This window comes from Oncorhynchus masou, chromosome 10 (genome assembly GCF_036934945.1).
Source record: "Oncorhynchus masou masou isolate Uvic2021 chromosome 10, UVic_Omas_1.1, whole genome shotgun sequence".
In the NCBI taxonomy this organism is placed as follows: domain Eukaryota; kingdom Metazoa; phylum Chordata; class Actinopteri; order Salmoniformes; family Salmonidae; genus Oncorhynchus; species Oncorhynchus masou.
Window position 1 is genome coordinate 18,392,774 of NC_088221.1, and position 72,089 is coordinate 18,464,862.

Genomic DNA, 72,089 nt, shown 5'->3' on the forward strand with positions numbered 1-72,089 from the left:
TGGCAACTGCTCGGCATCAGACTGCAAAGCACTACAATAAAGGAATAATAGTAGTATGTATGGCCCAGTACATTAATGGGGCCGAACTCCCTGCCATCCAGGACCTCTATAGCAGGCGGTGTCAGAGGACGGCCCTAAATCTTGTCAAAGACTCCAGCCACCAAAGTCATAGACTGTTCTCTCTGCTACCGCAATGCAAGTGGTGCCGGATTGCCAAGTCTGGGAACAAAAGGTTACTGAACAGCTTCTACCCCTATTTACTCTCACACATACTACACTGACACACACACACACACACACACACACACACACACACACACACACACACACACACACACACACACACACACACACACACACACACACACACACACACACACACACACACACACACACACACTATAATAACGCTCACACACACAAAACACACACACACATACACATGCACACAGAAAAACTTTATCACTCTTTAACACTCTTCACACACACTGCTGTTATTCTGTTTATTATCTATCCTGATTACCTCAACTACCTCGTACCCCTTGGTACTGGTATTAATTGTATATAGCCTCGTTACTGTTATTTTATTGATACTATTTCAAGGTTCTTTTTAAAATTTAAATTGTTATATTTAAGCATTTTACAGTTAAGTCTACACCTTTTGTATTCGGCGCATGTGACCAATGAAAATTTGATTTGATTTGAATAGGTTAGCTGCCCCGCATATCGCCATTTAACAAGCATTACAGCTCTGCGGTCTGGACAGAAAAAATATGATTCCAGTGGGATTTACAATAAAGGAATAATGTCCTAGATGTTTTGACTGAAATAATGAAATCAATGTGTGTCCTCTCAAATGGCCATGTTAAGTTGTTTGGAGATGTGGTTATGTGAGCTGGTGTCGAGGGTGAATGGTGGAGACCTTAGCTATACAACCACTGAAGAAAAGGACAGGGTCCTTTTCCCATCTCTGCCTGCAGCTAGTCCTTCTGCTCCTCTATGGCCTTGGTGTTCATGTATTGTACAGATCATCCCCCTCTCTCTCTCTCTCTTTATCTCTCTCTCGCTCTCTCTCTCTTTCTCTCTTTCTCTCTCCCCTTCCCCCCTTCCCCTCATCACCCTGCCACACCTCCTCTTTCCCTGCTGAGCAACACCCACGCTGCTGCTGTGATCTCTCCTCCTTCCTCCATACTTTCATTCTCAAAACACAACACATGATGGTGGGAATTGATGAGACTGCCCTTTGCAGAGGAGAGTAGGAATTCAAGGAACAGGCTCCATCCATCAGCAGTGATTTGTGTGCCCTACAACCCCAGCGTCCCCCTACATCCCACCCTCTTTTTCTCCCTCTCTGTCTCTCCCTCTCTCTTGCACTCTCTCTCTCTCTCTCTCCCCTCTCACTCAGCCCCTCTCTCTCTCTCTCTTTCTATCTCTCTCTCTCTCTGTGTGTGTGTCTCCCATCGCTCTCCCTATCCCTCACGCTGTGTCCCTTCAAAGCTGTTTTTACTGCACGGCCCCTGCACATCATTCCACTGCGATGGAAATTAAATGAAGGTGGCTTAACGCAGCTGAACGGAGGCATGCTTTGAAGGATGTAGCCGGGTGAAGCGCCACTGCCAGATTCTTTTCCAGGGGCGGTGGATTTGTGCTGCTGAGGCGAGGACACAGCAATCACTCAGCCATGCAGAAGCCCTGACAAGAGAACTAATCTCTCCACCTGACTTGTGGAAGCTCCAGCTTTTTTCTCTCCCTGCATTATTCATCCCCAGTGCTAACGACAGTGGCACAATGGAGCCAGCAACGTGAAGTAGATGGTCGATTTGTAGTCTTGGACGCACTGACCATAGTCTGCTGCGCACATGGATGTGTTTAGCTTTGTGAAGATGGCAAAGCTGTCAGGGTGAGTCGGATGGATGCTGTTGAATTTGCCTGTCTGCTTCGATGCCACTTGTGTATTAGGTGGCGGTGTATACTTTACCCACATGATCGACAGAGAAATGTGGGATTTAACAAACACCATTTAGAATGGAATCTGGTGTAATGGTTGTAGAAATGGCACATACTGTTCAAGGATAATTATAATGACAGTCCCGAGTGCTGTCGCATGCAATTCACATGAGAGAGAGCGAGAGAGAGAGAGAGAGAGAGAGAGAGAGAGAGTGAGAGATAACGGGGAGTGATGTGGTTGAAGTGATGTGGTCCATGTGTCTAAACTTAATGAGGTGCTTTGTTCAGAATGTGAATATATGGTCAGGTTTTAATATTGCATTACACTGACTCTGTTGCATATGTACTGGAGTGTTTATGGTGGGGTTTATAGCATACGCACACACCAATGATTAAGTGGGTGTCAGCGACACTCAACTGAAAATCATATTTTGGTTGATGTTTAATTGGATGAATCATATAGTTGTCTTTTTTCAATGGAATATTAGATATTTATACAGGAGTGTTTATGAAGCTGTATTTTGTAATGAATCAAATGTAAAATAATGACAAAGAGATATGATGATACTCATTAGACATGAGTGAATACTGTATAAGTGTATATTTAGCTAGAGGTTCTTGTGTTTAGTCAGCAGATTGAACTGAGGAAACATTTGTTAATGATTGCAATGACTTCAGTTGTGTGCTATGAGGCAGAAAGCTTGCCATGTTGTGTTATTTTAAGCCTACTATTTACATATACTGTTGTCAGCATCTAGCAGACAACAATTCAATATGATATGAAGTGTGTTCAGCCCCCAGGGGTGAGTTGTCAATCTATATTGTCAATGCTGTTGCATCTGATTAGGTTGCAGCCTGATCATGTCACCACATTACTTGCACATATGTAATTTAAAAAACTCAACTACAGTGCCATGCAGTTATAACTAGGCTATACAGCATAACATGAGAGGAAAGGTGACTGGAATATGTATGTCTGTCTGTATATTGTAAAGATTCTGAGCAAGATGAAAGGTCTCCCAGACAGACCGTCACCTTTTACCTCTGTTGAATGTGGTTCAATCTGCAACACTGCTTGTCTATGGCTGTGACAACAGTTTATCATCGAACCTCATATCACATTAAATGTCCCATTTTCCTAATAAACAAACACTTGTGATGTCAAGTGTCTCAATGAAAGACTTACAAACTCAGCAGAAAAAGAAACGTCCTCTCACTGTCAACTGCGTTTATTTTCAGCAGACTTAACATGTGTAAATATTTGTATGAACATAACAAGATTCAACAACTGAGACATAAACTGAACAAGTTCCACAGACATGTGACTAACAGAAATTGAATAATGTCTCCATGAACAAAGGGGGGTCAAAATCAAATTTAACAGTCAGTAGCTGGTGTTGCCACCAGCTGCATTAAGTACTGCAGTGCATCTCCTCCTCATGGACTGCACCAGATATGCCAGTTCTTGCTGTGAGATGTTACCCCACTCTTCCACCAAGGCACCTGCAAGTTCCTGGACATTTCTGGGGGGAATGGCCCTAGCCCTCACCCTCCGATCCAACAGGTCCCAGACGTGCTCAATAGGATTGAGATCAGGGCTCTTCGCTGGCCATGGCAGAACACTGACATTCCTGTCTTGGAGGAAATCATGCACAGTACGAGCAGTAGGGCTGGTGGCATTGTCATGCTGGAGGGACATGTCAGGATGAGCCTGCAGGAAGGGTACCACATGAGGGAGGAGGATGTCTTCCCTGTAATGCACAGCGTTGAGATTGCCTGTAATGACAACAAGCTCAGTCCGATGATGCTGTGAGACACCGTCCCAGACCATGACGGACCCCCCACCTCCAAATCGATCCCGCTCCAGAGTACAGCCCTCTGTGTAATGCTCATTCCTTTGAGGATGAATGCGACTTGTCAGTGGAGAGCTCTTTTTGCCAGCCCTGTCTGGTCCAGCGAAGGTGGGTTTGTGCCCATAGGCGACGTTGTGGCCAGTGATGTCTGGTGAGGACCTACCTTACAACAGGTCTACAAGCCCTCAGTCCAGCCTCTCTCAGCATATTGCGGACAGTCTGAGCACTGATGGAGGGATTGTGCATTCCTGGTGTAACTCAGGCAGTTGTTGTTGCCATCCTGTACCTGTCCCGCAGTAGAAAGGCCTCTTTAGTGTCCAAGTTTTCATAACTGTGACCTTAATTGCCTACCGTCTGTAAGCTGTTAGTGTCTTAATGACTGTTCCACAGGTGCATGTTCATTAATTGTTAATGGTTCGTTGAACAAACGCTGTTTAAACCCTTACCAATGAAGATCTGTGAAGTTATTTGGATTCCTACGAATTATATTTGAAAGACAGGGTCCTGAAAAAGGGATGTTTCTTTTTTTTGCTGAGTTTAGAATGATTCACAGAAATATGTCCATACCTGTTGAATGGCAAATGAAAAGCAAATGATTAAATAAATGGCCATGACTTCTACAAGGGATGACTAAAGATTATCTCAAGTATTTTTTTGTGCAAGTTAGTTGATTTACCAAATCACTGAATATCTAGATCTGTATCTATTTTATTCTGAATATAACCATGAACAAAACATTGCTGTGTGTTTTGGGGAACACTGTGTTGGGGAACACAAATGACTTATTTGGAACGAAGGAGGACAGGCCTGTTACTTTAAATGATGTCACTGTTTCTCCACACTGTTGTCTTTCCATGGCAGTGAATGTTTATGATGTTGCTGCTGTTGGGGCATTAACGTCAGTGCACCGCTGTCACTGTTAATAATGGAGCCTATGATTGTGTTCTTACTGTAGTGCTACACAGGCTTCCTCTACTGCCAGCCTGCATTGCAGGCTAGCTGTCCACCCTGTAGATATCTTATGATGGCAAATGGAATGTTTTAGATTGTAATAAATAGACTGTATGTGTTTCAGAGATCCAGGAGAATGCAGATCTCTTTTATATTTGTCTCCGCCTCATGCCTACCGACATCCTGTCGTCTCAGCTGTCACACAGAAGAGCTCGTCCCAGCCTTGTTTTCCTCTCTCACCGCAGCAATGGCACCTTTCTTGTGCAAATGCTCTAAAACACATGGCTAACCTGTATTCATGTTTTGTGTGAGGGAAAGCTTTGTTTACATTTTTTTTGAATCATTATGTGAAGGATACCGAAACACAAATAATATCCCCTTTTGATCGTTTTTTTTTTTTATTCGATAACGACATATGTAGGATGTTGTTGGTGCAATAATCTTGCACCAACAGGAAATGTGGATTATAATTCATGGACATTTTTGTACGGGTTGACACAATTTTCTCGGGGGAAGATCAAGTCTGAAATGTCAAAGTGGGAATGACAACCTTCAAAAGACCTTTTAAATGTCAAATACATTACAGGCTTTGAATGTGCTGCATTGCAGGAAAGTTCTCCTACAACAGGGGGTAATCAAATGAAAATCCTACATCTGTATATGGGTGTAAGTCTTGTTTTACCACAGTATGAGGGTTAAGAAGGACAGGACCAGCAATTATTACTCTTCTGGAAGGGTTCACAAACCCAGCTATGTAAACCAGGTGAGGGGGATATAAAAAGCGAACGTTACGGTGTGTCTGTCCATTGCTGTATTATTATGAAGGTGGGAAAATACACTTTTTTTTGCAGTCGAAATTTCACCAGGTTTCTACAGCCTCAGATATTTATCACGTACACATAAACACTCCTCAAAGCTTAAAAACTCTGTTCAACATAAAAATATACATTTTTGCAAAATGCCCCAAACAGATTTGAACTTATTGACGGGTATATGCAAAACTGGTTGGAGCCAGCCAGCATGTCTTTATGGTAAAAGCTCTAACATTTGGTTTATGAAAAGTCATATAAAAAGAAGCACTTGGGCGGAAGTATGGAATGGCATGTTTAATGCATGATTCCCCCATGCCTCTGAGTTTAAAAAAAATAAAACATTAAAGCACTCTGTCTAAAATATAAGTTGTGAGTATACTGTAATGAGATTACAATTCAGAACCAGTGGTTGTTTGGCTTAAAGCATATTTACTCTCTAGAAGCACGAAGCCAAAGCCTACTTAAAAACAAAGCTACTGTATGTTGAATATTTAGACAACTAGACATGAAGGCTTACAGCACTTGAGTACATTCTGTTGTTTTACTCCATTTTCTTCTAGGCCTTCACCATTAAAGCTTTAGATAATGACATTCATGAAATCAGTTTGCCTAGGTCAAGCCCATTTTACCTATCCAGTTTCCACATACATAACTCACTGGACTGGACAACATTTGATTACCCTAAATATTCATTAGAGTACAAGGGAGGAGGTCTGTTTTAGAAATGGGGGCCTCTTGGGGACAAGTATGGCGGAGATGGCATGGTAGAGGATCCAGCTGGCTTGTGAAAAGAGAGAGAGAAAGAAAGAGAGTGAGAGAGAAAGAAGGAATGGCGAGGAAAAGAAAAAAGGAGGAAGAGAACTGGAAAAATACAATCATTTGTTTTGTTCTTTTGCTTTAAAGCTTGTGCATGAATGCAGCACTACAATAATGTACAGTAGAATTCAAAGGCAAACCTGTGGCCAAGGGGCAATTGGGTTTGTTTAAGACTTAACATGAGCATTGGGGGGCGAAAGGGTCTGGACAGGGTTTATACTGCACAGAATGAAAGGGTCTGGACAGGGTTTATACTGTACAGTATGAAAGGGTCTGGACAGGGTTTATACTGTACAGTATGAAAGGGTCTGGACAGGGTTTATACTGCACAGAATGAAAGGGTCTGGACAGGGTTTATACTGTACAGTATGAAAGGGTCTGGACAGGGTTTATATTGTACAGTATGAAAGGGTCTGGACAGGGTTTATATTGTACAGTATGAAAGGGTCTGGACAGGGTTTATATTGTACAGTATGAAAGGGTCTGGACAGGGTTTATACTGTACAGTATGAAAGGGTCTGGACAGGGTTTATACTGTACAGTATGAAAGGGTCTGGACAGGGTTTATACTGTACAGTATGAAAGGGTCTGGACAGGGTTTATATTGTACAGTATGAAAGGGTCTGGACAGGGTTTATACTGTACAGTATGAAAGGGTCTGGACAGGGTTTATATTGTACAGTATGAAAGGGTCTGGACAGGGTTTATATTGTACAGTATGAAAGGGTCTGGACAGGGTTTATACTGTACAGTATGAAAGGGTCTGGACAGGGTTTATATTGTACAGTATGAAAGGGTCTGGACAGGGTTTATATTGTACAGTATGAAAGGGTCTGGACAGGGTTTATACTGTACAGTATGAAAGGGTCTGGACAGGGTTTATACTGTACAGTATGAAAGGGTCTGGACAGGGTTTATACTGTACAGTATGAAAGGGTCTGGACAGGGTTTATACTGTACAGTATGAAAGGGTCTGGACAGGGTTTATACTGTACAGTATGAAAGGGTCTGGACAGGGTTTATACTGTACAGTATGAAAGGGTCTGGACAGGGTTTATACTGTACAGTATGAAAGGGTCTGGACAGGGTTTATACTGTACAGTATGAAAGGGTCTGGACAGGGTTTATACTGTACAGTATGAAAGGGTCTGGACAGGATTTATACTGTACAGTATGAAAGGGTCTGGACAGGGTTTATACTGTACAGTATGAAAGGGTCTGGACAGGGTTTATACTGTACAGTATGAAAGGGTCTGGACAGGGTTTATACTGTACAGTATGAAAGGGTCTGGACAGGGTTTATACTGTACAGTATGAAAGGGTCTGGGCAGGGTTTATATTGTACAGTATGAAAGGGTCTGGACAGGGTTTATACTGTACAGTATGAAAGGGTCTGGACAGGGTTTATACTGTACAGTATGAAAGGGTCTGGACAGGGTTTATACTGTACAGTATGAAAGGGTCTGGACAGGGTTTATACTGTACAGTATGAAAGGGTCTGGACAGGGTTTATACTGTACAGTATGAAAGGGTCTGGACAGGATTTATACTGTACAGTATGAAAGGGTCTGGACAGGGTTTATACTGTACAGTATGAAAGGGTCTGGACAGGGTTTATACTGTACAGTATGAAAGGGTCTGGACAGGGTTTATACTGTACAGTATGAAAGGGTCTGGACAGGGTTTATACTGTACAGTATGAAAGGGTCTGGGCAGGGTTTATACTGTACAGTATGAAAGGGTCTGGACAGGGTTTATACTGTACAGTATGAAAGGGTCTGGACAGGGTTTATACTGTACAGTATGAAAGGGTCTGGACAGGGTTTATACTGTACAGTATGAAAGGGTCTGGACAGGGTTTATACTGTACAGTATGAAAGGGTCTGGACAGGGTTTATACTGTACAGTATGAAAGGGTCTGGACAGGGTTTATACTGTACAGTATGAAAGGGTCTGGACAGGGTTTATACTGTACAGTATGAAAGGGTCTGGGCAGGGTTTATATTGTACAGTATGAAAGGGTCTGGACAGGGTTTATACTGTACAGTATGAAAGGGTCTGGACAGGGTTTATACTGTACAGTATGAAAGGGTCTGGACAGGGTTTATACTGTACAGTATGAAAGGGTCTGGACAGGGTTTATACTGTACAGTATGAAAGGGTCTGGACAGGGTTTATACTGTACAGTATGAAAGGGTCTGGACAGGGTTTATACTGTACAGTATGAAAGGGTCTGGACAGGGTTTATACTGTACAGTATGAAAGGGTCTGGACAGGGTTTATACTGTACAGTATGAAAGGGTCTGGACAGGGTTTATACTGTACAGTATGAAAGGGTCTGGACAGGGTTTATACTGTACAGTATGAAAGGGTCTGGACAGGGTTTATACTGTACAGTATGAAAGGGTCTGGACAGGGTTTATACTGTACAGTATGAAAGGGTCTGGACAGGGTTTATACTGTACAGTATGAAAGGGTCTGGACAGGGTTTATACTGTACAGTATGAAAGGGTCTGGACAGGGTTTATACTGTACAGTATGAAAGGGTCTGCACAGGGTTTATACTGTACAGTATGAAAGGGTCTGGGCAGGGTTTATATTGTACAGTATGAAAGGGTCTGGACAGGGTTTATACTGTACAGTATGAAAGGGTCTGGACAGGGTTTATACTGTACAGTATGAAAGGGTCTGGACATGGTTTATACTGTACAGTATGAAAGGGTCTGGACAGGGTTTATACTGTACAGTATGAAAGGGTTTGGGGAGGGTTTATACTGTTCAGAATGAAAGGGTCTGGACAGGGTTTATACTGTACAGTATGAAAGGGTTTGGGGAGGGGTTATACTGTACAGAATGAAAGGAAGTGAACTGTGGAAATATACACAGTGTCGAAATAGTATCTTTGTAGAGTATTTCAATATTTTCTTTATTATAGCATACAACTTGTGATTTGTATATAACATGCTGTTACATACGTTGATACAGTTTATACTGTAAGTACAGCAAAGTACCTCCATGGTGGTTTGAGTGGCGTGTGTGTGCCTGGCAATAGTATAATACATTTCTGTGTGTGTGTGTGTGTGTGTGTGTGTGTGTGTGTGTGTGTGTGTGTGTGTGTGTGTGTGTGTGTGTGTGTGTGTGTGTGTCTGTGTGTGTGTCTGTGTGTGTGTGTGTGCTTGCGTGCGTGCGTGCGTGCGTGCGTGTGTGTGTGTGTGTGTGTGTGGGTGTGTGTGTGTGCTGCGTGTGTGTCTGTGTGTGTGTGTGTGCTTGCGTGCGTGCGTGCGTGCGTGCGTGCGTGTGTGTGTGTGTGTGTGTGTGGGTGTGTGTGCGTGCGTGCGTGCTGCGTGTGTGTGTGTGTGTGTGTGTGTGCTTGCGTGCGTGCGTGCGTGCGTGCGTGTGTGTGTGTGTGGGTGTGTGTGTGTGTGTGTGTGCGTGCGTGCTGCGTGTGTGTGTGTGTGTGCGTGCGTGCGTGCTGCGTGTGTGCGTCTGTCTACAACTGATTTCCAATTATATTCCACAGCATTTCTCAACAGGAAACATGTCATCTGTGTAACTCCAAGTCATCTGTGTAGCTTCCCACCGACAGTTGCAATGGCATAGTGCATTTTATTAGCTGTACAGTACAGATAATATTTATAAAGAAAACACGTACACAGCCTTTCAAAAGTTTGGGGTCACTTAGAAATGTCTCTGTTTTAGAAAGAAAGAAACATTTTTGGTCCATTAAAATAACATCAAATTGATCAGAAAAACAGTGTAGACATTGTTAATGTCGTAAATGACTATGGTAACTGGAAACGGCTGATTTTTAATGGAACAACGCCATAGGAGTACAGAGGTCCATTATCAGCACACATGTGTTCTAATGGCACGTTGTGGTAGCTAATCCAAGTTCATCATTTTAAAAGGCTAATTGATCAAGGGAGAAAACCCTTTTGCAATTATGATGGCACAGCTGAAAACTGTTGTCCTGATTAAAGAAGCAATAAAACTGGCCTTCTTTAGACTAGTTGAGTATCTGGAGCATCAGCATTTGTGGGTTCGATTACAGGCTCAAAATGGATAATATCAAAGAACTTTCTTCTGAAACTCTGTTCCTATTCTGAGAAATTAAGGCTATTCCATTTGAGAAATTGAAACTGAAGATCTCCTACAATGCTGTGTACTACTCCCTTCACAAAACAGCGCAAACTGTCTCTAACCAGAATAGAAATAGGAGTGGGAGGCCCTGGTGCACAACTGAGCAAGAGGACAAGTACATTACAGTGTCTAGTTTGAGAATGAGATGCCTTACAAGTCCTCAACTGGCAGCTTCATTAAATAGTACCTGCAAAACACCAGTCTCAACGTCGACAGTGAAGAGGCGACTCCGGGATGCTGCTCTTCTAGGCAGAGTTCCTCTGTCCAGTGTCTGTGTTCTCTTGCCATCTTAATATTTTATTTATATTGGCCAGTCTGAGATATGGATTTTTCTTTGCAACTGCCTAGAAGGCCAGCATCCCGAAGTCTGATCAATTTGATGTTATTTTAATGCTTAATGGACAACAAAAATGGCTTTTCTTTCAAAAACAAGGACATTTCGAAGTGACCCCAAACTTTTGAACGGTAGTGTAAGTAGAAGCAGATCAGCCTATGGTTTATATAGGACACACATTCGCACTGGAACTGGTGCAGACAGACACAGTTCCTCCCAGGCTAAATGAGGAAGAACAGCTCTATTTGATTATGTTCTGGCTCTCCCTGAATAACATGTAGACAGTGTTCAGACAAAAAGACAGCAGGATTTCAACCACACTCACAACAACAATACTCAGTAAGATCTTGGCGGGTGGTCTAATTCCCAGATGTCACTTTTTCTCAACACAGAGGAGATTAGCTACAATGTAAAATACCCTATAGAGAACTGGTAGAGAGAGAGAGAGAGAGAGAGAGAGAGAGAGAGAGAGAGAGAGAGAGAGAGAGAGAGAGAGAGAGACTGCCTGCCATAACGTAGTAGTTTCCCATGACAACAATATCAGCACTTACAAATAGGGGAGTGTAATATTCAGCTCTTTTTAAATAATAGTAAAATATGGATAGAGGGTCTTGCCCAGTAGCAGAATCCAATGCACGGCGCTAGATACCGATGCTCTCCTTCCTTACTGTATGGACAGCAACTGTGAAGTGTTCACACCACTCTGGGGTCTAGATTTGGCTCCATTTACTCTGTTAATTATTCTCTCCTCCTGCTGATCATTTTGCACGTGTGATGTAGGTGGTTTACACCATTTTTTTTAAACCTTTACATATGCCAAATAAACAGTGAGAGATGCTACACAACATAGACCTGTTAAATGTCTCACCATGACAGTGGTTCTACATTTCTGCTGCAAGACAAGTGTTCAAGTGTAGCATTCATACTTTAGGCTTGAAATGATGCAATGTTTTCATAGGTTCTCTTTCAAAATCAAATTAAATTGTATTTGTCACATACACGTGTTTAGCAGATGTTATTGCTGGTGTAGCGAAATGCTTGTGTTTCTAGCTCCAACAGTGCAGTACTATCTAACAATTTCACAACAATACACACAAATCTAAAGTAAGGGAATGGAATTATATAAATATTATATAAATATTATATAAATATTTGGGTGAGCAATGTCAGAGCGGCATAGACTAAGACGGCAGCAGCCTCTAATGTGCTAGTGATGGCTATTTAAAAGTCTGATGGTCTTGAGATAGAAGCTGTTTTTCAGTCTCTTGGTCCCAGCTTTGATGCACCTGTACTGACCTTGCCTTCTGGATGATAGCGGGGTGAACAGGCAGTGGCTCAGGTGGTTATTGTCCTTGATGATATTTTTGGCCTTCCTGTTACATCGTGTGCTGTAGATGTCCTGGAGGGCAGGTAGTTTGCCCCCGGTTATGGGGCAGACCGCATCACCCTCTGGAGGACCCTGCGGTTGAGGGTGGTCCAGTTGCCGTACCAGGCAGTGATACAGCCAGACAGTTTTGAGGGTTTTAGATGGCAAGCCAAATTTCTTCAGCCTCCTGAGGTTGAAGAGGTGCTGTTGCGCCTTTTTCACCACACTGTCTGTGGAGGTGGACCATTTCAGTTTGTCAGTGATGTGTACGCAGAGGAACTTGAAGCTTTCCACGTTTTCCACTGCGGTACCATCTATGTGGATGGGGGGGGGTCCTCCCTCTGCTCTTTCCTGAAGTCCATAATCAGCTCCTTTGTTTTGTTGACGTTGGGTGAGAGGTTATTTCCCTGGCACCACATTCCCAGGCCCCTCACCTCCTCCCTGTAGGCTGTCTTGTCATTGATGGTAATCAGCCCTACTACTGCTGTGCCATCTGCAAATGTGATGATGGGTGAACAGTCATGATGAACAGGGAGTACAGGTGGGGGCTGAGCACGCATCCGTGTGGGTCCCCACTTATAAGGATACATTTTTCCAAAAATTGTTTACAGACAGATTATTTCACTTCCAGAGGGTCAGAAGTTTACATTCACTAAGTGTACTGTGCCTTGAAACAGCTTAGAAAATTCCAGAAAATTATGTGAAGACTTTAGAAGCTTCTGATAGGCTAATTGACATAATTGGAGTCAATTGGAGGTGTACCTGTGGATGTATTTCAAGGCCTACCTTCAAACTCAGTGGCTCTTTGCTTGACATCATTGGAAAATCAGCCAAGACCTCAGAAAAATATTGTAGATCTCCACAAGTCTGGTTCATCCCTGGGAGCAATTTCCATACGCCTGAAGGTACCACTTTCATCTGTACAAACAATAGTACACAAGTGTAAACACCATGAGACCACACAGCCATCTAACCGCTCAGGAAGGAGACGCGTTCTGTCTCCTAGAGATGAACATACTTTGGTGCGAAAAGTGCAAATCATTCCCAGAACAATAGCAAAGGACCTTGTGACGATGCTGGAGCAAACAGGTACAGCAGTATCTATATCCACAGTAAAACGAGTCCTATATTGACATAACATGAAATGCCGCTCAGCAAGGTAGAAGCCATTGCTCCAAAACCGCCATAAAAAAAGACAGACAATGGTTTGCAACTGCATATGGGGAGAAAGATTGTACTTTTTGTAGAAATGTCCTCTGGTTTGATAAAACAAAAATAGAACTGTTTGGCCATAATGACCATCGTTATGTTGGGAGGAAAAAAGGGAAGGCTTGCAAGTCGAAGAGCACCATCCCAACCGCGAAGCACGGGGGTGGCAGCATCATGTTGAGGGGGTGCTTTGCTGCAGGAGGGACTGGTGCACTTCACAAAATAGATGGCATCATTAGAAAGGAAAATTACGTGGATATATTGAAGCAACATCTCAAGACATCAGTCAGGAAGTTTAAGCTTGGACGCAAATGGGTCTTCCAAATGGACAATGACCCCAAGCATACTTCCAAAGTTGTGGAAAAATGGCTTAAGGACAACAAAGTTGAGGTATTGGAGACGCCATCACAAAGCCCTGACCTCAATCCTATAGAAAATGTGTGGGCAGAACCTATAAAAAGCGTGTGCGAGCAAGGAGGCCAAAAAACCTGACTCAGTTACACCAGCTCTGTCAATTCACCCAACTTATTGTGGGAAGCTTGTGGAAGGCTACCCAAAATGTTTGACCCAAGTTAATTAAACAATTTAAAGGCAATGCTTCCAAATACTAATTGAGTGTATGTAAACTTCTGACCCACTGGGAATTTGATGAAAAAAATAAAAGCTGAAATAAATAATTCTCTCTGCTATTATTCTGACATTTCACCTTCTTAAAATAAAGTGGGGATCCTAACTGACCTAAGACAGGGAATTTTAACAAGGATTAAATGTCAGGAATTGTGGAAAACTGAGTTTAAATGTATTTGGCTAAGGTGTATGTAAACTTCTGACTTCAACTGTAGGTATTCCTCTTGTCCAGAATGGATATGGCAGTGCACAGTGCGATGGCGATTGCATCGTCACTCTTGTGATTCAAGATGGCATAGCAGTCAGACGTCTGTTTTTGTGTTGTCCCTTCCTGTCCTTTGTTAACATTGTTTTTCCTTGTTTTTTCCCCATATATATATATTTAATATTTTAATACCACTTTCTATGTACGGACTGAATATTCTCTCCTGCAACTCGCCTCGCCCAATGTGGTACGGATCTGCTATCTTTATACTTAAGAACTCATCAACTCATCAAAAGGGGGCCACAACAGACTTTCTTCCGTCGCGACATCCCTCCAAGGCCCTTCTGTTACCTTGCTAGCCTCGGCCCACAAGCTGCCTGAAGCCACTCACTGGACTCCTATGATCACTCGGCTACGCATGCCTCTCGCTAACGCCAATATGCCTTGTCCATTGCTGTTTTGGTTATTATTTATTGCCTTATTTCGCTGTAGAACCTCTAGTCCTGCTCAATATGCCTTATTGAACACTTTAGTTCCACCTAACACACATGCGGTGACATCACCTGGTTTAAATGATATTTTTAGGGACAATATCTCTTTCATCGAGACTCTATGCACAGGTTTACCCTCACTGTATCCACATTCTACCATACCTTTGTTTGTACATTAAGCCTTGAATCTATTCTACCGTGCCCAAAAATCTGCTACTTTTACTCTCTGTTCTGAACGTACTAGACGACCAGTTATTTTAGCCTTTAGCCGTACCCTTATCCTACTCCTCCTCTGTTCCTCTGGTGATGTTGAGGTTAATCCAGGCCCTGCAGTGCCTAGCTCCACTCTCATTCCCCAGGCTCTGTCATTTGTTGACTTCTGTAACCGTAAAAGCCTTGGTTTCGTTCATGTTAACATGAGAAGCCTCCTCCCTAAGTTTGTTTTACTCACTGCCCTAGCACACTGCCAATCCGGATGTCCTAGCCATGTCTGAATCCTGGCTCAGAAAGAACACCAAAAACCCTGAAAAGTCCATTCCTAACTGTAACATTTTCCGACAAGATAGAACTGCCAAAGGGGGCGGTGTTGCAATCTATTGCAGAGATAGCCTACAGAGTTCTGTCTTACGATCCAGGTCTGTACCCAAACAATTCGAGCTTCTACTTTTAAAAATCCCCCTTTCCAGAAACAAGTCTTTCACAGTTGCCGCTTGCTATAGACCACCCTCTGCCCACAGCTGTGCCCTGGACACCATATGTGAACTGATTGCCCCCCATCTATCTTAAAAGCTCGTGCTGCTAGGTGACCTAAACCGGGACATTCTTAACACCTCGGCCATCCTACAATTTAAGCTTGATGCCCTCAATCTCTCACAAATTATCAATGAACCCACCAGGTACAACTCCAAATCCGTAAACACGGGCACCCTCATAGCTATCATTATAACCAACTTGCCCTCCAAATATACCTCTGCTGTTTTCAACCAAGAACTCAGCCATCACTGCCTCATTGCCTGTATCCGTAATGGGTCTGCGGTCAAACGACCACCCCTCATCATTGTCAAACGCTCCCTAAAACACTTCAGCAAGCAGGCCTACCTAACTGAACTGGCCCGGGTATCCTGGAAGGATATTGACCTCATCCCGCCAGTAGAGGATGCCTGGTCATTCTTTAAAATTGCCTTCCTTTCAAAAAATCTAGAACCAGAAACAGACATAGCCCTTGGTTCTCTCCAGACCTGACTGCCCTTGACCAGCACAAAAACATCCTGTGGCATTCTGCATTAGCATCGAATAGGATCAATATGCAACATTTCAGGGAAGTTAGAAACAAATATACACAGGCAGTTAGGAAAGCTAAGGCTAGATTTTTCATGCAGAAATTTGCATCCTGTAGCACAAACTCACAAATGTTTTGGGACACTGTAAACTCCATGGAGAATAAGAGCAACTCCTCCCAGCTGCCAACTGCACTGAGGCTAGGAAACACTGTCACCACCGATAAATCCACTATAATTGAGAATTTCAACAAGCATTTTGCTACAGCTGGCCATGCTTTCCACCTGGCTACTCCTACCCCGGTCAACAGCCCTGCAATCACCACAGCAACTCGCCCAAGCCTCCCCACTTTTCGTTCACCCAAATCCAGATCGCTGATGTTCTTAAAGAACTGCAAAACCTGGACCCCTCCAAATCAGCCGGGCTAGAAAATCTGGACCCTCTCCTTTTAAAATGATTTGCAGAAATTTTTGCAACCCCTATTACTAGCCTGTTCAACCTCTCTTTCGTATCATCTGAGATTCCCAAAGATTGGAAAGCTGCCGCAGTCATCGCCCTGTTCAAAGGGGGAGACACCCTAGACCCAATTTGCTACAGACCTATATCTATCCTTCCCTGCCTCTTTAAGGTCTTCGAAAGCCAAGTTAACAAACAGATTACCGACCATTTCGAATCCCACCGTACCTTCTCCGCTATGCAATCTGGTTTCAGAGCTGGTCATGGGTGCACCAGGTCCTAAACGACATCATAACCTTCATCGATAAGAGACATTACTGTGCAGCCGTATTCATCGACCTGACCAAGGCTTTCGACTCTGTCAATCACCACATTCTTATAGGCGGACTCAACAGCCTTGGTTTCTCAAATGACTGCCTCGCCTGGTTCACCAACTACTTCTCATATGGAGTTCAGTGTGTCAAATTGGAGGGCCTGTTGTCCGGACGTCTTGCAGTCTCTATAGGGGTGCCACAGGGTTAAATTCTCAGGCCGACTCTCTTCTCTGTATATATTAATGATGTCGCTCTCGCTACTGGTGATTCCCTGATCCACCTCAACGCAAATGACTCAATTCTGTATACTTCTGGCCCTTCTTTGGACACTGTGTTAAATAACCTCCAGACAGGCTTCAATGCCATACAACTCTCCTTCCGTGGCCTCCAACTGCTCTTAAATGCAAGTAAAACTAAATGCATGCTCTTCAACCGATCGCTGCCCGCACCTGCCAGCCTGTCCAGCATCTCTACTCTGGACGGTTCTGACTTAGAATATGTGGACAACTACAAGTACAAAGGTGTCTGGCTAGACTGTAAACTCTCCTTCCAGACTCACATTAAGCATATTCAATCTAAAATTAAATCTAGAATCGGCTTCCTATTTCGCAAAAAGGAGTCCTTCACTCATGCTGCCGAACATACCCTTGTAAAACTGACCATCCTACCAATCCTTGACTTTGGCGATGTCATCTATAAAATAGCCTCCAATACTCTACTCAACAAACTGGATGCAGTCTATCACAGTGCCATCCATTTTGTCACCAAAGCCCCATATACTACCCACCACTGCAACCCGTACGCTCTCGTTGGCAGGCCATCACTTCATACTCGTCGCCAAACCCACAGGCTCCAGGTCATCTACAAGTCTCTGCTAGGTAAAGTCCCGCCTTATCTCAGTCACTTGTCACCTTAGCAGCACCCACCCATAGCACACTCTCCAGCAGGTATATCTCACTGGTCACCCCCAAAGCCAATTCCTCCTTTGGCTGCCTTTCCTTCCAGTTCTCTGCTGCTAATGACTGGAACGAACTGCAAAAATCACTGAAGTTGGAGACCCATATCTCCCTCACAAGCTTTAAGCACCAGCTGTCAGAGCAGCTCACAGATCACTGCACCTGTACATAGCCCATCTGTAACCAGCCCATCCAACTACCTCATCCCCATAATGTATTTATTTATTTATCTTGCTCCTTTGCAACCCAGTATCTCTACTTGCACATTAATCTTCTACACATCTACCATTCCAGTGTCTAATTGCTATATTGTAATTACTTCGCCACCATAGCCTATTTATTGCCTTACCTCACTTATCTTACCTCATTTGCAGTCACTGTATATAGATTTTTATTTTCTCTGCTGTATTATTGACTGTATGTTTGTTTATTCCATGTGTAACTCGGTATTGTTGTATATGTCGAACTGCTGTGCTTTATCTTGGTCAGGTCGCAGTTGTAAAGGAGAACTAGTATACCTGGTTAAATAAAGGTGAAATAAATTCTTTACATTTTTTTGTCTATGGATTTATTAAGGAGGTAAGAGAATTGAAGTGGGTCTAGGGTGTCAGGTAAGGTAGATGATGCTTGGCTTGTCTCTCAAAGCACTTCATGATAGTTCATTTAGTTCAGTTACCTTTGCTTTCTTGGGTACAGGAAAAATGGTGGATATTTTGAAGCATGTGGGGACAGCATACTGGGATATGGAGAGATGGAATATGTCCGTAAACACACCAGCCAGCTGGTCTGTGCATGCTCTGAGGACGCTGCTAGGGATTCCGTCTGTGCAGGTAGCCAAGCGAGGGTTAACACGCTTAAATGTTTTACTCATGTAAGCCACAGAGAAGGAGAGGCCACGTCAGTGGCACTGGTATCCTTAAAACGGGCAAAGAAGGTGTTTAGCTTGTCTGGAAGCAAGATATTGGTGTCTGGTTGGTTTTCCCTTTGTGGTCCGTGATTGTCTGTAGACCCTGCCACATATGTCTTGTGTCGGAGTCATTGAATTGTGACTCCACTTTGTCTCTATATTGACATTTTGCCTGTTTGATTGACATACGGAGGGAATAAATACACTGTTTGTATTCGGTCATATTCGAAGTCACCTTGCCATGGTTAAATGCGATGGTTCATGCTATAGTTTTATGCTAACGCTGCCATCTATCCACAGTTTCTGGTTAGGGTAGGTTTTAATTGTCACAGTGGGTACAACATCTCCTATACACTTCCTGATAAACTCAGTCACCATGTTTGTGTATTCGTCAATATTATTCTCGGAGACTACCCGGAATATATCCCAGTCCGAGCGATCAAAACTATCTTGAAGCATGGATTCCGATTGGTCAGACCAGCGTTGAATAGTCCTTAGCATGGGTACTTCCAGTTTGGGTTTCTGCCTTTAGGAAGGGAGGGGCAAAATGAAGATCAGATTTGCCGAAGGGAGAGAGGGGGCCTTGTAGGCATCTCAGAAGTTGAAGTAGCAGTGGTTGAGTGTTTTAGTAGCGCGAGTACTACAGTCGATGTGTTGATAGAACTTCGGCAGAGTTTTATAAGATGCCACTCATCTGTCCTACGCTCATTCTCACCTCTTTTCCCTGCAGAAGATCACTACGGCTCCTAAAGGTCTTCTCAGCATGACTAGATCCCTGTCTTCCTACTTAACTGTTTTCAGGCGAACCGTGAGGTTAATGTTGCTGAACGTAGGACCTTAGCTTCTGTCAATAGTGTTGTGTATCGGTATTGGTATTTATTGGTATTTATTCAGATCCCCATCCTCACAGCGGTCCCAGCTTGCGTGGCCAAAGCCAAATGCAACTGGTCCAGCATAGTCCAAGCCAGACATTTTGCTATCATGGACATGGAGGAGCTAGGGTTTGGCAAGCTGTCCCTGGCAAACCACCTCAACCACAATGCCTAGTCACTGACTGGCACTTCTCTCCCTGGGAAGACAGAGTACTTTTCAATCTGTCCAGCCTCTTGGACAAGCAGATTTCCTTGACGGTCCTATTGAGCCGAGGGAACTGTTTGGGCCAGTACCGCAGCAACCCAGTCTACCCCTTGACGAGCCAAGTCTTCGCGGCAGGGAAAGGGCAACACACTGGCACCAGGGTTTTCCACACTGCAAAGCCCCCAGCGACGAACAGGCAGCGAACCCACGGTTCGAGTATCCTAACAGAGGCTGGCAGTGGGGAAAGCCACCCTTTGCTGCAGCCGCATCTAAGTTCCGCCCAATTGATTTCCTGGGGGAAGAAGAGCACCCGACTTAGTGGTACTTTCCGAGCAGCAGAAGGGGCAGCCAACAGTTCACATTGTGTCCTGGCCTGTCCCCACTCCGGTGGAGCACAGACCTCCCCCCAATCTAAAACCCTAACCCTTGTGCAGTGGCTCATTCAGATGTATCTGCTCAAATGGAAGATAGAGGGGGCTCACTCTACCCCCAAGTGCCCAGTTTACCCCTCCGTGCTACAGCTTTCCCCTCGGCTCTCGTTCAAGTAGCCGGGGCAGGTCGCCACCAAGCACCCTTGTTTTGATACTATCCCTTTAAATCATATGAGCCTCTGTCCCATTCAAGAGTCTTGTCAAGGCCACAGAGCAGAAATAGCAGAAACTCACTATAATGCCACCAGGGGGCACACCAGGACCACTGGCGAGCGAGTGTCATCCAACTTGTGGGTGACTCGCCACAAGAGCAGGGAACTGGCCCGCATTCGCAGCCCAACCCTGGGTCTTGTCCACAGTTACAAAGGGGTACTGACTGCAGTTCGCTATGAAGTACAGGAGGTTGGTAGCACCTTAATTGGGGAGAAAGGGCTGGTGGTAATGACTGGAGCAGAATCAGTGGAATGGTATCAAATACATCAAACACGTGGTTTCCAGGTGTTTGATGCCATTCCATTTTCTCCGTTCCGGCCATTATTATGAGCTGTGATCCCTCAGCAGCCTTCTTTGCTACGAAGCCACCTGTTTTCAAATGGATTTTAGCTTCAATAGCTAGAATCCTGTGGTGACTCAGCTTGAATACCAGAGCAGGAAATCTCCTCTCTATTGAGCAACAGAGCAATCAGAGCAATACCAGCGAAAGAGAGCCCTAACAGCATCTACTCCCGGTTTTTCCTGGTTCCCAAAGGAAGGAGGGGATACACCCCATTCTGGACCTACGGGTCCTTAACAGCTATCTGAGAAAGTTCACGTTCTGTACTCTCTATTCCCTGGGTCGACTGGTTTGACCTACAGGACGCTTATTTTCACATTTTGCCAGCACACAGGAGGTTTCTCAGTTTTTCCTTTAAGGGCTCAGCCTACGAATACCTCACTGTCCCCTTGTTAGCACTACCTCCCTGGACGTTCAGCAAGGGTGTGGAGGTGGCTCCAGCATCCCTGAGAATCAGGGGGCTGAGAGCATCTGCCTACGTAGACGATTACCTGCTTTTCTCCCTGACACAGGAGCAGGCAGTGTGAGTTACGGCTTCCCTTGTAACCCACCTCACAACCATCTCCGTTGTTGTACCGCTACGGTCAACTGAGAATGAGAGACTCACAATGTACAGTGCCTTGCGAAAGTATTCGGCCCCCTTGAACTTTGCGACCTTTGCCACATTTCAGGCTTCAAACATAAAGATATAAAACTGTATTTTTTTGTGAAGAATCAACAACAAGTGGGACACAATCATGAAGTGGAACGACATTTATTGTATATTTCAAACTTTTTTAACAAATCAAAAACTGAAAAATTGGGCGTGCAAAATTATTCAGCCCCCTTAAGTTAATACTTTGTAGCGCCACCTTTTGCTGCGATTACAGCTGTAAGTCGCTTGGGGTATGTCTCTATCAGTTTTGCACATCGAGAGACTGACATTTTTTCCCATTCCTCCTTGCAAAACAGCTCGAGCTCAGTGAGGTGGGATGGAGAGCATTTGTGAACAGCAGTTTTCAGTTCTTTCCACAGATTCTCGATTGGATTCAGGTCTGGACTTTGACTTGGCCATTCTAACACCTGGATATGTTTATTTTTGAACCATTCCATTGTAGATTTTGCTTTATGTTTTGGATCATTGTCTTGTTGGAAGACAAATCTCTGTCCCAGTCTCAGGTCTTTTGCAGACTCCATCAGGTTTTCTTCCAGAATGGTCCTGTATTTGGCTCCATCCATCTTCCCATCAATTTTAACCATCTTCCCTGTCCCTGCTGAAGAAAAGCAGGCCCAAACCATGATGCTGCAACCACCATGTTTGACAGTGGGGATGGTGTGTTCAGGGTGATGAGATGTGTTGCTTTTACGCCAAACATAATGTTTTGCATTGTTGCCAAAAAAGTTCAATTTTGGTTTCATCTGACCAGAGCACCTTCTTCCACATGTTTGGTGTGTCTCCCAGGTGGCTTGTGGCAAACTTTAAACGACAATTTTATGGATATCTTTAAGAAATGGCTTTCTTCTTGCCACTCTTCCATAAAGGCCAGATTTGTGCAATATATGACTGATTGTTGTACTATGGACAGAGTCTCCCACCTCAGCTGTAGATCTCTGCAGTTCATCCAGAGTGATCATGGGCTTCTTGGCTGCATCTCTGATCAGTCTTCTCCTTGTTTGAGCTGAAAGTTTAGCGGGACGGCCAGGTCTTTGTAGATTTGCAGTGGTCTGATACTCCTTCCATTTCAATATTATCGCTTGCACAGTGCTCCTTGGGATGTTTAAAGCTTGGGAAATCTTTTTGTATCCAAATCCGGCTTTAAACTTCTTCACAACAGTATCTCGGACCTGCCTGGTGTGTTCCTTGTTCTTCATGATGCTCTCTGCACTTTTAACGGACCTCTGAGACTATCACAGTGTAGGTGCATTTATACGGAGATTTGATTACACACAGGTGGATTGTATTTATCATCATTAGTCATTTAGGTCAACATTGGATCATTCAGAGATCCTCACTGAACTTCTGGAGAGAGTTTGCTGCACTGAAATTAAAGGGGCTGAATAATTTTGCACGCCCAATTTTTCAGTTTTTGATTTGTTAAAAAAGTTTGAAATATCCAAAAAATGTCGTTCCACTTCATGATTGTGTCCCACTTGTTGTTGCTTCTTCACAAAAAAATATAGTTTTATATCTTTATGTTTGAAGCCTGAAATGTGGCAAAAGGTTGCAAAGTTCAAGGGGGCCGAATACTTTCGCAAGGCACTGTATGTGTACACAACGTCACCTCAATCGAAAGATGAACAATAACCTCAGAATGTCTTTTGGCTCTCTGTCACTAGACGAGCCCCTCGATCTTCAATTCTGGCACTCCCCTAGCGGTAGTATCAATGAGGAAGGTGGTGGTGACAGAGGCATCACTCACAGGGTGGTGAGCGGTCCACTAGGGAAGAGCAGTAAACGGAGCATGTCTGCGATGTTGGAGTTGGCCATATCCACATTGTAAGATATTGAAACAGGTATTTGAGGGGCCTCCCGATTGGCGCAGCAGTCTAAGGCAATGCGTTGCAGTGCTAGTGGTGTCATTACAGACCCGGGTTCAATCCCGGGCTGTATCACAACCAGCCACAATCAGGAGTCCCATAGGGCAGCACACAATTGGCCCAGCATTGTATGGGTTAGGGGAGGGCTTGGCCGGGGGGGCCCTACCCAACCCATCGTGCTCTAACAAATCTTTGTGGTGGGCCAGGCACCTGCAGGTTGACCTCAGTCATCAGTCAAAAAGTGTTTCCTCTGACACATTGGTTTGGCTGGTGGGCAGTTGTTAAGAAGCGCGGTTTGGCAGGTCATGTTTCAGAGGACACATGACTCAACCTTCTCCTCCCGACTCTCTTCTCCTCCTGCACTGATGATGCAAGATCAAAATTGGGGGAAAATGGAGGGTAAAATACCAGACCAAAATTTGAGAAACAAGTATTTGAAAGAGAACTCAAGTTTTATTTTGTAACCCCGGTTCTGATAGTATGAGTGGAAGTAAGGTTTCTGATTCCTAATTATATGGTAGGAACTCCCTAGCTGGGTCAAACAGAGGGGAGACATTACTTTCACACTCCCCCAAAATGTCAGATGCCAAAGCAGGTGCCTCTCCACCCCAGGAGGAGGCATCTTGTCTGAGAGCTTTGGTATGCATCTCAAATGTCACCCTACTCCCTATTTAGTGCACTACTTTCTACCAGAGAACATAGGGAACAGGTGTGTGCGGGGGGGGGGGGGGGGGGGGGTGTCAACAGAGTGGCAGATGTTAAACCAGTTACGCAACATTTTCACTACACAGCTGGAAATGACTTCCAACACACCTGAAAACTCTAGCAATATTCTCCCACTTTGGGGATTTTATGCAGTGGTTATGTTGAAGAAAACTCTGTTGTACTGTACAGCAGCAGATACTGTCATGACATTACGGTGATAAACAGTTTTGTTTTTACAATTTGTTCTGCATGTAGCTAAGGTATTTTAATGTTAATAGTACAGTAGTGAGGGGCAAATGTATTGGCATCTCCTATAGGGTTGTTTACTGTAGATTAAAGGGTCAATCTGCACTTGCTACATCCAATTTTAGACATCCAATGTAAAATAATGATATGTACACATTGACTTTTTTAAGAGTATAACTTATTAATGCCTCATGAGCTCAGTCGAACCCCATCAGAACCCACAATATAAGCGTATATATCTCCAATGTTTGTACGGAAAGTAAATGTAAACAAACACTGTATAGCCTCAAAATATGGTTAAAACTATACCTTTGATCATCCATAGACCTGTCTATGAATTTGAGAGTAGTTACATTTCTCCAGCCCCATCACTCAGCTTTTTACCAAAACAGTGGTGGGGATTGTTATTGTTTAAACGGCAGATTGCCCCTTTAAGGATAATAAAACTGTGTATTGCCCCACAAGCACAATAAACATCAGGGGTTATACCTATTTCCTGTTTATAATGATGTGTGTCTTGTTGTAGCCATAATGGCCGACAGCCACTTGAATCCTCAATGGTGAAACGGACTTGCGATATTACAACAACAAAGAAGTTACTGAAAACACTGAACATGGTTACTTTCCCACGGACATCGTTGCGCGCGGGATGGAGCGGCAGCATATGTACTGCAATTTCACCCATTTCACCATGATGTGCAACGCTCCCCCAGCCTTTCCTACCTCTGCTTTGTCGACAAAACAAAAACAATAACAACGGCTGTGGGGTGGACAGTGGCACTGTTTCCACCCCCACTGCGGATTCCATCTTTAACCCTCAATGTGGGTAATGAGAGGATGTCGATGCCAGTGTCCCGGCTTTAGTTTCACTCATGGAGGTGATCCCTGTGAATTATTCAAGCAGAGTGGAGTGTGTCTTGTGTTCCAATGGCCGTGCTTGGTGTAGTCTCTGCCACCTATCAAGCAAAGGAAGATCATTCATTAACACCAAGTCTTCAGGGGAATATACTATGACATGTTCTCACCAGAACCTGGTTGATAAAGACAACGAGAGAGAAAGAAAGAGAGGGAGAGGAGAGAGAACGTGCGAGGTAGTGAGAGGTAGTGAGCGGAGTGATAATGAAAGGATGAGATTAGTTTAGTTATGCTATGTTTATTATCGACTGAAAAGGGATAGCTCCCCTGACTGCATACAGGCTCAAGACCATTGGGTCCTTATGGTCGATTGTTGGGCTGATGTTGTGTCAACTTAATAAACTATGCACAGAAATCCGACTATTTCTTCTTCCTCCCCCACACATATAGAGGTTGACATTTAGCCGGTGTAAGATTAAGTCCCTTTAATAAATGCGGGCGAGGTTGTGATCTTTGTGTTTAAACTTGGAGTATAAAGTAGAGCCTGAACTATGCCTGACCTTCATTGTCATGGCAACAGAGGCTATGAGACTCCCATGAGTGCAATACTTCTAATGGTTATTATTCACCATCGGTAATGTTTCCAGAAGGTTGACTGCTGGTGGAAAATGATTGCCTACTTACCTGTAGTTGTTAAAGTTGTTGATCTTATTATTGCCTGTGGTTTATGGACTTAGGTGGCTCTGTTTCAGTTGTATACAACATTGTAGAAGGTAATGTTGGTATTTTAGAACAGATTGATCATTGATTAGAACTGAATGGTTCCTCATTAAACATCCAGTACCATACTTAGAAACAAAATATACACAGTATCCTCTTGTCTATCCACTTTCTGTGGTGTTCTTTATTCCAAGTGAAGTCTCAAGGAACCCCTTATTCTCAGAACACAACATTAAACAGGGACTCCCCGTCCATCTATTAACAGCATTTTTGAGCATCAGAGACGAACAACGTCCAGAGGCCCGGTTTCTCTGACTCCTGGCTAACCTGGTAATGAATTGCGCAGCGTGGATTACCCACCTGGGCTCGGCCTGGCGCTCTACTAATGCCAGATAGGGTAGTCATCATTTATTAAAGCCTACCTAGGCTTAGTTTCACTGTCCACCACTCCAGCGAACTTCCTCAACTCCTCTACTGGCTATTATTCTTCCTCCAGAACACACAGCCTCAAAGGCATAATGTATTCCGGGACTACAGATAAAAGAAAGCAAATGTGCCATTAGGGGAGAGAAAGATAAGGGAGTGTGGCTGAAAAGAAAGAGAATGGATATTATACAGCTTCTGGTCGAGTCAGAATGGGATTTTGAAGGCACATCTTCGGAATCTGTGAGTAGAACCATGCTCCATTTGTATAGCAAAGACTTCCGGAGAATTGTCATAGTCACCATAGCTGCATGGTTCCCTGCTTGCTGTTCTGAATGTGGAGTATTGAAGATTATGGGTGTCATTAGAGTTCAAGGACTTCTCTCAATTGAGAGGACAGGCTCAACTCTCCACAGTCACATTTCAGTGATGGTGTCATGCTATTCAGTACACCACTTAGAGAGTTCAAATTTGGCATTGAACTTTATTACCAATGCCTTATTGTAGGATACCACAAAATCCCCACTGCTGTGAAATAATGTACAGTGTTTACCAAATAAATACAACATGGTATTTGGTGATGTAAAAATATGTTTAAAAAGGAAATTGTAAGAAAGAGACAATACAATGCTAACTCATTTCCCAAATGTGGAAAAGGAGAATGAAATTATGCAGGCAGAATCAATGTGATGAGGACCTCTGGCCAGGGGAACCTGCTGCTTTCTGTTAATGCATTGTGGCACCCATAAATTCATAGCATGTTGAAACGCTAATACCTCTCAAAACACACGATTGTATTGGAGGAAATCAGATTGCACCCGTTTGGAGCCCAGCCTATCCCACTGCTCTGCTGTTCTATGGGTTACAGAGTAGGCTACAGACGCTATTTCCAGCAGACTCCCCTATGATTTAATATGAACACATGCAGAATCAATGCATCCAGTAGCACTTAAGTGCTTTTTTAATGAGGTTAAGTAATCTCAGAACTACCGTAGACCTATTGGCTGTTGCTTTATTTAATTGTTGCTGGATTAAAGTAACATAAGCCTTGTTATCAAGGTCATGCAGGTCATGTTCATGGCAGAATTATACAATATAGCTGCTCGAGTTGTCTATTGTTTTCTCCTCTGGCTTTTGAATCTACTTTACATGTTGCGTTTTCATGCATAGAGCATGCAATGTAATATGACACACACACACACACACCACACACACACACAGACATAGACATTAAGTTGGTTGGTAACTGGGGAGAAATAAAGAGGGGAAGAAAGAGAGGCTTTGAATAATGAATGCGAAGAGGCCTGTTACACAGCAGACACGCCTTTGAAGTGACATAACTTACTGCCACAGCTTTCATATCTTCACCCATTGCTCACATAGAGAGAGAGAGAGAGAGAGAGAGAGAGGGAAAGAGAGAGAGAGAGAGAGAGCGATAAAGAGACCAAAAGCTAGTAAGAGAGGGGGAGGGACGGGGAGGGACGGGGCAGGGGAGAGAAAGAGAAAGAAAGAAAGAAAGAAAGAAAGAAAGAAAGAAAGAGAGAAAGAAAGAGAGAGAGAGAAAGAAAGAGAGAAAGAAAGAAAGAAAGAAAGAAAGAAAGAAAGAAAGAAAGAAAGAAAGAAAGAGAGAAAGAAAGAGAGAGAGAAGTATGAGGGCATACATCATGCTCTTAGGCTCATCATGGACCTATTCTGAGTGTTACTTGAACATTGAAGACACAGGAAGGGATCTGTTTGATGACTTGATTTAAGTGTGGTGGCAAAGTAAGGATTAGAGCCTTTGGTGATTTCGCTCTTAGACGATTTGATTTAGATCATTTCCAGCTGGAAGACAAATTACATTTGATTTCATAGGAAAGATGGGTTCTTCTTTGCTCTTTCAGTACTATCCATTATTTCCTGAAAAGGGACATAACACATGGGTTTCCGTTCTCTCACTTATAAACTCTGAACTCTTCCTGGCACTGCCCTTATCACAGGATTCCTCTGGGTTCCCTGCTTTCTGAGGAATCTGGGGACATCTCGGAATAAAAACGATTTCATGCCTCTGATAGCACAAGAGTGAGGCATGACAATTACGCCTACGTGTCTCAATTACATTATTCTTGTGATTTACATTCATTGACTGAACACTGGTTAAGGAACATTGTTCGTGACGTTCAAATTAGGCATCCACTTGTTATGAGTTGGGATGCCTCAAACTGTGCCGTGATGACTCACCTAGTGTAAAAAGTAGTGCACTACATGGGGAATAGGGTGGGTTTTAAGATGCAGCCTATAGGACTTTTGTCATTGCTGTAAGTATGTTATGCCTGACCTCCTCCCCCTGTCCTCCTCCCCAGCCACAGGACCAAGTCATCAGGCTGGCCACCTCCTTCTGGCACCTGGAGCGCCGCTCATGGACCCCCCAATGGATGGGACATGGCCACCAATAGAGACGGGCGAGACTGCTACATCAAGTAAGTCGAGTCGAGGCGAGGAGAGGAGAGGAGGAAAGAGGAGGGAAGAGGAGAGGAGGAACGAGGAGAGAAAAAAAGAAGACCGTGGTTCTCTCTCAGTCCCAGATGTTTGGGAGGCTTCGGCAACCTGTGATTATTTCAGCCACGTCATTGCCTAGTGCCTCCACACTCTGTCTCTCTCTCTCTCTCCATCTGTGCCTTCAGAATACTGATTCCCCTTTTCTTTCCATTGCTGCGCACAGACACAGACCCTGTCTGCACACAGACTCTCTCTCTCTCTCTCTCTCTCTCTCTCTCTCTCTCTCTCTCTCACACACACACACACACACACTCACAGACACGCTCCAACCACTTTACTGTAGCTAGCTCTGGAGCAGAGAACTAAACCCTAATTATGTTCTCTGCCGGCTCCTGATAAAGAATTCACCTGCGTAGCGACTTTCTTTGATCTCTATGAGACTGCATGTAGCTGCAGAGACGCTGGGGTGCAGTGCTATCAGCATAATCGATCCATAGCCATTCTGGATATCTGAGGAGGATTACAGGTAAAATAATCCTCTATGTCTATCTGTCTCTCCTATGATCTGAATGTGGTTTGACTGTATTGTTCTGCTCTGTACTGTACTGTTCTGTACTGTATGCGGGCAAGAAAGCCCAGAGTAACAAGTGAGTGTTTGGCTGTTTCTTCATGCCTTATGATGCTTCTGTAGGAGGATGAGGCTTTGCAACCACAAAAAAAGAAGACAAGATTCCCAGCCATACTGTGGCATTCGTACTTATCTCTTTATGCATAATATAGTGCTTTCTTATTCAGACACAGTGTGTACTCATGGAATATGCACCCTGCTGTAACACAACATTACGTACTGCATGTGCACATTGTTTGCCTGGTGATTACATATAAACCCAGATATTTGCGACATGTTATATTGTGACGTTGTGCTGCATTGAGATAGGTACTGTCGGAAACAGGCTCGGAAACTTATCATACTTGGGTTAGAGCTTGAGCAGCGTGATGTCAGACAGGTTACATAAGAGCTCCAGAGGAGGACCGAGTGCATTGGATGTACATAGTCTGTCGGGATGAGGCGCATCACTGAGGCTGGTTTGGCTCGAACCTTGCTAAAACGGGAAGGAGACTCATAAATAACGTGGCGTGTCTGTGTCCGCAGTGATCTCTCAGTTGATCAAGGTTCTAATTGTGGTGTTGCTTAACGAAACGGGTACAGTATGCATGACAGGAAGGCGTGAAAAAACCAGTGACAGTGACTAAGCATACTTTATCACACCATATACACTGAGCGTATAAAACACCTGCTCTTTCCATGACATAGACTGACCAGTTGAATCCAGGTGAAAGCTGTGATCACTTGATAAATCCACTTCAAACAGTGTAGATGAAGTTAAAGAAGGATTTTTAAGCCTTGAAACAATTGAGACATGGATTGTGTACGTGTGCCATTCAGAGGGTGAATGGACAAGACAAAATATTCAAGTGCCTTTGAACGGGTATGGTAGTAGGTGCCAGGCGCACCGGTTTGGGTCAAGAACTGTAACGGTTTCCCGTGGGCATCCAGCCAACTTGACACAACTGTGGGAGTATTGGAGTCAACATGGGCCAGCATTCCTGTGGAACTCTTTCGACACCTTGTAGAAGCCATGCCCCGACTAACTGAGGCAAAATTGGGGGGGGGGGGCGATGCAACTCAATGATAGGAAGATATTCCTAATGTTTGGTATACTCAGTGTATAACAGAGATAGCTAGCTGTATGACTTTGGAAAGAGGTGTATATTTACAGTCCATAGGAATCCAAAAGGTTGGATTACATCAGTAGCATTGTGGTGATATGGTCAAAAAGCCCAGTTTCGTGAAGACTGATCATAGTAGAGGATAATTTAAGATATCTAAGACTAGATATCTGTACTGTCTCCCTTTATCAAAAGCTTTACTTCATACATTAGGCATTATATTGCTTGTCAATGGTAATTCAAAGTGCTTAGAACATTGCTACCCAAGCTGGGAGTACACGGCCAAAGAAACGAAACAAAATTACTTAAAGATAAATTATTTGCTTTTTCTCTCTCATCCCTCCCACTCTCTACCTGTTTGTAATATAGGAAACATATTTTAATCTAAGAGTACATTTAAGGTGAAAAGGTGGGGAAAGCAGAGCTGCGAGTCAGCATCATTTCTCGAAGTTGGCTTTATCAAAAGCTTTACTTCATACATTAGGCATTATATTGCTTGTCAATGGTAATTCAAAGTGCTTAGAACATTGCTACCCAAGCAGGGAGTACACGGCCAAATCAAGAGAAATGGTTTGTTGCAACCCTTCAGACGATCTCCTCTGAAGAAGATGTGGTCCTGGTGGAGACTCAGTAAGGACAATAGTTTGTGTTGCTTATGTTTATATATCTTGTGTTGCTTATGGTCAGTCACTCAGCTGCTTAGTGATCAGTCACTATGGGTTATTAGGAATGTGTAGATCCTAGAAATAAAAGTCCTAGAACGATTATATTTCTACATTGTAGAATGGGGCAAGCTGCAGAACATTAGTAACTAATGGTGCTGATTAGTGTCCTTTAGACACAGCCCAGCTAGCACAGAGTGTTCTGAGAAGCATATGTTTCTTAGAGCTTGGTGAGAGCGTGGTTGTCCTGGTTATTTTGGATACAACCTTTCCACAACTTTCTGGGAATGGTGCAGGATAGTTGCTTGGCTTTGGAACATTCTCAGCACATTTAAGGAGCTTGACAAAAAAAACGATGTTTTCTTAGTATTTCATGACTTTAACAAAACATTTCCTAATAGTTCAAACATGATTAAATGTCATTTCAAATGTTCTCCAATAGTTCAGAGAACCTTAAGAAACAATGTTTCTCTGTGGGAATTTCAGTACTTCAGCATAACGTTTCCCACAGGTTTTATCATGGTTCTATTTAAAGTCATGTTTTCAAATTGTTCCGAGAACATTAAGACAACTTTCCATAAAAAAACACAAAAAAGCCTTACTGACTAACATTTTGAGAGAACATTCTAAGAATGTTATTGAAAATATATCCATTCCCAATTGTCAAATGTTGGGGAATAAGACATTTGAAAGTCGAGGTTTAACAAAATATGTCACCAATTACTGTTCCAAAACTGTAAAGAAAATATTTTTATAAAGTCAGACATTTTACGTAGTGGTGTCGCCCTAAACATGCGCATAATTCCTATAGGAACTCAGCCCTTTTAAAAACACAGGGCTTATGCAACATAATTTTTTATGGACTGACATACATATGAGGAGACAGCTGAAGGCTCTACCTATCCATTTGATGTAATAGTTTGTCCACTAAATAGCAGTAGGAGATCATATGAAGTCTCTTGGCTACTTCATACAAGTTACCTCTGGTTTGGGTAGTGAGACACTGAACTGATTGTCAAGCCTGGCATCTTAATGTTACCCTAGAAATCAGGGGTTTCAAGTTATCCGGACGTGCTACCTGTCCCAGACCTGCTGTTTTCAACTCTCTAGAGACAGCAGGAGCGGTAGAAATACTCTCAATGATCGACTATGAAAAGCCAACTGACATTTACTCCTGAGGTGCTGACTTGCTGCACCCTCGTCAACTACTGTGATTATAATTATTTGACCACGCTGGTCATTTGTGAACATTTGAACATCTTGGCCATCTCCACCCGGCACAGCCAGAAGAGGACTTGCCACCCCTCATAGCCTGGTTCCACTCTAGGTTTCTTCCTAGGTTTTGGCCTTTCTAGGGAGTTTTTCTGAGCCACTATGCTTCTACACCTGTATTGCTTGCTGTTTGGGGTTTTAGGCTGGGTTTCTGTACAGCACTTTGAGATGTCAGCTGATCTAAGAAGGGCTATATAAATACATTTGATTTGATTCATTTTTGTTGTTGTTGAAATAAGAAGACAGGAGAGAAAACTTCAAACTTCTGTTTCCATTCACTTTTACAATTGTAAATGAGTGAGATAGATCATGGAGGTTGTGGAGGACGCATAGAAGGTAATGTGGATGGGGAAGGAAATGCATTGCTTTACACTGACCATCAGGGTGTACCCTTTCCATGCATACTAAATGACCAACATTGCATACTCTATGAATATGACTATGGCCTTGGGAGAGGACAGCAGAGGAAACATATGGCTTCATTCCAACAACCAATGTGAAACCAAAAACATACGTTCACACAACTTCCAAGGAATTAAATATGCTAGCTGAGAGGGCTGTCAGTACGTTGGGAGGCGGGCCATCTCAAGCAGGTGGCCGTGGTTGGAGATGAGACAGCACACTTCCTGGTTGCAGATGTCCATATGTTTATCCACTGCACACAATCTGTTGTGGTTGTCATGTATAAGTGCTGAAACCAACATCACAAATCCAAAAGTGACCTTCGCTCAGTGGCACCTTAGCAATATGATATGTTTTATCGCAACCCAAAACCAAGGGAATTAACCATATAACATTACTCACAATGTGTTTCAAATGTCAGTAAGAAGATGTCTGTGTGTCTGTTACCGTAGGCCTCCGTGTAAATGTCAAGAAGCCCCTGCCTGCACCTTCCCTGCCCTCGCTCAGTGCCTTGAAAGATTAATTGTGGCTATTCAGTGACGAATGGAACATGTGTCAGGAATGACTGTGATTTACACACTGGCTCCCCAGTCAGCCCTAATTACCCAACACAGTGGCTACCATGGGAAGAGTTGCTATTGCTGCCTCTGATACTACAGTTCTGCTGCTGGAGAAGGGAGAGATACTGGATAAGGAAAAACTGGAGGAACACACAGAGGAGATGCAAAGCTACAAATTGGCACATAAACAGTTTTGTAGACAGTTTATCTGGTGTAAATGTAAAGGATATTACAGTTTGATTAATTGATGTAGTGTATATGATCTACAAATACACTTATTAACACAGTTAACATGATAGTCTAATTGAATTGCAGTCTATAAACATAGATCCATCTAGATGGAATATCCCAAAATAAAGTCAATGTTGACTAGTTCAAATGAGAGGGGTGGTCGGGGTTCAGACTGAGGAGTGCCAGGCAACAGACGGACAGGTATCAGTGACAGGTTGGCCAGCCACAGTGGTTCCACAGGTCCAACATGAAGCCAGTCTGTCTCTGTTTGAACCTCAGGACTTGGCCCTTCCCTAATCACCAGCATACTACACCACCTCACACAGGTCAAAGGCTCATTGGCCAATGGACACACGTTCTATTTCTGGTTTCCCATATGGCTGAAGAATCACATGCAAGTAAGATACTGCCATATACTTTTTTAGTGCTAAATCTAGAAAAAGTACTGTTTCCCACTGGGCACACATTCCCACTGGGCACACCACGTCATTTCAATGTGGATAATTGGGTAATATTTGGTTGAGAAGTTGATCAATGATATTACAACCTATAATCACCCACTCAAAATACCCATAGTTTGTTGAATTTCCAATGCTTTAAAACATCTGAAAGCACAACCAAATTCCAGTGAAAAAACAATGTCTTATTTTTGGTTTAGTTGTCATCCAAATGTTTATCACTGTGCTTTCAACCATTTAAAGGCACAGCAAATATCAAATGGAAATACAATGTCAGATCTTTCTTTAAATGTCTGCAACAAATTAATGTCTGCAACAAATTAATGTGTTATTACTGTGCTTCATCTAATAGCAGAACCAAATGACCTGGATTGCAGTTGAGATTACATAAAAAGTACATGGAGCAAACAATCAATGCCCTTCGAGATTCTGTACAGATTATTGCAGCAATTACTCTATAATAGTCCGTAAACTGGTCATCTCTGTAAACCCGTCGCAAGACCCACTGGTTGATGTTTATTTAGGCCTCACTCCCCCCTATCTGAGATACCTACTGCAGCCCTCATCCTCCACATACAATACCCATTCTGCCAGTCACATTATGCTAAAGGTCCCCAAAGCACACACATCCCTGGGTCGCTTCTCTTCAGTTTGCTGCAGCTGGAACGAGCCTCAAAAAGCACTCAACCTGGACCGTTTTATCTCCATCTCCAGGGCTCCCGAGTGGCGCTGCTGTCTAAGGCACTGCTACTCCGTGCTAGAGATGTCACTAAAGACACTCTGGTTCAAATCCAGTTTGTATTATAACCAGACGTGATTGGGAGTCCCATAGGGCAGTGCACAGTTTGGCCAGCGTAGGCCGTCATTGTAAATAAGAATTTGTTCTTAACTGGCTTGCCAAGTTAAATAAAAAATTGAATTCATTCAAAGACTTGATCATGGACACTCTTACTGACAGTTGTGGCTGCTTTGTGTGATGTATTGTTGTTTCTGCATTCTTGCCCTTTGTGTGATGTTGTCTGTGCCCAATAATGTTTGTACCATGTTTTGTGCTGCTGCCATGTTGTGTTGTTGTCATGATGTGTTTTCATGTGGTGCTTCCATGCTGTTGTTGTCTTAGGTCTCTCTGTATGTACGGTTGTGGTGTCCCTCTTGTCATGATGTGTGTTTTGTCCGATACTTTTATTTTATTTTTTAATCCCAGCCTTCGCCCCCCCCACAGGAGGCCTTTTTGCCCTTTGGTAGGCCGTCATTATAAATAAGAATTTGTTCTTAACTGACTTACCTAGTTAAATAAACTTTTAAACAAATAAAAACAACATCTGAAGATCTTCACAGACCTGCAACCGATGCATGCTATTTTTAACATGCAGGCTTTGATTAAGAAGCAATGTATACAGTAGTTACAGTAACCTTGAAATGTTGTCATGGATGTGTTACTCATGTTAAGGTTGAATGTTACATTAGTTTGTAAGAGAGCCTTAACTTTAGGTTATTTATTGTATTACAGAAGTAATATTGAATTGTGTTTGGTTGACAACACAGCCAACTATCAACATTCAAATGATCTTGGATAGATCTATCTGTGCCACCGGGTTAATCCCATTCTTTAACTTTTCTTTTTGGTTATATTTGTGGTTGAGTTTTCTTTTTGGTTGAGGAGATGTGAATCCAACATATGATTTGTTACCTTGTCGACTAAATCAGTTGCACAGTTGAAACTGTCCAAGCAGAAGATAAAATGAGACTTTTTTCCAATCCAATGTATTTTCAACATAGACTCCATGTCACAATACGTCGTCAAATTACGTCGAAATAACTTTGATTCAACCGGTTTTTGCCCAGTGGGTTATCTGCCCTAGTATGTGTGCATGTTGAGTTTGAGATGTTCTTGAAAAGAGTGAAAGTGAGGCTGTATGAAGATATAACCACAGCTAGATTGTCATCGCCCACGTGTTCTATTTTGAGGCATGGCAGTAGTTTGTAATTTCAGACTAAATGCTACTTTTCAGCGTTGAACGTTTAAGGAACTTAATAGACGGGGAAACATTCAGTTCATATCTAAGAGCATGACATTTACTGCTGTACTCCTACTGTATGTTTCAGATTTATGGAAGAAACTAGCCAAAGTTACAGTAGTATTTCATATATATTTATTTGCAATGTTTTTAGATTTAAAAAAAAAATCATTTTGTTAAATGGATTTTTAACACCTTTTGGGCCATTTTGGATATACTGAATCACATCTCCATTTTAAAGATGAAAGGTCAATCTAAGGTTATTTGTCACATACACAGGATACAGCAGTTATAAACAGTACAGTGAAATGCCTGCTTGTAAGCTCTTACTCAACAATGCAATACTACTAAGTCATATCAATAAAATGCACACAATAAATCAAATACAATAAAACAAGTGCACATGAAAATACACACTACATACAAGGTCAATACCAGTACCAATGGTAAAAATAGATTTGTTGGTGTTCAGTCGTGTAGTGACACTATCACCTGTTTAGTGACCTGTTGGACTCATGGTTGTCCCCTTCCCTCTTCACTCTCCCAGCCACGTGTCCCAAAGCAGCTCCCTGGAGGAGGTTCGTCTGGACGGGGACAAGTTTGTACCTCCCGCCCCCCGCAAGGTGGAGATGAGACGAGATCCAGTCCTGGGCTTTGGCTTTGTGGCAGGCAGTGAGAAACCTGTGGTGGTCCGGTCAGTCACACCAGGTAAACATACCAGCCCACCTGTAAACCAATCATGTCACCATTAATAACCACAGCTTCACACATAGCCATTATCAACAGGAAGTAAGATGTATTACTGTATATCCAATAGTGACCAGATGACAAAAGATGGTGACCAATCGGTGATGATAACCAATGAAAGGCCACATTTTATTTATAAACCATGCACTTCAGGGTACTTGATATATTAGCCAACCTTACGCCTAAAGAGTACAATGAATCCAGAAAACAAAGAAGAATTACTAGCTAGAAGCTTTGTAATTGGTACCACTCCCCTGTGGTTCCCTGTGTCTTGGTAGGAGGTCCCTCTGAGGGCAGACTGACCCCAGGAGACGAGATCATCATGATTAACGATGAGCCGGTTAGCTCCGCCCCCAGGGAGAGGGTCATCGACCTCGTCAGGTACAGGAACTCAATGTCTCTAACATACATACAGTATCCCTGCTGAGTTTACATGGGATTCGTGCACACACAGGAAGTCATTTGGACATTTCATTCCTGAAACGTTGTAATGTCAAGCTGTGTGTGCCTTGCCTTGCTGAGTCATTTCCATGACTCGTGAGTCATGACAATAGACAGTAAATGTCTATATGAATGAGACCCCTGTTTTAATTGGTTAACTAACTATAAAAAAATAAAAAGAAACCTGCAGTGAAGGATAATGCCCTATGTATAGATTCAATGTCAATGCCAGAAATACCCAGATAGTGTGGGGTAATGGGGTAGAGTCCTTTGCCCACGTCGGCACCATGCAGGTCCAACTATATACCAGTGTGAATTATTTCTATGTGTCTTATTATATGCTTGACTCAGGTGAGTGAGTGAGTGGCTGAACGGCCATATGACCTACATTCTGTGGACTGTGGAGTGAGTCTGTACTGTAGATTAGTGCAGTGAAATATGTCCATAAGGAGTCCAGTCCATCACTGCTCCCCTGGCCTTGAGTCAGTGTGCTGGGCTCCATCTCAGCAGTAAACTACTGTTTCATTACAGGAGTAACAGCCAGGCTTGAGGCATGGCTAGAATTGATTGCTCATGCTGTTAGACCTTCTTCATGGGCTTACTTCAGCAGTCAGAATCTGCTCACTGCATAGGAGAAACAATGCTTGACTCAGGCCTGATTAATCGACTTCCGCTGTACATGAATATGACTTATTTCCCTTTTTAATCTACAGTTTAATGATGTTTTCTTTGACTTGTTTGTGTTGTGTTCCTTCTCTGTAGGAGCTGCAAGGAATCCATTGTTTTGACAGTGGTTCAACCGTACCCAGTAAGTATCAATCGTCCCATCTTTAAAGGTTTCCATTGATAAAATTCAGAGTGAACTTCTGGGATATGAAGTTTAATGGACTGTGTGGCTGTTGACTGGGTGAATCCAAGACAATCCGAGACGTAAAAAGGTGGCCATATGTCTCTGCTGGCGTCGAAACGGCGAGGTAACTGCTTAGTGTTCGCCTGGCTAACTCACAGGGATTTCAGTCCAAACACTGAATACTGAAAGTTGTCCAAGTCCTCTCATGGTAGCAACAACCCCTAGCACGAGACCCCAGATGAACCTCAACCTGCCACATTGACAGCTGTTAGCACCCGGGAGGACCATATGAGGATGGGTAGAATGCCACAATAACAGCTACTGTGAATGTAGGTGATATTATGATTCATATAATAGGTCAATGTGATGGATTTGTGCCATCACCACCAAAATAGACAATGACTTGTATAGCAAATAATCAGAATATCACCATGTAAGTTCGAACTCTGGCAGAAATCATTCTGTGTTGTATCCTAGCTTTGGGTAGCATATTTCAGACTTCCACTCAACAATGGTTTATATATGACAAAAGCAGCAATTATGTCCAGAAAGACCGCACAGAACTTGTAAAACATATTGCATTTCACATTTTCACACACACCTCTGAAAATTATATAATTTGAGCATTCATTTCTTCTAATGATATTTTCCTGTATGAAGACTGTCTCAAGGGAAATAGCCTGACGTGTTATTCTACTGGAAAGGGCCTCAACTTGAGAAGAAGTTCATCTTGAAAATGTCTTCGGTTTGCAGAAAAAAAACAGATCGAGAGAGCTACAGAATTCCATAAGATGCACGCAGAACCGGCTCTTCTAATTCAAACTTGAATTGTTCTCACTTGTCAGACATAGCTGTGCTGTGACTCAATAACATAGACACCAGTGGGGGTGTCCTTCCACTACACACCCTTACAGCATCTCCAATCATATCAATGTATTACAATATGAGGAATTGAATGAAAACACTAGTGTTAATGGTAGTGGGATGAGGATGAGGATGGGATAGTGTAAATGGAACATTATTCTTCTCCCGCCATGGGGGAAGGGCTGATTGGTTGTGGCTTCTCTGAAGGGGTGGTCCTGTTGCCAACTGTGTTTTTTATTCAACCCCCCCCCCCCCCCCCCCAGTCTCCCAAATCTGCATTCATCAGTGCAGCCAAGAAGGCCAAGTTAAAGTCTAATCCAGTGAAAGTCCGCTTTGCAGAGGAGGTCATCATTAATGGACAGGTCCCAGTAAGTACAACAGTAGTGTTCTACAACACTACATCACACTCTGTCTCGTATTATTGTATACCAAAGTTTTCCAAAAGGTAAAAGTATGCACCTATGACATTGACCTTGAATCTTCTAATATTGCAAAATATGTTGGACTGTTGAACTGTATTGGATGCCAGTCTTGTTCTTCTTTCCATTGCCATTACCTGCTATTTCACATTGCTTTCTCATTATATTAAAAATAATATGTTTAGGTGCAGTGAAATGTGTTGTTTTACAGGGTCAGCCATAGTAGTGCAACACCCTTGGAGCAAATTGGGGCTAAGTACCTTGCTCAAAGGCACATTGACAGATTTTTCACCTTTATCAGCTTTGGTATTTGAACCATCAACCATTGGGTTGCTGGCCCAACCCACTAACCGCTAGGCTACCTGCCACTATGTACCCCTCTAAACGCTTACTGTGACCATTTAACAGTGTAGCGTATCCTACTGATCAATTAAAAGGCTGCAATTATCACCATTTTCTTCTCATTTACAGGAATCTGTGAAGGACAACTCTCTACTCTTCATGCCAAATGTTCTGAAGGTGTACCTGGAGAATGGACAGACCAAATCCTTCAAGTTTGACAGTAACACATCCATTAAGGTGCAGCAATACACCCTGCCCTTCACTAAAGACATCTTAATGGGGACATTGATAAAAAAAATAGATTTTTCAATTTAACCTTACATCACTCATAGACCACTTACAGAATAGTTTATTTCTTTGGTCACTGTGGCATACTGTATTATCTTTACTTATGATTCAGCAAGTATCCAGATGTGCATTACACACAGCACTCCCACAAAAGCAAGTGAGCTGTAGCTTCATTTAAGTGCACGAAGAAGTAGGCCAGCACTTTTTTCTCATGGTGTTCCTACACAAAACATCTCCAAAGTGTGCTGTTTAATCTGTGTCATTTCATGTAATGCAGCTGACATTTAACGTCACTGTATATTTGTGATTATGAATGTGAAAAATCATACATTTTTAACAGGCTTGATTGAGAGGAGGTTTTTCTTTCTTCCATAATCTTTCGAGGATATGCAGTATTCAATCATCAAACTGTTTGCTTAAGAACGTATACATTTGTAGCTACACCTACAGTATCTGTCATGCAAGCGAGTGCTTCACACAGCTCCTCTCCTCTCTTCACACCTCAGTCCCTCACACCGTGGTCCCCTATGCTGCAGTCCTGCTGTGCACGTTCCTGGCACACGCCATATGAATAATGAATGTCTCTTCTGTCTGTGTGAAAGGATGTCATCTTGACCCTGCAAGAGAAGCTCTCCGTTAAGAGTATTGAACACTTCTCGCTGATGCTGGAGCACAGGAACGAGGGCTCGGCCAGCAAACTCATGATCCTCCACGAGCAGGAGATGTTAACTCAGGTGAGACGTTGTGGGGTGACCTACAGTGGGGTGAGCAGCCTCACACCCGGGTAGATGACAGATAGACAATATTAGGGCCTCATTCAGTTACAGTTACAGTGCCTTCAAATATGACCCACGTTCGTTCATAGCAAGTGGGAATTGGGTAGTGGTGGGCATGTGATTAAATGATTGTATGTGAACAGACTGAGTGTAGGGTAACGTAGAGCACAATACAGACCCTCCATAAGACAGACTGTAGATAGAAATGATCCTAATGGGTCTGGAATATTGTTTTACACCTTTTGTCCATTGTTGTTTTATGTATTTGATCATTATCATTATGGTTTATACATTTTTGTAACATTGACGTTGTTTCTGTATGCATAAAAATGAGGATATATATTTTACCACAGTTTTGTACATTTGTGATTCTTTTTTTTTTTGCTGTGCTTTTTAATCCATTATTCATTATTCATGACATCTCATCATTAAATGTTAATTCCGTGTCCTCGCCTGTTGTCCTAGGTGACACAGAGACCAGGGGCACACAAGATGAAATGCTTCTTCCGCATCAGCTTTGTCCCAAAGGACCCCGTTGACCTGCTCAGGAGAGATGCAGTCGCGTTTGAATACCTCTACGTTCAGGTGATTCACAGCACATGGAAGACAACACTGCCTGATTAACAAATTATTATGTTGATTGTGTAATCAACATTTTTGTATGATATTCATTGATAAGCATTTGGTAAGATTTCATATAGAAACATTAGCTCAGAAAAATGTAAATAACCTAGTGTTGACTTGGAGCCCAACACACTAACTGCATTATGGTCAGTAACAATAGTCCAACCAGTTGAAACTTCTCACCTTTTCTCCTCCTCTCTTCCTCTCCTCTCCTCTCCTTTCCTCCTTTCCTCTCCTTTCCTCCTCTCTTCGTTCAGAGCTGCAATGACGTGGTGCTGGAGCGATTTGGGTCAGAGCTGAAATACGACACGGCCCTGCGTCTGGCTGCCCTGCAGATGTACATCCTCACCATCAACACCAAGCAGTCACAGAAAGTCTCGCTCAAATACATCGAGTGAGTGGCTCTTGTGTTTTCTCTGTAGCTCAGTAAGTGGAGAATGGCGCTTGCAATGCTAGAATAGTAGGATCGATTCCCGGGACCACCAATAGGCTACATGACATGTATGCGTGCAAGTTTTGTATAAAAGCGTCTGCTAAATGCCGTATAATATAACACTGCTGCACCACCACCAAGTCAGTATGGACCAGGTCCAATGTCTCGTCTGGGCCCCTAAAGTTCACACATGGCCCTGCATCTTCTCACATGTTCAATCTGGCAGCACATTGTCATGAGGGCTTTTCACGCCCTCACACCATCACTCTCAACACTAATAACTCTCGACACAATAATCTGAAGAGAACAAGTCGCATCCACGTCCGATTAACTAACGACATCCACGTCAGATACAGTAACGATTCCACCCCCCCCCCCCCCCTGATTGTTATGTTGTTACGTACCACAGGTAATTCATGTGGATGTTGATTATAATCGATTACCTGTTGGTTACTCAATGGATCCTCTCTCTATAAAGTGATTGATGTTCGCCTGACGGAACGTATTCTGCTGTTCTATCATGTTGTACATAAAACGTATGTCACCAGTGTTTCTTGCTCTACAGGAAGGAGTGGGGTTTGGCACTGTTTCTCCCTCCTGCAGTACTGTCCAGCATGAAAGAGAAGAACATCAAGAAAGCTCTAACACACATTCTCAAAACCAACCAGAATCTGGTACCTCCTGGAAAAAAGGTATCTTTATTCTCCCTCCCGCTATCTCCTGTAATCATGAATTGTCATGCTCTCGTAAATTTCCCCACTGTTAGATAATGTAATGCGTCAATGTGACTAATCACAGCGCCAGTTTCATTGTAAAAGAAATCCCATGTGCACATTCGTATTGTCAATAGCCTAAATTGCTCATGTTCTCTTTCAGCTGTCAGCATTACAGGCCAAGGTCCACTATCTGAAGTATCTCAGTGACCTGCGACTGTACGGAGGACGGGTTTTTAAATCTATACTGCTGGTAAATAGCTACCTCTCTTTTTCTGAGCTCAAACTATTTGAATAACAAGACACAAAACATCAGAATATCATATCTCATTTAACGAGTTCATATGTACTGTGTTTCAATTGTTTCCACTCTGCTCAATGCCCACAGCAAGGAGAGAAGCACACAGAGGTAACCCTACTAGTGGGTCCCAGGTATGGCATCAGTCATGTGATCAACACCAAGACTAACCTGGTGGCGCTGCTGGCCGACTTCAGCCACGTCAACCGCATCGAGATGTACACAGAGGACGAGAAAAACGTCAGGGTCGAGCTACATGTTCTGGATGTGAAGGTGAAATCAAACAAATCTTCAAGAGGGACTTAATGTGATATGATCATGACGATCAATGCAATGAGTTGACATCTAGCCTGATTTAATGAGCTATATAATAGAATTTTCAGCAATAACATTATACAAGGAAATGAATGATCGATGAGGACATTGTGTCAATGTGTTAATGTGTCCGTTGTCGTCCTCTTGTCTCCCTATTCTCCAGCCCATCACTCTGCTAATGGAGTCCACTGACGCGATGAATCTGGCCTGTTTGACTGCTGGATACTACAGACTACTAGTGGACTCTCGCCGTTCCATCTTCAACATGGCAAAAACAGGGAATGCAGACACCGGTGAGTCTAGACTACACAGTTCCGTTGTTTTCAAAAGCCAACAATACTGTAAGTTGATACATTAGCATCACTGATATCACAGAAACGGGATTATCAACCGCTCTTTGGTTCCTTCTCAGGCCATGACTGCAGAGTAAAGCAGAACTATCAGGCTATAGAGTGGGCATACAGCACCTCCTTTAGAGGGTGTGAGGAGCACCAGCAACACAACAACCAGCGCTGTACGTCCAGGGAGCCCTCCTCTAACAGAGACTCAGACTGCGTGGACCACGGGAGGACCGAGAGTGACATGTCCCCCGTCTATATCACTGAGATCCAGCAGCCGCCCCAGAACAACATGCACATGGCAGAGAGGGTGGATACCAGAGGAGGGACCAGGGGCCCAACACACCCCCAGCCCTACCTCTGTGCCTCCAGACCCAAAGCCCAGGACTCCCCCCGCAGTGCCAAGGTCTCTTTCATCTTCGGGGATCCACCGTTAGACAGTGTGAACCCCCAGAACCTTGGCTACCAAAGGCTGATGGACGACGTCCCAGAGGTACTACACGACCACAGCCCCATGTATACGCGACTAGAGGAAGACTACAAGAGCAAGGATCCCATGGACGGGGAGGGCTATCCGTACAGCGCCAAAATCTTCGGCAACACCGAGTGCATTGAGGAGCCGCTGTTGCACGACATCTGCTACGCCGACACCACGGACGCCGACGAGGACGAAGATGACATCAGCTGCGAGGAGGACATGGGGCTGATGGGGGATCTGGACAAGGCCACGTTCCTCTCGCTCTCGGGGTCCAGCGATGACATCATCGACCTGACCTCCCTGCCCCCGCCGCCAGAGGGTAAAGATGAGGAGGATAACGAGGATGTATTGCTTCACTCCCTCAACCTGGCCATCGCAGCCCCACCCCCAGGCTTTAGGGACAGCTCTGATGAGGATGAGCAGCACGGTGGGGCCCAGGGGCATGTCAGAAAGGGCCAGGGGACTCGTGACGATATCCCTGTATCCCTCATAGACTCAGTCCCCACACAGGGGGAGGAGGGCCCAGAGGTGGAGGGGGCCCTGGACGATGCTGTGGTGTCCACCTTACAGGCACTGGAGGCCCTTGCGGCTTCTGAGGAGCAGAGCCCACACCCACAGTCAGAAAATAGCACAGGTTCTTCTTCTTACACTATTGTAACGTTTATTCATTAACACCATGCGGATGTTCCAGCCATTAACTTTTAAATTTGTTGTTGTTGATTTTTCAATAAAAAAAACATTTTTGTTCTATGTTTCCATTTAGTGTGCGCATTGTTTCATTCGTTTTCAACATAAAACATGTCCTGTATTTCACTCATTTTTGGTTCCTTTTTTTGTTGTTTTTCTGTTTTGTGGATCATTTATTTATTTTGTATCATTTATGATCAGTCGCACAAATGCGTTTCAACTCACAGCTTTCATACTATTTGTACCAATGAATTGTGTGCTTTTTTATAATATTTCTAAGATGCCTCAGGTAAAATGTGTCAATAAAATGTCTGTCTCTCTGTGGCACACAGGTGTAGAAATATCAAGGGCCTTTAGCCCCGAGTCCTCATCGGACTCTGGCAACGAGACTAACTCCTCAGAGATGACGGAGAGTTCAGAGCTGGTCGCTGCCCAGAAACTCTCTGAAACGCATTTGAGACTGTATGTGGCCACTGCGGAGGGCTACCACACTCTGACTGAGGAGAAAACAAAGTTTCCCATAACACCTTGTGAAGGAAAGGTAGCCCTGGCCATACAGCAGAACCCTCAGGAGACCTGGGAAGGGGGGAAGGAGGAGGAGGGGGCCAAGTCCTCAGCTGTGTCCTCCACCCAGATCCTCCACTCAGATGGGGGAGAGATGGAGCCAGAGACCATGGAGACCAAGTCCCTCACCGACTATTTCAACAAACTGCACAGGGGCTCTGTGATGAGAAAGCAGCCAGGGAAGCTGGGTGACACGGAAAGCAGGATTCAGGGAGATAACGATGACTTAACAGAAAAACGACACAGCAACATCCAGAATTCAAATAGAGGGGATCCACCCAAATATAATTCAGACCCACCCAAATATAATGCTATTCTAAGGGAACCTCCATACATGAACCAATTCGAATTGGGGCGAACACCCTATCCGTATAGAGAGAAGCCCCCAAGATATCACCGGCCTCCTGAAAACAAAATGGCGGACAATATTTCCCCAGACTGTGTGAGTAATTCACAAGCCTCGCACTCTGATAGGGGAACAATTAAGGGAGACAAGCAGGATTCAAATGAGAGAAGCCTGCAATTAGACTCTCATTCGCGCTCCCCCGCCAAAGTCCCCCACAGTACCGAGGAAGCCAATTTACCCAGCAGCGACCCACAGCAGCAGCAGACGAGGGTTCCCTCGGCCGAGCAGGATGTCACACGGTTACACGAGTATCACCTGAGTAAGCGCATGTCATTGTTACAGGGCAGCGAGGGCGTCCACTCCCTCCAGAGCTCCCAGTGCTCCTCCATTGATGCTGGCTGCAGTTCAGGAAGCAGTAGCTGTGTCACTCCCATGGACTCTCCCCTCTGCACTGGGGAAAACATGCATCTACTCTCAGAGTCTTCCCTCAAGGGGCTGGGCTATATTAGTGGGGAGGAGAAGGCCTATGGCACCCAAGGCCAGGGGACACAGCAGGGCAAGGCGAGACATCAGACCATAGATCCCACCCTGCTGAGGAAGATCCACGCAGCCACCAGTGCCGAGCCTGGATTCGGTACCAAACGAGGAGATGGCTGCCACCGGGTGCCTAAGATAAAAGAAACCACAGGTAAAACTAAATAGAGCGGTCTTTTCCTTTGACGTCTGTGCGCTTAAATGGTAAACACAATTCCAGGAGCACATTGAGGCTGTTGATAAATTATTCACTAGCTGGGGATTAGGATATGCATCATGGTGTCAGAGTAGCATTATCCATTCAGACAGAAGACAATAACAAGCATGTCACTAGCTAAGGACATGCAACAGTGCATTCATGTGTAGAGGATGTGATTGGTAGAAGAAATACTGCTGTGTACTGGTTCATTATGTAACACTTGCTGCACAGAGATCTGATAAAAGTGCTGAAATGCACCTTAATTCTATTTTACCCCACTCTCTGTTATGAAAGGACAATTAGAGCAACATTTTACTAAAAAGTCCTCTAATGAAAACAGGAAAAGGTTAGAGATCAAAGCAATGCACCATGTTGTCAGGGAGATGCTTAATGATTCTATTTGATTTTCTGCTCCCCCTAGTGTAGTTTGCACCCAGCTCGAGATGGCTGCAGGGGAAGACTCCTCCTCTGCTCTCTCCAACGAGGTCAACGCCGCCGCCACCACCACCTCACCACCATCATTAACCAGTAGCAGCAGCACAGAGTCCAGTGTGCCCAGTGCCACAAAGCAGCAGGGGTGCCCCTGCACTGAGCCCATCCCATGCCGCGCCCAGGCTTTCCCTTCAAGCTTACACCCATGTGACCCTATCACAGGCAGCCTCAGGAAGCCACCGCAGCAAAGGGGTCGGATGCTGAGAAGGAGCTGGAGCAGCATCACGCCGGGCTCCAGGAGCCTCGAAGAACTGTTGGAGAAAACCAAAGCCACGCTGAGTGGGAGGAGTGCCCAGAGAGTCCAGTCACCCGACGACCCCTCCAAGCCACAGAGGAGATTTGCTTTTTCCAAGACACTTTCCAAGAGCTTGTCCTTGTCCCAGGGATCAGTATGGTCTGTTAGATCAGTTAGCTCTCAGTCCTCTGGCAGAAGGCTCTTCAGAGGCGCCTCTATCATGCTGCCAGCGTCATTGGATGCCAAGCAGCTCCAAGCTGTGCCACTACCCAGACTGGACAGCAGCACCTGGATGAGGTGCCATGGGCCCTTCACACACTGCTTCCCCAAGAGGAAGACCAGCACTGATGATGACGATGACGATGAAGTCGGAGGTGGAGCCGGAGAAAGCCCCACCTCCCAGCCATTCTCTGGGGGTCAGAAGGCACAGTCACTCCCTACCAGCCCCAGAGTTGACGTAGAGAACACAGTCTCTTTGTACGCCTCTGGATCTGAACCCTCCGCTGTGGCTGAACAGCTCAACATGGCCAGTGGTGTGACTGTGAGCGGCATGAGCCTGGGAGCGAAGCTGAGCCGTGTCAACTTACTGAAGGGAAAGACCTACACCCTCCCCCAGGGGTTCTCAGATGCACAGAGAGATGCCCTGGATATGATGTGTCTGGTGCGCTCCGGTGTATGCCAAGGAGGTGGCCAGAGGTCAGAGGTCAGTGAGTCCGACCTGTGGAGGTTCAGTCAGCTGCTCTCCATGGAGGCCCTAGAACTGGGCAGCGCCTGCAATCACATGGCCCTGGTGCAAGGCAGCCCCCAGGACACCCTGCTCTCCCTGACTCACAGTTTCCACACGGTCTGTTGCTTAACACAGGCCTGCATGTCACTGGTGGAGGGCTTGAGCCCTGAGAGCCGGCAGCGCGAGGTGGTAGCAAAGGTGGACGAGGTCGTCATGAACTATGTGTGTCTGCTCCAGGCTGCTGAAACGGCTTTGGATAGTTCCCCCAATGACCAAAGTGTGAATGCATTGACACGTCACTCCACCACCATGTGTGCTATCGTCAACAGACTGAGTCACTCACTGACAACACTCTACAAGTAAACATAACACGGTTATGATTAGCGATTTCAAAGCCATACATAAGAGACGCGGGTTTATTCGACCCAAACCAATGTGAACTGCTGTGACAAAACCTTGCCTTGTGTATATTTTGTTTGATATGTAAAGTCAAATAAACTCTATTAATCATGATGACACTTTTAAAGGTGGTTATATTCAGGCCTCTGAGAAGAAGAACATGTTCCTAAGGGTATATAAACTGATATTACTTGATAAGTATACTTTTACAAATTGATAATCACCTTTTGGGGTGTAATGTGTAGATGAACAACTATTAATTCTGTATTTATTTGTATGAATTACTTGTGTTACACATGATACATATTATGTGACAAAGAGCTCTAGACAAATCACTGCGCAAGACAAGAAATTAAATGATATGATACAGTCCATTATGACGTCGATATTTTTCATTTGCTGAAACCGACATAGTTTATGAATCTTTGCACATGTTCACTGAGTACTTTCCTCTTATTTTTGTCAGCACTACCATAACATATTAAAAATTAAAAATGTTGCAACCTGAAGTTGATTATTGTCTCCTTTATTATTCTCATAACGATTGTTATACAAAGTAAAGGTCCATTTCAGTTATCAATTAAAAAACATCATTGTTCTCTAAAGCCAAGTCATGTTCTGCTTACAGTGAGTGGGGCTTTCTCCAGCTTTCTCGAAAACCTATTTGTCACAAAAATTGCATAATTTATACCAAAAACTCTCCTGGACAATGTTTGGTTGTATTAAATCATGTTTGATTATTTACTGTTTTACCATTTACTAAGTCCAGGGTGATGATCATGCATTTTGCATTAATGATGATGGACTGTCTAAGTTTGAAGGCCGGAGAGTGTGTCTGCATAATGTATAATCTGCAGAGTAACGTTGCTTGAAGGCACAGGCTGTACAGTTTATCGCCACAGCTACTAGCTAACGTCCCAGCTGTCCTGTGTTTCTCTGAACTGAGGTTGCACTTTTATTTACAGAAAAGAAGTGGCATGTATTTATGTATGCCAAGGAAAGCCAGGCCTCTCCCCCCAAAAAAAAATTGCAACAAAAAAATATACTAAACAATTGTTCTTTCATGTCTCTGTGTTTTCTTAAATGTCCTTCAATTCACAAGAGGCTGAATGTATCTCAACAGAGAAAGCACCCGAGCGAAGGAAACAGCGCCCCTCTATCTCAGTATATGTGTTGCCCATGTATCTGATGCTGTCTGATAAAAAAGAGCGTGATCTTGTTGCAGCCCATAGCATTGAATGCAAGGGAAGCCAGTGAGCATTTGGCATCCCTTGATAATAATAATAAAAAAGAATAGCCAAACTGAGTGAGCTCAAAAGTGAAGGGTCCTGGCGCGCACAAAAAAAGTGTCAAAGGAAGCCAGATTGGATATGGCTACACACCTATCACATCACATCAGATGCCAAATGCCATTGACAGAAAAATCGTTGCATCTCGTCCTCCGGTGGTTAGCTAGCAATTTCCTAAATTAACCATGGATAGAAATAGGGATTTGGAATTTTACATAATTCTCCATACTGGTCAATGATTATAACAGCGATTCTATACCAACCATAAATACATACATAGTGCTCCTGGCCTGAGAGGATGGAAGTTCATCATATAGCTAGATGTAGTAGGCTAATGCTAATTAACTGGTCTGGCTTTCGTTGCCCATGAAAGGAAATTAGGCGAGCAAGCACACATTTTACTGTTAGCCAGGTAGCCTAAAAGTGTGTACTGTACGACAGAGTCATAGACCATTTAAATCAAATCAAATTGTATTAGTCACATGCGCCGAATACAGTGAAATGCTTCCTTACGAGCCCCTAACCAACAATGCAGTTTAAAAAAATATGGATAAGAATAAGAAATAAAAGTAACAAGTAACTAAAGACAGCAGTAAAAAACAATAGCGAAACTCTATACAGGGGGGTACCGGTACAGAGTCAATGTGGAGACTATTTACAGGGGGGTACCGGTACAGAGTCAGGAAGGGAGTTGAGGTTGTTGTGAGAGATGTCTAGGACCCTCAGATTAACCAGTTTCCAAAAGTAGTTGATGTACTGTATATAGTATCTTATCCCTCCACAGTATATCTAATTGGTTACCTTTGAATTCTAACTTCTTCAGAGAAGTGTTTTCCAGCTCTGTGTTGGTGGAGGTGGAAATGTTATTGTAGTTCATGAGTAATATCTTCAGATTGATCAAATTGTTGGTGAAATTCAGCATATGAGTTAAACCCTCAGACTCAAAGTAATGGTTGTTGTGGCTTATGTCTCACATAACTAAACTTCTCAGTTCCTGAAATGCTGAGGAATAGAAAAGGTCGGGACAGTTAGATGAGAAGTCAAGATACTTTAAGTTAGTGAGATAAGTGAACTTGGAACCATTTAGACTTCGGCTCATCGAATTTCCATAGAGATTTAGGTATCTAATGTTAGCAAGGTTCAAGAATCTGGAGTGAAGGAAGAATATGTTATTCCTGCTGATATCCAGTTTTTTCCAAACTGGCTGCAGTTATTAACAAATGAATTCAGTGTCCCAGCCTCCTTGTCCTACCATTTGCAGCTGCATGCATACTCATCATATCTAAACCAATGAATCTCTCTCACTTCTCCTTTGTGGCTCAGCATCTGACATTGGGGAGCCATTTAAGGCTTCTCCTCCAGAAAAATCAACAGAATTACCACTTTGAGAAGGGGACGATATGTTATTGTCTAATTAATTGATTATTTGGAAGCTTTTGAGCTCCATTAGAGTGCTGAGGTTGGTCATTTTGATGAAGTTGGTGCCCAGGTCAATACCCTGAGGTTCTTTAGAGGAATCAGTGGCCTGATGTCTGCATGGGGGTGAATACTTTCAGGGATTTCAGGAAGGAGAATGAGTGATTCGGGTTCAGAGTAGCTGGGTACTTCTGCAACTCGTAGTTAAAAGACAGGTCCAATTATTTGAGGTTGGTTAGAGCTCGTGGGAAGCATTTGCTATCTATCTAGCTAAAACGTTGGTTAAGATATAAAGTACTCGCAGCTCTGTACAGTTCTGAAACCACGCACTAAGTACAGTCGTGGCCAAAGGTTTTGAGAATGACACAAATATTAATTTCCACAAAGTTTGCTGCGTCAGTGTCTTTAGATATTTTTGTCAGATGTTACTATGGATACTGAAGTATAATTGCAAGCATTTCATAAGTGTCGAAGGCTTCTATTGACAATTGCATGAAGTTTTGACACCTTCTTTTTCAAGACCTCTGCAATCCTCCCTGGCATGCTGTCAATTAACTTCTGGGCCACATCTTGACTGATGGCAACCCATTCCTGCATTATCAATGCTTGGAGTTTGTCCAAATGTGTGGGTTTTTGTTTGTCCACCCGCCTCTTGAGGATTGAAGTTCTCAATGGGATTAAGGTCTGGGGAGTTTCCTGGCTATGGACCCAAAATATTGATGTTTTGTTCCCAGAGCCACTTAGTTATCACTTTTGCTGCATGGCAAGGTGCTCCATCATGCTGGAAAATGCATTGTTCGTCACCAAACTGTTCCTGGATGGTTGGGAGAAGTTGCTCTCGGAGGATGTGTTGGTGCCATTCTTTATTCATGGCTGTGTTCTAAGGCAAAATTGTGAGTGAGTGAGCTCCCTTGGCTGGGAAGCAACCCCACACACGAATGGTCTCAGGATGCTTTACTGTTGGCATGACACGGAAGCGATGGTAGCGCTCACCTTGTCTTCTCCAGACAAGCTTCTTTCCGGATGCCCCAAACAATCGGAAAGGGGATTCATCAGAGAAAATGACTTTACCCCAGTCCTCAGCAGTCCAATCCCTGTACCTTTTGCAGAATATGACTCTGTCCCTGAAGGTTTTCCTGGAGAGAAGTGGCTTCTTTGTTGCCCTTCTTGACACCAGGCCATCCTCCAAAAGTCTTTGCCTCACTGTGCTTGCAGATGCACTCACACCTGCCTGCTGCCATTCCTGAGCAAGCTCTGTACTGGTGGTGCACCGATCCCGCAGTTGAATCAACTTTAGGAGACGGTCCTGACGCTTGCTGGACTTTCTTGGGCGCCCTGAAGCCTTCTTCACAACAATTGAACGGCTCTCCTTGAAGTTCTTGAGGATTCAATAAATGGTTGATTTAGGTGGAATCTTACTAGCAGCAATATCCTTGCCTGTGAAGCCCTTTTTGTGCAAAGCAATGATGCCGGCACGTGTTTCCTTGCAGCTAACCATGGCTGACAGAGGAAGAACAATGATTCCAAGCACCACCCTCCTTTTGAAGCTTCTAGTTTGTTATTTGAACTCAATCAGCATGACAGAGTGATCTCTAGCCGTCACACTTGTGTTAACGAGAGAATCACTGACGTGATGTCAGCTGGTCCTTTTGTGGCAGGGCTGAAATGCAGTAGAAATGTTTTGGGGGGATTCAGTTCATTTGCATGGCAAAAAGGGACTTTGCTATTAAATGCAGTTCATCTGATCAATCTTCATAACATTCTGGAGTATATGCAAATTGCCATCATACAAACTGAGACAGCAGACTTTGTGAAAATTAAGATTTGTGTCATTCTCAAAACCTTTGGCCACGACTGTACAAATGTGAGGGAGTTACTACTGCAAACGTGGTATCCTTAGTTTGGTTAACATTTTAAAAGCATTTCAATTTATCTGAAGTTGTGAATCGTGAGGGCATGGAACACAAGGAAATGGTGCATTGTGACAGCGTGGGCAGTTTCCACTTACGTCAAGAATCTCAAATTGGGTAAAATTATAAAACTCTTGTTATTATAGAGATACAACTCTCTGAGACTTGATGGTAATTTTGGGGGGAATGTGGGATAGGTTATTTGACTTGAGGGATAGCAAAGTAATGTTAACAAGCTGTAGAAATGCAGCTTCAATGCCATACAACACTCCTTCCGTGGCCTCCAACTGCTCTTAAACGTTAGTAAAACCAAATGCATGCTTTTCAACCGATCGTTGCCTGCACCCGCATGCCCGACGAGCATCACCACCCTGGATGGTTCCGACCTTAAGTACCTAGGTGTCTGGCTAGACTGTAAACTCTCCTTCCAGACTCATATCAAACATCTCCAATCGAAAATCAAATCAAGAGTCGGCATTCTATTCCGCAACAAAGCCTCCTTCACTCACGCCGCCAAACTTACCCTAGTAAAACTGACTATCCTACCGATCCTCGACTTCGGCGACGTCATCTACAAAATTGCCTCCAACTCTCTACTCAGCAAACTGGATGCAGTTTATCACAGTGCCATCCGTTTTGTCACTAAAGCATCTTATACCACCCACCACTGCGACTTGTATGCTCTAGTCGGCTAGCCCTCGCTACATATTCGTCGCCAGACCCACTGGCTCCAGGTCATCTACAAATCCATGCTAGGTAAAGCTCCGCCTTATCTCAGTTCACTGGTCACGATGGCAACACCCATCCGTAGCACGCGCTCCAACAGGTGTATCTCACTGATCATCCCTAAAGCCAACACCTCATTTGGCCGCCTTTCGTTCCAGTACTCTGCTGCCTGTTACTGGAACGAATTACAAAAATCCCTGAAGTTGGAGACTTTTATCTCCCTCACCAACTTCAAACATGTGCTATCTGAGCAGCTAACCGATCGCTGCAGCTGTACATAGTCTATTGGTAAATAACCCACCCATTTTCACCTACCTCATCCCCACACTGTTTTTATTTATTTACTTTTCTGCTCTTTTGCACACCAGTATCTCTACCTGTACATGACCATCTGATCATTTATCACTCCAGTGCTAATCTGCAAAATTGTAATTATTCGCCTACCTCCTCATGCCTTTTGCACACAATGTATATAGACTCGCCTTTTTTGTACTGTGTTATTGACTTGTTAATTGTTTACTCCATGTGTAACTCTGTGTTGTCTGTTCACACTGCTATGCTTTATCTTGGCCAGGTCGCAGTTGCAAATGAGAACTTGTTCTCAACTAGCCTACCTGGTTAAATAAAGGTGAAATAAAAAATAATAAAAAAAAAACTTAATTTGATAGGAAACATTACATGGGTTTCTGACAGTAACATTTTGGACCCAAATAAAGAATCTGTACATTAGTGATGTCAGAGAGGTTATTTTTCAGAATGGTATATATTGGATTCACCTCTAGACAAAATGAGGTTCCGAGGGAGATAAAGAACCTTCAGATTCCTCAGGTCTTTTGAAGGTGTTGTTTCGATGGTCACATTCTCCGTGCACATGTGGTTCTTGTGGCCGATCTTGCAGCGCATGTCAATCTCCATGATGTTCTCCAGGCCCTGTAAGGAAGTGGAGTTGATGTAAGGGATGTGGTCGATGGTGAGGGTTATTGTTACGACTTCTATGAATGGTGAGTGGAGGAGTCAAGCGCAGAGAGCAGGTAATTCCGTCCGTTGATCTTTATTCCAACGACAGCGGAGACATGGACATGCCAACACCAGGGCGCATGAAACAACCCGTCCCAAAATACACAGGACTAAAACTGTCCGGAAAAATAGTGATCATACTAATACTCCAACACCAAATAAACAGAGAACAAGCCCGCACAATACCCAGCGGGCCTAGTGTCCTTAAATAGCCTATAAACAAAACTAACTCAAAACAGGTGTACCCAATTAGACCAAAATTAACAGAAACAAAAGGAAAGGGAATCGATGGCAGCTAATAGGCCGACGACCGCCGAGCGCCACCCGAACAGGAAGAGGCATCATCTTCGGCGGGATTCGTGACAGTTATATTGGTGATGTTTTTGGAAATGTAATTTTGGACCTCCAGGAGTCCTCTCTCAGTGCAGTCCACATTGACCCCGCTCCCGTTGCTGGCCAGGTTGACGTCACATGGCAGAGTTTTTGGGTACCAGCCTCCAGCTGCCAGCATGAAGAAGCACCACAGGCCCAGCAGCATCACCCCACACACCTGGAGGGATAGGCACTCTGTTATCTGACAGGGGGAATAAGGACAGTGTCATTACTAGAGGGGTATTGATAATGAGTTTTATTGCCTCTTAAACCACAGGACACAACAAGTCTCAGATTAAAATTCTCTGCTCAATAAAATATAAAAGTATAGAAACCAATCACTTCTGTTTGCTGGGATTCAAATAAATTGTACATGACAATGGCACAGATCAACAAAGAAATTGTAGATGTTGGTTAACATATTAAAAGGTTATGAGGGCATTTTCCCCCTAAAAATATTCTGATTCTATTGACCTTTCCTATGTTGTTCTACATAGACTTAAAACTAACAGATCTATGCTTAAATATATCCTTTTATTGTGATCTTTATATTAATGTTTTCAGCATCACCAGTTTCTTATTTTTTTTATCAATCTTTTGTTTCTCTCCATTCCCCAGAAACACAATAGATGTACGTACTCAAGTACTTTATATTCATGAAATGATCAGTGCCTTCCAAAAGTATTCACCCCTTGGCGTTTTTCCTATTTTGTCGCATTACAACCTGTAATTTAAGTTGATTTTTATTTGGATTCCATGCAATGAACATACACAAAATAGTCCAAATTGGTGAAGTGAAATTGAAAAAATAACTTGTTTCAAAAAAATTCAAAAAATAAATAACTGAAAAGTGATGCGTGTATATGTATTCACCCCCTTTGCTTTGAAGTCCCTAAATATGATCTGGTGCAACCAATTACCTTCAGAAGTCACATATTAGTTAAATAAAGTCCACCTGTGTGAAACGTAAGTGTCACATGATCTCAGTATATATACACCTGTTCTGAAAGGCTCCAGAGTATGCAACACCACTAAGCAAGGGGCACCACCAAGTAACCGGCACTATGAAGACCAATGACCCTAAGAATACTGCTAAAAGCAACACTAGTGGTTTAAGAGGAAACATTTAAACGTCTTGGAATGGCCTCATCAAAGGCCAGACCTCAATACAATTTGAGAATTTGTGGTATGACTTAAATATTGCTGTACACCAGCGGAACCCATCCAACTTGAAGGAGCTGGAGCAGTTTTGCCTTGAAGAATGGGAAAGAATCCCAGTGGCTAGATGTGCCAGGCTTATAGAGACATACCCCAAGAGACTTGCAGCTGTAATTGCTGTAAAAGGTGGCTTGACAAAGTATTGACTTTTGATGGGTGAGTAGTTATGCATGCTCAAGTTATTTTTTGTCTTATTTCTTGTTTCACGAATATTTTGCATCTTCAAAGTGTTGTGTAAATCAAATGATACAAACACCCCCAAAATACATTTTAATTCCAGGTTGTAAGGCAACAAATTAGGGAAAAATGCCAAGGCGGGTGACTACTTTTGCAAGCCACTGTATTATCAGATGAAAGTTATTCTTACACTCATGTGAGACAACATTGATCAGATGTTTGTGTAGATAATAATTCTCACGGTTAATTTCTGTTCTTACCATAATATGAAAGGAGAGTTAAGAATGTGAAATATGATGATGACCGTGAGAACAACAATGTGCGAGTGTCTTCACTTCCCATTTGTCAAATGACAGACCTGTCAATAGGCATACAGCTGTTGCGTAAGGTCAAGTTCCCAAAATATGTTTTTTTTATTGATATTCCTTAAATCAATGTTATCTATTGTGGTGCAGGTTTAATTAAATCATGCATAAGCAGCGTTTTAAGCATGTAGGCTTTCTTGCTTAAATCAAATCGAACACTGTACACCTTCATTTTTATAGTGCACTGAATTATTTAACATTTGTCCCGCCCTGATCTGTTTCACCTGTCTTTGTGCTTGTCTCCACCCCCCCCCCCCCACCCCCCCACCCCACTCCAGGTGTCGCCCATCTTTCCCATTATTCCCTGTGTACTTATACCTGTTTGTCTGTTGCCAGTTAGTCTTGTCAAGCTTACCCGCGTTTTTCCTATCTGTTCCCAGCCGCTTTTCTTGCCCTCCTGGTTTTTGACCCTTGCCTGTCCTGAACCCGCCCGCCTGACCACTCTGCCTGCCTGCCGTCCTTTTCCCCTGTTGCTGTAATAAACATTGTTACTTCGATACGGTCTGAGTCTTACCTTATCCTGATACATTTATGCAGTTTGCAGCAGTACTAATTCAATTGTGGGTCAATGCAGCTTTTCTTCATTTGCTCATCCTTTCTTTTAACATTTATTGAGAAAGTATGGATACAGTTCATCTTAATTATAATAGCATAAAACAAGGGGGAAATTTACTGTAGACATGAGAGGACAGATTTCTCTCATGTCATAATGTTTACATATCTTACATTACTTGTCTGTATGTATATACTGTATTTTATACCCTCTAGTACACCTTTCTTATGCCATCGCTCATCCATATATTTATATGTACAATTTCTCAGTCCCCCCTTTAGATTTGTGTGTCTTAGGTAGTGTTGGAGAATTGTTTACTTGTTAGCTATTTCTGTGCTGTCGGAACTAGAAGCGCAAGCATTTTGCTACACTCGCATTAACATCTGCTAACCATGTGTATGTGACCAATAAACTTTGATTTGAGCTTGCACTGTGTGTTTGCTGATGAATGCCCTGATCTCTGGCCAGTCAATTGGTTAAATTACATTGTTTCGTCTCTTAATCTCTCCTAATATATCTGAAAAGGATGCAATAACCATGAATTTAACTGATTGTATATAATGAGTGATGTCTTGGGGCGTTTGGACCATGATAGTTGATGTGGACACTAAGGAACTTAACTCTCGAACCGCTCCACTACAACCTCTTCAATGTGAATGGGGGCGTGTTCGGCCTTCCTTTTCCTGTAGTCCACGATCTCCTTTGTCTTGCTCATGTTGAGGGAGAGGTTGTTGTTCGGGCACCATGCTCCCAGGTCCCTGACCTCCTCCCTAAAGGCTGTCTCGTCGGTGATTAGGCCTGCCACCGTTTGTGTCGTCAGCAAACTTAATGTTGTTGGAGTCCTGCTTGGCCACACACAGAGTACAGGAGGGGACTGAGGGGCCTGAGGAGCCCCGTGTTGAGGATCAGTGTGGAAGATGTGTTGTTGCCCACCCTCACCATCTGGGGGTGGCCCGTCAGGAAGTCCAGGATCCAGTTGCAGAGGGAGGTGTTTAGTCCCAGGGTCCTTAGCTTAGTGATGAGCTTTGTGGTCACTGTTGTTGAATGCTTAGCTGTAGTCAATGAACAGCATTGTCACATAGGTGTTCCTTTTGTCCAGGTGGGAAAGGGCAGTGTGGAATGCGATTAAGATTGCGCCATCTGTGGATCTGTTGGGGCGGTATGCAAATTAGAATTGGTCTAGGGTTTCCAGGATGATGGTGTTGATGTGAGCCATGACCGGCCTTTGAAAGTACTTCATGGCTACCGATGTGAGTGCAATGGGGTGGTAGTCATTTAGGCAGGTTACCTTCGCTTTCTTGGGCACAGGGACTATGATGGTCTGCTTGAAACATGTCGGTATTACAGACTCGGTCAGGGAGAGGTTAAAAATGTCAGTGAAGACACTTGCCAGTTGTACATGTCCTGGTAATCCCTCTGGTCCCGTGGCCTTGGGAATGTTGACCTGTTTAAATATATTGCTTATATTGGCTATGGAGAGCGTGATCACACAGTCGTCCGGAACAGCTGGTGCTCTTATGTATGGTTCAGTGTTGCTTGCCTAGAAGTGAGCATAAATGGCATTTAGTCCTTCTGGATTGGCTCGCGTCACTGGGCGGCTCGTGGCTGGGTTTCCCTTTGCAGAGCCGGTGTAGTAGGATTCAATCTTAGTCCTGTATTGACGCTCTCCCGATAGATTTTGCAGTTACATAATGTCCCCATGAGTGACTGAACACTGACCAACCCCTACACACCGAATTTTACGCTTGCTGCCCCACCACCACAGAAAGCACTGAGCTAGGCTGAAACAAATGCATTTTGAAGCTGCCTTACTCAAGAAAGCAAAAAAGAGACCATATTTGCATGCAGCTTTATTATGATTATTTACATTTTTTCATGTTGATTTTAAACAGATATGTGACACGTATTAATGCCAAAATAACATGCTGAACAGGTGGGGCTCAAAACAGGTGGGGCTCGACCCCGCTCTAAAACAGTATAAAAAGAAATGCCTTCAGAAAGAGGGAAGCAAATCAGGTGAGAACCTATAATAACCCCAATAATATGTGCCACGGCACCCAGAGTAAACCTGGTTGAGGGAACCAATCAGCTTGCAGAACACATTTGACTCACTGTAGCTGCAAGGGGAATTTGAGCTGCTCTTCACTTGTGATTGAGTAGAGAAGGGTTGAGTCATTACATACGGAAACAAAGCGATGCATAAAAACATCCTAATAATAGACAGGCATTTGCCGTTTCATTAAACTTCCTTTTTTTTGCTTGCTGGAAGCTAAATACAGACAACGACCAGGCATTACTTATTTGATAAGGTTTTCAAAGCTCACAAGGGATCAACAGTAAATAATATGGTAAGTTAGATTAATTACAATTTTAGCATTGAAGATGGTTACCAAGACTATGTAGGATGTGCTTTTCTCAAGTGGCAAAAGGTATAATGAATCATTTGACAATATTATTATTTATAGGGGGAAGTAGAATTCAGTTTAACATCTATTTTACTGAATTGTTACATTCACAAATGCTTCTTCTAGGCAAAATGATGGTGCATAACTGCTATCCTGAAATTAGTGCAGAAAGTTTGGGCATGGTATTTTGAAAAACATTTGGGGGTGGGTACATCTTCACATTCTAATTCAACTAATATGGTAGCTCAATGACTTTCATTTCTACTATTATGATAACATTGTACTGCCAGTAGGAGTAGTAAAACAAATGCAAACAATAATGAGTATTTTTTGCTAATTAAGGATTTTCTGAAATGAAGGCCACAAATGCTCAAATCTAAGGTCATCAATATTTAAAAATAATGTATTAAAGTGATATGATTATCTGATTTTGCTCACAATGTTATGACCCTTCATTTAAATTGACTAACACCAATTGACACTTTGGATTTAGATGCACCAAATTGTTCATTGTTAGCACATTTTGTTATTGTTAGCACATGTTTCAACACAGATGAAGAACAGCTTGGCACACTGCCCGTCACCAAGCTTTCCATGCACATGAAGTATGTCCTCACTGATGCTGTGGACATTCTAACCCCGTTAGATATTTTTACCTTTATTTAACTAGGCAAGTCAGTTAAGAACAAATTCGTATTTTGCAATGACAGACTACCCCTGCCAAACCCTCCCTTAACCTGGATGACTCTGGACCAATTGTGCGCTGCCCTATGGGACTCTTGATCACAGCCAGTTGTGATACAGACGGGATCGAACCAGGGTCTGTAGTGGTGCCTCTAGCACTGAGATGCAGTGCCTTAGACCACTGTGCCACTACATAAAAAGGTGGGCACAGATTGTGTCACGATCAGCTACATCCTTCCATGCATCAGAGGAATGACTAAACATCTAATCCGCTGGTTCTCAATCCTGGTCGTGGGGACCTAAAGGGTTGACACATTTTTGTTTTGCCCTCGCACTACACAGCTGACTCAAATGATCAACTCATCAAAAGGCTTTGATGATTTGAATCAGCTGTGTAATGCTAGGACGAAAACAAAAACGTGCACCCCTTTCGGTCCCCACGACCAGGTTTGTGGACAAGCACCTGACTGTATACGAGCTGAAGAAACCATACCAGATTGCCTTAGTCTTAGATACACACTTTAACTGGCATTGTGCAATGCCACTGAGAAGTCTACCTTTACTTCAGACATCAATTGTCATACCACAAAGTTTACCAGCACGACACAAGATGTCCCACACGGTGAGCCACCACCTCCAGCGAAGAAAAGTCGATTGGACACGCTGTTTGGTTTCATGGAACAACCAAGCACGACAACATGTACTCCATATCTCATCACCCCCTATCTTCCGCCAACTACTGATCCTCTGAAATTCTGGAATACACAAAGTCAAACATACCCAACACTGAGCAGAATTGCTGTTGAGTACCTACATATCCCAGCATCCTCTGCAGCTGTGGAGTTGCTTTTCAGCATTGAAGGGCATATCTTCAGACCAGATCACTGCTCAATGTCCAACTCGCTTTCTGAATTCCCGATGTTTTTAAAAATGTAACATGGCATCTTGTCCTCTTTCATAAAACACCAATGTAATTTATGGGCTGCATATTGTGATTAAAAAATGAAATATGACTTATACATATTAAGTTGTTTGTTATTTCAAATGTAACTACTAAGTACAATACATTCACAACTATTTTCAAATGTATCCAAATAATCTAATATTTTTGGGAAAATACTGTTCGAATAATGATATGTATTTTAATATATTATATATACATACCAATACTTTCCAAATTGTATTTTCAAATACATTTTAAATTTCAAGTACTTTTTTAAAAAGTTTTTTTGATATGTATTGAAAAGTTATTGAAATACCTGAAATTGTTTTTTTTTTAACCCATTTCTGCATCATAATCATAAAAAAAATATTTTAATAACTTTCTTGGTCTTATTGATCTATAAAGTATATGAAATACTTATGTTCACTGTCTAGCATTAAAAAAAACGTAGATAGATATCTCTAAATCCCTAAAACAGGGGTGCACCTCTACACGTCACCAGTGGGACAAGCCAATTTGCTAGCCCCCAGTAGTTTCTACAATGCATTCACATATATCTGTTGCAATAGAAAGGACTTACAATAGAATGACCCTATTGCAATAGAGTGGCCATAAAATGTGTGAGTGTAGGTCTAAAGTCAATAAGTAAGTAATCATTATATTTCCATACTCACACGTTTCTACTGTTTGCTTACAGGATGCTACCACCTGCTGGTTACAGTTGGCTCCATTGTTCCTATATCACTTCCTGGTACCTACCTCATGTCATTGGATGCCACGGCAGTTTCCATGTGACGTTACGGTCAATACTACCAATACCACGGATGACATCATCTTTAATTGTGAGGAGCGTCGACTGAAAAATGTACCTGTTGGCATCACCAGGAATGTGACCGTGCTGGACCTATCAGAAAACAACATCAGAAATGTATCTCTTGATGCATTTTCTAATCTGGAGAACCTGACCCTTCTCAATCTCAACTGTGTCAACAAAAATGGTGACACACACATCGCTGAAGGTGCCTTCAAAAATCTGACAAACCTGCAGGACCTAAGGCTTAATGGCAATGGCCTCATCAACATTCCTCAAATTCTCCCACTCATTCTGGACAAACTCATGCTGGACAATAACAAGATCAACTTCTCGAATATGAGCAACCTTGTCGGTATACAACATGTGAAGGAGCTGTACTTATCCAAAAATTGCTATTACTGGAATCCCTGTGAGACTGACTTTACCATTGAATATGGCACCTTCTCGGTATTGACTAAGTTGAAGGTTTTGATGTTGGCCTATAATAATTTAACTCGTGTTCCAAAAGGACTGCCAAGCTCTATACAAGAATTACACCTCGATTCGAACAAGATACAGCAAATTGCTGAGGATGATTTCCTTGGACTAACCCATCTAACAATCCTGGAATTACAGGGAAACTGTCCACGATGCTCCAATGCTCCATATCCTTGTGTTCCCTGTCCTAATGATTCTCTGGATATTCATCCTCATGCATTTCATGGTCTTACACAGTTACAGACACTGCACCTAGCAGGCAACTCACTTCGTTTCATCAATAACTCCTGGTTTGAGAGCTTGAACAATCTCACACATCTGTTCCTGTCTTATAATTACTTAACAAATACTATCACCAGTGGAACCTTTTTTAGCTATCTACCAAAGCTAGAAAAGATTGATTTGTCATTTAATTATGATTTGCTTGCCTACCCTGAAACCCTACAGCTTTCAACAAACTTTTCACAATTGGGGTCTCTTACAACGTTACATATAATGGGTTTTGTTTTCAGGGAAATTCATTTAGAAACACTCAGACCGCTTTATGAACTCAAGCGTCTTTCAGTGTTGAACATCGGAACTAACTTTATTGTTCGATCTGATTCCCACATATTCAACAAATTCTCAAACTCAAGTCTCAAAGTCATATATCTTGCGGAGAACAGGCTTTATCCAATTTCAGTGAATGAGTCCCCAGGTTGTGGCACAGGCGGCAACTTAAAGTCAGTGTTGTACACGTCGCCACTGACTGGACATTATTCCAATTCAAGGGACTTCTCTTATGGAATAAATCACAACCTTGTGAAGCCAGAATGCTTTATCTCTGGTCGAGTGCTGGTCCTTAGTTCAAATAATCTCTTTTTCATTTCTCCAAAGCAATTTGAGGGCTATGGTGACATTGCATGTCTAAACTTATCAAGAAATGGATTTTCAGCAGCACTGAACGGGACAGAGTTCACCTCATTACCAAACCTAAAATATCTCGACCTGTCCTTTAACAAGATTGACCTGGCCTATGACAACGCCTTCAAGGAATTAAAGAAACTTGAAATATTAGACTTAAGTTACAACAGCCACTATTTTGAAGTGTCTGGTGTGACACATAATTTAAATTTTTTGAAAAATCTACCGACTTTGAAAGTATTGAATATGTCACACAATAACATTTTTACATTAACCACTAAGCAGATGACAAGCACATCTTTAAAAGAGCTTCAATTTCAACACAATTTGTTGGCTACATTATGGAAAGAGGGGGATGACTCCTACAACAGCCTTTTTAAAAAGCTGACGAATTTGACCTATCTGGATATTTCATTTAACAGCATTGAGAAGATCCCATCAAAAGTCTATGAAAACATACCATATACCCTTCAAAAACTATGTATTAGTCATAATTCACTCTGCCATTTTGATTGGGATAAACTGGCAGGTTTTCAACAACTGAATTTCCTGGATCTAAGCTACAATTCTTTATTTCATGTGTCAGCAAATCTCTCAAACTTCACAGACACACTTCAGATTCTTGACTTAAGCCACAATCAGATTTTTCAACTCTCTCTTGGATTTCTTAGGGGTGCTCAAAGCCTTCAGATACTTGACCTCAGCTACAACCAACTGACTATCATCAACAAGACCACCTTCCTATCGGGCCCTGAAAACTACATGAAAACCTTGTCCTTGCAAGGTAATCCATTCCAGTGTACCTGTGATTTACTAGAGTTCATCATGTGGATAAAAGATAACAAAAACGTGGAGATCCCCAGACTGGCCAGTGAGGTGACCTGCAACATGCCAGCCAAAATGAGAGGCCAACCAATGATACTGTTTAACATTGATGATTGCAACGAGGACAACATAGCCTTCCTGATTTACTCCCTCTCCACTTCCTTGATCATGTTCACTGTGGTCATCACTATGGCGGGGCATGCGTTTTATTGGGATGCCTCCTATATTCTATACTATCTGAGGGCAAAGCTGAAGGGCTACCATTCGTTGAAGTCAACAACAACAGACAATCTCTATGATGCCTTTGTTACCTACGACACCAGAGACCCGTTGGTGTCAGACTGGGTACTGAACCAACTGCGGGTGCAGCTGGAAGAGAGGGGGGAGAGACACCTGCCTCTCTGTCTGGAGGAACGAGACTGGGCCCCCGGGGTCCCCCTAATAGACAACCTCTTCCAGAGCATTCGAAAGAGCCGCAAGACTGTCTTTGTGCTGACTGAGGCTTACATCAGGACTGGGAACTTCAGGATGGCTGTGTACCTGGCCCACCAGAGGTTGCTGGATGAGAACATAGATGTGATTGTGTTGGTTCTCCTGGAACCCGTGCTGCAGCACTCTCACTTCCTCCTTCTGCGGCGGCGTCTGTGTGGAAGGAGTGTTCTAGAGTGGCCCCAGTCTGCAGCCGCTGAGACCTGGTTCTGGCAGCACCTAAGGAACGCTGTCAGGTTAGACAACCAGGTGATGTACAACAAGATCTACTCCAGGTACTTCACCAGCAAGTAGAGCACAGTCCAGACCAGAGACTCAAGAGGAAAATATCTTTCTCACACAAATAGACTGAGCAGTTACACACACAAACTGCGATACCTTTTACAAGCTCTGACTCTGACTATATCAGTTTTTCTATCTCTTGCACTGAATAATATGGATGATACTGTACATCTGAAATCAACAATATGTATATCAATGTGCTATTCATTGTTCTAACACTATGGCCACCAGTAACTGTGCATTATAATTGTAGTTCAGTTTTTCAGTTTTATGCTGTCTATGGGTAGTAGATAGTTCTATTCCTATTTGTTTTTGTCAATACATTCAAACTGCATGCCATTTGTAAGTGATATCTGATTTTAAAAAGGATGACTTGGTGCAGTCTGTCTATGGGCATCCGTCTTTATATGATAACAGGAAGTGAACTAGTCTTAAGTTCCTGTTTCTTTAGGCTCAGATGAGGATGTGAATCTGAAGCCATGGTGCTAGCCTGTCAGTGGCACTTCTTTCTTTATTTCTGTATACTTAGAAAACTATAGGCTACAGTGATTCAACTGAACCGGTATTGTTGCAACACACTCTTTTATTATATTAATCAAAACATTGTTTAGGGAATCTCTTGTAAATGTGGACTATACATTGGACTACAAAGTCACAGCATCAAGGTCCCTTATGATAATTGAAAATGCATTATCTAAATGTAATCAATGACATAGGGATCTGTAAAATATTACAGTTGCATAGCCTCCAGACAGGTAGGCTTATGTTTCTAACGCAAACCAATAAACGCCAGTGTTACCACCTGATGTAATACTATGTAAATCCACAGGATGTCATCATTGAGACAATCAGGAAGAGTTACTTATGCGGTGACAGCGGACTGTTTTGTGTCGGCAGCGCAATGCTCTAATATCAAATCAGATAAAATGCAAGGTCCAATACGTTAAACAAATAAAACCATAACTATTGTGTATGCTCTCTCGCTTGTAAATATTGATGCAATACGTATATATTCCAACCGAGATAAGCTCAAGAGTGAAGGAACGTGACGTCATGTTCACATTTGCATATTGCGGACTATAATAGACCTTGCTTGATTTACTCGTCTTCACTCGTTCTCTACGCAATCAGGATTGAGACACATCAGTAGCCAGTACAACTCCGGTGAGTGCACAAACACATTATTTGTTGTCATAAGCGCTGCATAGCCGGTTTTTCTAAATGACTTTACAGCAATACAATATGTTGGTTAAGCTAGGCTACAAATTGTCGAATCGCAGCAAAAAGGTGTGAAGCCACATGCATTAGAGGATACTCACTTAAAATGTGTATGTTGAAAGCCCTATTCAATGGCATGTAATTGTATCTTGTATACATTTTTAAATGGCAAACCCAGTCTCGGGCAAGATGCTGAACCGACTCTTGAGTGTATCACATCCGGCGGTGATTGGGAGTCCCATAGGGCGGTGCACAATTTGCCTAGCGTCGTCCGGGTTTGGCCGGCGAAGGTCGTCATTGTAAATAAAAAATCTTCATAACTGACTTGCCTAGTTAAATTAAATGTAGTTAGGATTTAGGCTTATGTCGCTTTTTGTAGCGTGGATGGACTGTAGACTCGGTTAATGTTGCATAAACATTATCATGGGTTTTGGGGTGTGCTACAATGTCAATATGAAAAGCAAAGTTTCAGAACCTTAAAGGTCGACTCCACTTGCTTCATACGGTCTTTTTGAGGTTCTGCGAAGCAGGGCGGTGGTTCTTCCGCCTGCCTGCAGACGGCTTGCACGGAATGTCAGTTACTTTCTCTAGTCATAGTGCTGATAACGAGAACACGTGCTCGTGGAGTAAACGCCCTAATGAGAGTTGCCTTGCTTTTATATAAAAGCAATGGATTTGTTGTAATTGTCGGATGCTTGCCCTGACATTTCATCACCCACGTGCTGTAGATCAATGAGAACGAAACTCTGCCTCGGAAGGTCGTTTAGAATATGGGCAATTAAGAGTAGCATCTGAGGGAAGCAATGCAAAAAAAAAAAAATGTTTCAAAGGCCTGGTGTCACATTTGCAAATGTATCTAATCTGTAATAAATTCTTGCTGCCTTTTCATTCACATTGAAAACAGTTTCATCTCTCTTACCAGATCCTCTGCAAGCATGTCTGACAAGCCAGATCTCGCTGAAGTCTCTAACTTCGACAAGACCAAGTTGAAGAAGACCGAGACACAAGAGAAAAACCCATTGCCCACCAAAGAAAGTAAGATTGGTGCTAAGTTTATTCTACTTAATAGCACACATCACTTGTGAAATTGGTGTTTACCGTACTAACAAATTGACCATTTAAACACTTCAGTATACACACGGACACTAAAACATATTTTCCCTTCGTTGCAGCTATCGAACAGGAGAAGCAAGCAACAGCATGAAGCCCAAGCCTCTGCTATATGCACTGTACATTCCACAAGCATTGCCTTTTTCACCTTGTAGCTGTGTAACCCAAAACCTAAGTTGCATTGTGATTGGACAAAAGCAATGACTGTACAGCCCCTCCCTAGAACGTATTGTTATTTTATTTTTTTTTACATCAAGTCTGAAAACAACTACTGACTGGCACTCTGACTAGGAGGATGTGTTGCGTGTCTCTAATCACTTCCAGCACCGTCACCTGTCCATGCTGTGTCCCCTACTTCCAGCCACTTGTGGTTGTGAAGGGAAGTGCAAGGGTGTGATGGATCTGCCCAACCCGGGGACTCACTTCTGACGTGTAATTCAGCTTCTGGCAACATGAAATGCTTTCAAATAAAGCAGTGTTTTGTTTTTCTTGTTCAAATTCTTTTGTATAAATTCAATTCTTGGAATGCAGAAGTTTGTTTTGATATGCAAATAAAGTTGTAACTCTTTCTTTGGGTGACAGTAGGTTATTTTCATACATTTTGAATATGCTTAAACTAGTTTCAGTCATCACATTGCCTCTCTTGTAAATGTATTTTGTGCATCTGCACATTAGGCAAGGGTGTATATACCAAATAAATTGGCCATATTTTGGCGTCCTGGAATCTCATTGCATCAAAAGCCTGAAATCACAACTGCCAGAATCCAATCAATGTTTTACTGAGCTGCTGTGGATTGACGGGTGGGCTTTAGAGCACTACTAAGTGGATGAGCAGACATTGCCTGTGCTGTCACAGTGCACCCGCCAACTGACCTAGAAAAACACCTGTGGCAATCTTTACTGCAACTGGCTTAATGGTCTGCCTGCCCGAGCAAAATGATGCACCCTTTGGCATTGGTCTAGACTGGAGGCAGAGAAGGCCTCTGACTTCTGGTGTACTCCATCCTTTACTGTTGGGCTGGACTTGTTAACTGTTTTGTTGTTGTACTGGGTCTGAGGGACAGAACCCTGTATGAATTCTAGTCCCTGTCATCAGTGTGGCAATCCATTCTCGCTATTTTGAGATTTCCACATTTTTTTGCCACCAACTGCTTGGACCCTAAAATACGGGTTATTTAAATCATCCACAATCCTAACTATTTTAAGGTTTATGGTCGGTCGGGTTACGTGGATTGCTGTCAAACTGATTAGTATCCATGACATGCATTCCATTGAACGGGTCTTGAGTGGCAGCCTGGTGTCCATATTCCTCCAGGACAAGATGACCTTGTACCAGATCAAAAAGGTTAAATCATGTTTAGTATAGGGTACTTTCTGATATTACTCCCCATGGGAGATTAAATGTACTGTACAAAAGTGTAAACATGCACAGTGAACTGTAGACCCATATCTGCATTTATAGGACTTCTGACCTATCAACTCAGGCAGATTACAAGCTGTTAGAATGTCCTTTAAGACACTAACCTCAAGCTCTTATCTCATTAAACCACCCCCATCATGACTCAGGCCAGACGTACACGTCCTGCTCTGACCCGGGCATATGGTGGAGTCCATATCCTCTTTGGATAAGTCAGGAGCATCCTGAGTCCCCCCCCCACCATCACCACACACACAGCGCTGTGGCACAGCATAACACATCACAGTAAAACCCAACACGGATTGGCCCAGCCCAGGGAAGCTATAGCCTCCGCCTCAGATTTATCTAGCCCAGCCCATCTTAGTCAAGTTCAGCCCAGTCTGGTGTAGAGTCCACCCCAGGTCAGCCTGGTACAGACCTGCACAGGACGTCTTCCTCTCAGCTGCACCAGTCTTCCTCTCAGCTGCACCAGGCCATTGTTCACGCAGTCCAGAATAACAGGAGCAGGAACCCCCTCTCCCCACTGCCTCCAGCCGTGATGCAGCTACTTCAGAGAGCCAGCTGACGTAGACACACTGAAAGACTCCCCCCCTCCGCTGTCATAGCTTCCTCCTACTCCCCAACGAAAAAAAAAATGTTTTCTCACTGTCAACTGCATTTATTTTCAGCAAACTGAACGTGTAAGTATTTGTATGACCATAAGATTCAACAGCTGAACAAACTGAACAAGTTCCACAGACATGGGGGGTCGAAATCAAAAGTAATAATCTGTATCTGGTGTGACCACCAGCTGCATTAAGTACTGCATTGCATCTCCTCATGAACAGCACCAGATTTGACAGTTCTTGCTGTGAGATGTTACCCCACTATTCCACCAAGGCACCTGCAAGTTCCCGGATTTTTCTGTGGGGAATGCTCAATGGGGTTGAGATCCGGGCTCTTCGCTGGCCATGGCAGAACACTGACATTCCTGTCTTGCAGGAAATCACACACAGAATTAGCAGTATGGCTGGTGGTAGTGTCATGCTGGAGGGTCATGCCAGGATGAGCCTGCAGGAAGGGTACCACATGAGGGAGGAGGATGTCTTCCCTGTAACGCACAGTGTTGTGATTACCTGCAATGACAACAAGCTCATTCCGAATGATGCTGTGACACACCGCCCCAGACTGTGACGGACCCTCCACCTCCAAATTGATCCCGCTCCAGAGTACAGGTCTCGGTGTAGCGCTCATTCCTTCGAGGATAAACGCAAATCCGGCCATCACCCTTGGTGAGACAAAACCGCGACTCGTCACTGAAGAGCACTTTTTGCCAGTCCTATCTGGTCCAGCGACGGTGGATTTATGCCCATAGGCGACATTGTTGCCGGTGATGTCTGGTGAAAACCTGCCTTACAACAGGCCTACAAGCCCTCAGCCAGCCTCTCTCAGCCTATTGCGGACAGTCTGAGCACTGATGGAGGGATTGTGCATTCCTGGTGTAACTCAGGCAGTTATGGTTGCCATCCTGTACCTGTCCCGCAGGTGTGATGTTCAGATGTACCGATTCTGTGCAGGTGTTGACACATGGTCTACCACTGCAAGGACAATCAGCTGTCCATCCCGTCTCCCTGCAGCTCTGTCTTATGCGTCTCACAGTACGGACATTGCTATTTATTGCCATGGCCACATCTGCAGTCCTCTTGCCTTCTTGCAGCATGCCTATGGCACGTTCACGCAGATCAGCAGGGACCCTGGGCATTTTTCCCTTGGTGTTTTTCAGAGTCAGTAGAAAGGCCTCTTTAGTGTCCTACGTTTTCAGAACTGTGACTTTAATTGCCTGCTGTCTGTGAGCTGTTAGTGTTTTGATGACCATTCCACAGGTGCATGTTCATTAATTGTTCATGGTTCATTGAACAAGCATGGTAAACCGTGTTTAAACCCTTTACAATGAAGATCTGAAGTTATTTCGATTTTTACAAATTATCTTTGAAAGACAGGGTCCTGAAAAAGGGACATTTATTTTTTGCTGAGTTTAATACCTTGGGCAATACTACTGGCTCAATGTGGTGGAGGGAGTGCAGTCTTCCCATGCAAGCTATCACACACATACTCACACACCCACCCACCACACACAGAGATTCTGGTGTGAGCTAAGAGAGATATGAGTAGTTTGATAATATACAGCACTAGAAAGATGGGTACTGCTGACTTAGTGTTGTCAAATTTACTGAACAAAAACAAAAGCAGCACCTAAAGTGTTGCTTCTGTGTTGCATGAGCTGAAACTAAACATCACAGAAATGTTGCATACGCACAAAAAGCTTTTCTCACAAATTTGTTTACATCCATATTAGCGAGCAAGATAAGAGAATACATCCACCTGACAGGTGTGGCATATCAAGAAGCTGATTTAACAGCCTGATTATTACACAGGTGCACCTTGTGCTGGGGACAATAAAACACCACTCTAAAAGATACACTTTTGTCACACAACACAATACCACAGATGTCTCAAGTTGATGCAATTGGCATGCTGACTGCAGGAATGTCCACCACAGCTGTTGCCATGGTATTGAATGTTAATCTCTCTACCTAGAATTTGGCAGAACGTCCAACCGGCCTCACAACCGCAGACCATGTGTAACCACGCTAGCCCAGGACCTCCACATCCGACTTCTTCACCTGCGGAATTATCTGAGATCAGCCACCCGGACAGCTGATGAAACTGTGGGTACAACTGAAAAATTTCAGCACAAACTGTCAGAAATCTCAGGGAAGCTCATCTGCATGCCCGTCGTCCACATCGTAACCGACTTTAGTGGGCAAATGCTCAACTTCGATGTCTTTTGCCACGCTGGAGAAGTCTGCTCTTCACGGATAAATCCCGGTTTCAACTGTATCGGGCAGATAGTAGACGTTTGGGCGAGAACTTTGCTGATGTCAACGTTGTGAACAGCGTGCCACATGGTGGCAGTGGGGTTATGGTATGGGCAGGCATAAACTATGGACAACGAACACAATGACATTTTATCAATGGCATTTTGAATGCACAGTGATGAGATCCTGAGGCCCATTGTCATGCCATTCGTCCGCCACCATCACCTCATGTTTCAGCATGATAATGCACAGCCTCATGTAGCAATGATATGAACACAATTCCTGGAAGCTGAAAATGTCCGAGTTATTCCATGGCGTGCATACTCACCAGTCACCCATTGAAAATGTATGGAATGCTCTGGGTTGATGAGTACGACAGCATGTTCCAGTTCCTGCCAATATCCAGCAACTTCGCATAGCCATTAAAGAGGAGTGGGACAACATTCCACCGGCCACAATCAACAGCCTGATCAACTCTGCGATGGAGATCTGTGGCGTGGCATGTGGCAAA

General features: G+C 43.3%; 2 protein-coding genes and 1 pseudogene across 6 annotated transcripts; 2 read left to right on the top strand and 1 right to left on the bottom strand.

The window, feature by feature from the left end:
- Nucleotides 1-1,406: 1,406 nt before the first annotated feature.
- LOC135547271 (FERM and PDZ domain-containing protein 4-like) lies at nucleotides 1,407-48,619 on the top strand. Of its 3 annotated transcripts, none has more exons than XM_064976093.1 (17): nucleotides 1,407-1,900; nucleotides 28,532-28,648; nucleotides 36,549-36,709; nucleotides 37,027-37,129; nucleotides 37,952-37,997; nucleotides 39,167-39,271; nucleotides 39,794-39,901; nucleotides 40,555-40,686; nucleotides 41,194-41,313; nucleotides 41,610-41,746; nucleotides 42,351-42,477; nucleotides 42,662-42,751; nucleotides 42,887-43,069; nucleotides 43,275-43,404; nucleotides 43,524-44,561; nucleotides 44,947-46,212; nucleotides 46,684-48,619. In XM_064976093.1, the coding sequence occupies exons 1-17, from the start codon at nucleotides 1,860-1,862 to the stop codon at nucleotides 48,072-48,074; spliced, it is 5,295 nt and encodes a 1,764-aa protein (XP_064832165.1). In that variant the 5' UTR covers nucleotides 1,407-1,859; the 3' UTR covers nucleotides 48,075-48,619. The 3 variants fall into 3 exon arrangements, with proteins under 3 accessions (XP_064832165.1, XP_064832168.1, XP_064832167.1); XM_064976096.1 differs by having other exon boundaries at nucleotides 46,679-46,762; XM_064976095.1 differs by lacking the exon at nucleotides 1,407-1,900 and having other exon boundaries at nucleotides 28,619-29,193.
- A 1,382-nt stretch (nucleotides 48,620-50,001) lies between these two features.
- Nucleotides 50,002-51,077, bottom strand: LOC135547274 (toll-like receptor 7; annotated as a pseudogene).
- Nucleotides 51,078-59,288: 8,211 nt separating this feature from the next.
- LOC135547272 (toll-like receptor 8) lies at nucleotides 59,289-65,356 on the top strand. 3 transcript variants are annotated; one of them, XM_064976098.1, is made up of 3 exons: nucleotides 59,289-59,501; nucleotides 61,883-62,766; nucleotides 64,051-65,356. In XM_064976098.1, the coding sequence occupies exons 1-3, from the start codon at nucleotides 59,499-59,501 to the stop codon at nucleotides 64,985-64,987; spliced, it is 1,824 nt and encodes a 607-aa protein (XP_064832170.1). In that variant the 5' UTR covers nucleotides 59,289-59,498; the 3' UTR covers nucleotides 64,988-65,356. The 3 variants fall into 3 exon arrangements, with proteins under 3 accessions (XP_064832170.1, XP_064832169.1, XP_064832171.1); XM_064976097.1 differs by having other exon boundaries at nucleotides 61,883-65,356; XM_064976099.1 differs by lacking the exon at nucleotides 61,883-62,766 and having other exon boundaries at nucleotides 59,290-59,501.
- Nucleotides 65,357-72,089: the final 6,733 nt, after the last annotated feature.

Coding starts and splice junctions, on each gene's coding strand:
- LOC135547271 (XM_064976093.1), top strand. CDS start 1,860: ATGGATGTGTTTAGCTTTGTGAAGATGGCAAAGCTGTCAGG. Junction 37,130..37,951: donor AGGGTCATCGACCTCGTCAG/GTACAGGAACTC, acceptor CCTTCTCTGTAG/GAGCTGCAAGGAATCCATTG. Junction 43,070..43,274: donor TACATGTTCTGGATGTGAAG/GTGAAATCAAAC, acceptor CCTATTCTCCAG/CCCATCACTCTGCTAATGGA.